At 40.7% G+C, this 72,089-nt stretch overlaps 1 protein-coding gene across 1 annotated transcript; it reads right to left on the reverse strand.

The window, feature by feature from the left end:
* Window positions 1-1,418: 1,418 nt before the first annotated feature.
* Window positions 1,419-42,540, reverse strand: SLC30A8 (solute carrier family 30 member 8). Its single transcript, XM_069600358.1, is given in 10 exon segments — window positions 1,419-1,624; window positions 2,913-3,047; window positions 8,103-8,145; window positions 8,147-8,209; window positions 11,172-11,322; window positions 15,355-15,511; window positions 19,589-19,605; window positions 19,607-19,733; window positions 32,207-32,406; window positions 42,470-42,540. Coding segments are annotated over 10 exon segments (1,110 nt in total). The 3' UTR covers window positions 1,419-1,478.
* Window positions 42,541-72,089: the final 29,549 nt, after the last annotated feature.

The following is a 72,089-nucleotide window of genomic DNA, read 5'->3' on the forward strand; positions in this document are numbered from 1 at the left end:
CCTAAGACAGGATGTATTACAGAAGCACCTGTCAGGCCTTTACTTTTAAACACAGCAGTTTGTTCATCTCATTCCTCTGAGGAACGTAGGCTCCTCTTTTGCAGGCACTTCTGAAATAATGGCTGATTGTCAACATGGATTACTTGATCAAAAAGAAACAGCCCCCCCACCCAATATAAAGCAAAAGTGTTCAAAGAGAAAGCATAGATGGGATTTTGGTCAAAATAGATCTGGTTTCAGCTACTTTCTTACTTGGACTTGCTTGTTTGTCCTGCCTTTTTTTTAAACTCTTTTAGCCATGCCACGTGGTGTGTGGCATCTTAGTTCCCTGGCCAGGGATTGAACCCTTGCCCCCTACATTGGGAGCACAAAGTCTTAACCACTGAACCACCAGGAAAGTCCCTCTCCACCTTCTGGTCCTTCATATTCTTTAACTCACTCTTAGTACATTCTAGCCACAAGGACCTTCCCCAATTCCTCAAATGCACCCACTTCTTTCCTCAGGGTGTCCCCTGTTTCTCTTGCTTCTTCTGGAATGTGCTTCCTTCTACAGTGCATTTGGCTATCACCTACCTCTTCATTCAAGTCTCAACTTAGATGCCATTTCTTCAGAGACGCCCTCCATTGACTTCCCCAACCTCAATCAGCCCCTCTTCTTTCATATCACTTGCTGCTATTTGTAGTATATTCTTGGTGGTGTTTATTAGTATAACGCCTGTCTCTTCCCAAAGGGAAAGAGTTCTGTGAGGGCAAAGGGCATGTCAGCTTGGTTTACCAATGCTCTGCCTATAGCCTGTGTTGAAAAAGGTTTTAAAATGAAAGAATAAATGACATTGATTGATTCACTTAATCTTTATGGCTTTATCTATACAATGATCATATTAATTTCAACTTTTAAAAAGTCATTAGAATGAAATAAGGGGACATATCGAAAGAGCCATGCATGCATACTTGTGTGCTTGGTCATGTTCGGCTCTTGCAATCCCATGGACTGTAGCCTGCTAAGCTCTTCTGTCCACAGGATTCTTTAGCAAGAATACTGGGCCTCCAAATTAGCTTTTACCCCTGACTCAGCTCTCCTTACTTTTGCTTTTCATGTTTTGGAAAAATTTTTGTGACTCTTTCCTTGCCACTGATTCCTGGTAAGACTCCTTCCTGAGTTCAGCTTTGCCCACTCAGCCTCGGGATGCGTTACTGAAGGGAGGTGAACTTTCTATTACCTGTGGTTACAAACAGCTGTTATTTCAGCCCCAGTCAGGAATAATCTATACATACATTCCTAGAATGAACACAGCTCCCGATGGGTGGAGAATCCAATTGACTGATGAATCTAAGCACGATTTCATTTATGGGGGATGGAGCTACAGTGTGCATCGTACTGTATCATGAGTTTCTCAGACTTCTTCTGTTGGTTTCTTAGAAACTGTGGAGCAGCACGCAGTGGCCTGTCAAACCTGGGGAGCTGGCAGAGCAACTGGCTAGTCCTGAGGGTCTTCGCATAAAAGGCAGGCGGGGTCCTGGTCGGCTGGCAGCTCCATCTGAATGGTGAGTGAGTGCACAGGAAAGCGACTGCTGAGGACTTTTGCAATTTCTCTCCGAACCCCCTGGCTCTCCCGGCTGGCGGCTGTTGATAAAGAACTGAGAGAGATTGGCACTGATTGCACACACAGGGCGACGGCTCATCTCCAGCTTCAAGTACTTGTCTCTGCTGCTGGGGTAGGGCACAGGCAGTGCAGTCGAAAGGAGCCGTGATGGCCCTGACAATCAGCTACTCTTACACAGACATGCCTGCAAAGCACCCTGTCACTATGCGAACTTCCTGCCCACAGTTAGTTCTCTCTGGGGTCTGGTGTCCCTAGGGGCTGAGTGTGACAGAGGAGATAAGCCATGAAAAAGTCAAGTCAGAACTACTATTTCTTATACAGCCCTGCTCACTGGCTCCCTGGGTTCTCTGAGTTTTCACCCTTATATATAATCACAATTTATCTCAAGGATGGTGACAAGAGCCAGCAAACATTTAGAGCAGCAGCCCTCTCTGCCGTCTTTTTCTCTTTTCCCAAAAGGTATCAGGAGGCTGTGAAGTTCCCTCCATAGTAACCTGAGTGTTTACTAGATCCTTCCATTTGCAGTGAAATATTGGTGTAGGAGAGGCTGTAAATTCCCTGCAGCCAGATCCAAGCCTCTCAGCTGAGATGAGGATGTCTGAGAAAGCACAGTCCTCCAATGACTCTTCCTGTATCCTGCCTCTGAGTAACTTCATGAGTTATTTCTCAGCAGCCTAATATATCATTCTTGGTCTGAGCTGTCTCCCGAGCCATTGCCCATTTTCTCAGCCCTAGGATGTATCATGAGCAAAATCACCTTCTACTTGACAAAGTAGTTTTTTAGGGTAAGCCTCACATCCCAAGAGTTATCTCACATGGTTACAGAATTGCTAACCATCCAGTAAAGAAGCCACCATTAATTCTGACTAGTATATCTTTTACCTTTTTGGAATCTTAAGGATGAGACCTGTGTCTCCTTCACCTTTCTCTCTTTGATGCTAGGGTAAAACATCTCACACACCAAAGATAATCAGTGAAGGTTTCTTGTTAAATTCATTCCACTCCTTTAACCAATAGGACATCGAGTCAAAAAGAATTTAAGGCCTTGAAGCTTGGGTGGTGTTTTATCCTTTTGTTCTACTCTCTAAACCGCTACCTTCCACCTCCAGGGTGGTCCTAAGTAGCACTGTTGCCATGACGACATTGGCACGGGGAAGGGGGTTTCAAAGGTCCTTGGTCACACAAAACACATTGCAATTGTTTTGGCATGCAACAGACACTCAGGGCGGCTCTACCAAAAGGAGGGAAATGACTGACGTTATAGGATATGACTGAATTTTTGTCCAGGATGTTTACAAACTCACTGACCTGCAGCAATGTGAACAGAGAGAATCACTTGGTTCATTGTTAGCGACCAGACGTGCAAACTGTGCACAGAGAGCACCCCATCCACTGCTAAGATGAGCTCTTTCACACCATTATAGCTCAGGTGCTTTGGCACACCTGCCAAGAGGAGAGAACAGGAGGCCAGGGTTAGTAGGGTATCTTGTGAAGTATGGCTCAGTGCAAAGACTAATTGGGGCTGCAAAGTTCTTACTAAAATACTACCTTGCCCTCTCCATCTGTGGTTTCTCTTTTCAAATGTTAACAAAAGCAGATTCACCTGTTTCAAAGGTTTTGCCATCAGCTACAGGTTCACAAAGAGCATTTGCAGATTTTACTCTGCAGCCATCAAGACAGTCATCACCCTTCACTTCCAGAGTGCATTATTTCCCCCAATTACGTTTGTAATTATCTGGAAAGCAAAGTGAAATCCTGTGGGATTTGGTATTGAATAATCTTGGGTTGGCATTCTGACTACAACTATTGTGAATTTTACCCAGCACTTGGAACTTCTCTAATCCTCAGAATATTGGTAGTAAAATAAGCATAATAAAAGCAATATGTAGTTAACAGTGTCCTTTGGGGACTCTGAAAACATCTCAGAAAACATCTGTCCTTGGTAAACTCTAATGCTATACAATTGTTAGTCTTCTAACCAGTCCCTTAGCGAACTATGATAAGAGGAGATCCTAATGTTATAATACCATCTCATTATTCTGTCTGTAGAATTTCTATCATTTTAAGTACAGTAGTAAGGGTTTACTATTCAAGCCGCAGAATGTAGTAGTTTGACTGTCGTCATTGTTTCTAGAGGAATAGTGTGGGACATGCATGAAGGTGGGGAGTTTGGCAGCCAGTCAGCTATGTTTTGGGGCTGAAGGAACTGGAGTGTCTCTACCTGGATATGGGAAGGTGAAGGGAAGTAGAATCACCGTTTTCAAACCTTGCAAGGATTGTCACATAGATGATAGGATTTGAAAATATAAGGACATTTGCTTTGGCTGGCTACAGAGAGAAAAACCAAGTCAATGGTTGGTTAAAATCATAAAAGGCATCAGGTTGATATACGAATTTTTAAAAAATCAGCTCAATTAGCACCACAGTGGTAAAGCCATTTGATGCGATAGGTAAATCTCTGTCAACTAAAGATGACCCAAAGAGGATTCTGTAGAAAAGTTTTCTGAGGATGAACACTTTTTAGCTTCCACTTCAATTATATACAAACAACACAAACACCTCGTGTGTTGGTTGTAAATAAATATGCCTTGGCTCTATTAAAATTCTCCTAAAGAAAACATCTCTGGATGAGGCTCTGAAATCTATGTGCTTTCAGAGTGGCTCTTGACCTCGGGTGCACATTAGTGTCACTAGAGATTTAAGAAATCCCAATGACCAAATGAGACCCAAAACCAATTAAATCAGATTTTCTGGGGAGAAGACCAGCTTCAGTATTTTGTTACCTCATTTGTTGATTCTAACAGAGCCAAAGTAGAGAACCATTGCACTAGTATTTACAAGCTACTGGGAAGCCCTACTTTGAAGTGGTTCTCAAGCTTGCCTACATGTTAAAAAAAAAAAAAAAAGCTAGCTTCTATTAAATCTGTCAAGATCTATCAAGATATCTGGGTCTAGGGCCTGGGCATAAGTATTTTTCAAAAGCTTCCCAGATGATTGTAATGAGCTGCCAGATTAGAACCACTTTATTAAAGGTAATAGGGAATCCTTAACCCTCCTTTTTCAGGATTTAAGAACCTTGCTCATAGGGATTCCCTCCTTGGAGCTAACTTAAAATTCAGTACAGTTTGAGTTTAGTTTTATCCCATTTAATATCTTTTCGTAGAACAAACAGCTGGTCAACATGATTTTTTACTCTATAAGCTCCACAAACTTGGGGTACTAGAAACAAAGAAATTCTTGTCTCAGATTAGCCATAGAAAGTGCATGTAGTCATGCGTTAAAATGTTACACAATAATAAAATAATTAATAATATTAGCACCTTTACTGAGAACCTAGTATAGGTCAAGGTTTGTGCTAAGCACTTTCTAGTAATGATCTTATTTAATAGTTATAAAACTTAAGATCTAATCAGTGCTAGAATTGTTTGACTGGAGAAGAAATTGGGAGTCAGAAGGGTTAAGAAGAATTTGTAAGGCCACATGGGTAAGTGGGATGCCAGACTCTAAGATCCCTCCTCTGGGTGTGAAGTGTTCTGTAAACACTAGACCCCAGGTATTGTAACCCAAAGGTGACAATTATGTCTAATGTGTCATCCCTGACCTTATGCTGTCATTCATCTGGGACTCTTGAGATGAAGTCAAGATCCCACTACCTCTTTTTCTCTTGCCCCCTTTTATCACTTTACTTTTATGGAGAATGCAAGTCTACTCCTATTTACTTTCCTCTATGGAATAATACTGAGCAAGAGGACATGTTCCCATGGACCTCAGTGTTCATCACATCCTAGAAACCTTTTTCTTTCTGATGGAGAGCCTGCAAAAATATCAATGCCTCCAGAAAAATACCCAAATTAGTGTTCAAAAAAATAATTACCCAGGCTAATAGGTATATGAAAAATCACTCACTAGGTTTCATAATTAAAGATTCACATATACAATCAATAAGATATAATATAATCACCTATCAGATTATAGGAGAATTAACAGTTTGATAATATCCAGTGATGGTGAGGTTGGGAAGAAATGAACACTCTCCTACACTGTTGGTGGGAAAAAAAACTGATATGGTCTCTTTGGTAAAATGACAGTATCTATCAAATTTTAAAAGGTCCATAACTTCTGAAACAGCAATACATGTCTAGGAATTATTCCACAGATATAAGTGCTAAGAATATAATTGAAGCATTATTTGTAATGTCCATCAATAAGCAAGTGGATGCTAACAATAGAATACTTTGTACCCATGAAAAAGAAAGAGGTTATCTATGTATTTACTAATATGGAAAGATTCCTAGTTAAAAAAAAACAAGGAGCAGAACAAAATACATGTATAATCTTGTTTGATGAAAAAAAGACATATACACATACACTATATATACACACACACACTCATGTATATAGACACACATATGTATACACATATTTAGGGTTTCCCTGGTGGCTTGGTGGTAAATAATCTGTCTGTCAAGCAGGAAACATAGGTTCAATCCCTAGGTTGGAAAGATCCCCTGGAGACAGGAATGGTAACCCACTCCTGTACTCTTGCTTGGGATGGGGTTGCAAAAGAGTCAGACACAACTTAGCAACAGCATACACATGTGTATGTGTGTGTGTGTGTGTGTGTTTTATTACATATACATATATGTGTAAATGCATAGATGTTTTTGGAAAGATATAAGGCAACGGCAACCCACTCCAGTACTCTTGCCTGGAAAATCCCATGGATGGAGGGGCCTGGTGGGCTGTAGTCCATGGTGTCACTAGGAGTCGGACACGACTGAGCGACTTCACTTTCAGTTTTCACTTTCATGCATTGGAGAAGGAAATGGCAACCCACTCCAGTGTTCTTGCCTGGAGAATCCCAGGGACAGGGGAGCCTGGTGGGCTGCCGTCTCTGGGTTGCACACAGTCGGACATGACTGAAGAGATTTAGCAGCAGCAGCAGCAGCAGCAGCAGCATGTCACCTTTTACCTTATTAGTAGATGTTAGGGTTAAAGAATAAGATTGAGAATTTACAGGTGAAAAAATGGGGAGAAGTCTTATCATTTTATGCCTTTCCATTTACACATATATGTGTATGTATGCCTTTATATGGAAAAGCATACACACACATATATGTGTATGTATGTGTACAAGGGAAATCCATATATATATACATATATATGTGTATATATATACATATACATATATATATATATGGGTTTCCCTTGTAGCTCAGCTGGTAAAGAATCCACCTACAATGCAGGAGATCCTGATTCAACTCCTGGGTTAGGAAGATCCCCTGGAGAACAAATCAGCTACCCACTCCAGTATTCTTGGGCTTCCCTGGTGGCTTAGGCAGTGAAGAATCGGCCTGCCATGCGAGAGACCTGGGTTTGATTCCTGGGTTGGGAAGATCCTCTGGAGGAGGGCATGGAAACCCTCTTCAGTATTCTTGCCTGAATTCCACAAACAGAGGAGCCTGGCAGGCTACAGTCTGTGGGGTTGCAGAGTCAGACATGACTGAGCAACTAGGCACACAGCACACACACACACACACACACACACACACACACATATATTTAAATTTATCAAGTACAAATATTATTTTATGCTAACCTAATTTGAAAACCTAATTCAAAAATAAGTATATTTCATGTAGGAGTTACCTGCCTATCTGATAGGAATTTCAATAATTAGCTACACTTTTCCTTACAGTAAAAAAAAAGATAATCATGAGAGAAGAGCTGTACTGAGAGAGAACACCAAATATAGTCATCCTAAATTGTATATGCATTTGTCTCTTTTCAATAGCTTCTGTAAAAGCAGCAACAGCTGCAGCTCGGCACTCAGCCCCCAGGACAGGAGGTGGAATCATCTGGGACCTAAACAAATACACTGTCCCCTGCCAAGCGAGGGCGTTCACTTGTCACACAAGGACTTTGAGTCCATTTCCTGTTTCACTGTGGCAGTAGCATCAACATCTTGTTAAAATTCAGATTTCTCAGGCCCCATCCCATCCAGGTCTACTGTCTCAGGAGCTGTCTGGTGGGCCTCACAGTCTGTTTTAACAGACCCCCCAAGTGGTTCTGATGCCACTAATGTCTGAGAACTGCTGGCCTAGTCTAACAAGCATTTTACCTTTTCAGTATCATAGTAGTTATAATGCTGCCCAAGAGACAGAGTTGCACAATCTTTCTTAGGTAATTTTCATGTATTTAGGAATAAACGTATAATTTTGCTGTTTCTCCCTCACTGTTTATCTCTAGTATTTGTACATATTGCTTTTATACTATGCCATATGATATGATAATTGCTAGAGAAGAAATAGCCAATTCTTTTTTATTTATTCCCATATGAATAAAACTCATAGTACTTAGATTCATAAAAATTCCTTATAAGCTTACATTTTCCTTATAATGCAGGCTCACAGTGAGCATGCCTTGAGGTCATTTCCTTTTGTGGTTATAGGGAAGAGAAAACACACATGCTGGAAATAATATGAAAATCACTCCTACCTTCCATGAATAAGATGGAGAAGTCCTTTAAGATAGTGATGGTAACTGGCAAAAACCAGGCCAGAAAAGACGAATGTGCAGATCGGGTCTGCTACCTTATACTCTGGCTAGAAAAAAAAGGAATTTCAGTTCTTTGAATCCAGGCCTCCCCTGCAGAAAGTCTGATTGACAAAATAAGGAAACCCCCACACTTCCTTCCTTTCCTGTCACCCGTTCACCCTCCTGACACTTACCATCCAAATCAGATTCAAGACTCCCTAAAGACATAATCCTTCTAAGCTTTCAACTCTCAATGACTAAAGAAAGGGAGACCGTAAGACATGTTCTCCCTACAATTTAAGAAGTAAGGAGAGGGATTTTCCCAGTGGCTACCTTCCAGTGTTGGGGACTAAGGTTTGATCCCTGGTCAGGTAACTAAGATCCCACATGCTATGGAGCAACTAAGACCACGCAGTGCAACTACAGAAAGCCTGCTCACTGCAATGAAAAGCCAGTGCTGCCAAATTTTTTTATTCGAGTGGTTTTTGCCACACATCAACATGAATCAGCCTCAGGTGTACATGTGTCCCCCATCCTGAACCTTCCTCCCACCTCCCTCCCCACCCCATCCGTCTGGGTTTTCCCAGTGCACTGACTTTGAGTATGCTTCATGCATCGAGCTTGCACTCTGTTTTACATATGGTTAGATACATGTTTCAGTGCTATTCTTTCAGCTCAGGAAAAGCCAGTGCTGCTAATTTTTTTTTAAATGAGGATAAAAAAACAGTAAGAGGAGAGATATCCTTGAGTGCTCCCTCAAAAGGCCTTATTTAATGTTTCTCAAATTAATGGAAGTAGAGAGGATAGATGAAAATATGCACATATGGGCACAGTATTCAATGACTTTTCAGCCCTAATTATGATAAGAAAGGGAATCATCTGCTCAGAGGTTGCATGTGACCAACGTACAGCCAGAGCTTGGTCTTGGCAGATGGGGTCAGTTTATGTCTTTCTCTCTTAAGTATGTTATAGACTCAAGGTGGGCATCTTTGATTCAGTCCAAAAAGTATACACTGAGGCCTCGTTCTCACGCTCTCTCACCACTGGAGCCCTTGGCCTCAGGGTGAAACATTTGCTATTCTGCCCTTGATGAAGTTCTGGGCCACAGAAAACTCTGTGCCTCATTACTTCCAAGAGACTCAGCCAGGGTGACCTTGATAAGAGTACTCTCAAACTCTACTCACCTGTACAACTTGAACAATTTTGCCTTAAACTTAAAGCTTTCAGTGATGATTTACTCAGTTGAATTCAGACAAGTCTTTGTAATTTTTGTTTACATGTTTTAGTTTTTTAGTAAAACAATAGAGTCCCTGCTAAATGGACAGTCATGATGCAAATGGACAGAGATAAATGCCCCTCTCCTCCACTACCCGCCTGGCTGTACCTCTGCCCTCACCCACCTCTTTTAGTTCTTGTTATTACCAAACACTTCACTTCATGGGAAATAGATGGGCAAACAGTGGAAACAGTGTCAGACTTTATTTTTGGGGGCCCCAAAATCACTGCAGATGGTGATCGCAGCCATAAAATTAAAAGATGCTTACTCCTTGGAAGAAAAGTTATGAGCAACCTAGATAGTATATTCAAAAGCAGAGATATTACTTTGCTGACTAAGGTCTGTCTAGTCAAGGCTATGGTTTTTCCAGTAGTCACGTATGGATGTGAGAGTTGGACTGTGAAGAAAGCTGAGCGCCAAAGAATTGATGCTTTTGAAGTGTGGTGTTGGAGAAGACTCTTGAGAGTCCCTAGGACTGCAAAAAGATCCAGCCAGTCCATTCTGAAGGAGATCAGCCCTGGGATTTCTTTGGAAGGACTGATGCTAAAGCTGACACTTCAGTACTTTGGCCACCCCATGCGAAGAGTTGACTCATTGGAAAAGACTCTGGTGCTGGGCGGGATTGAGGGCAGGAGGAGAAGGGGGCGACAGAGGATGAGATGGCTGGATGGCATCACTGACTCGATGGACGTGAGTCTGAGTGAACTTCGGGAGTTGGTGATGGACAGGGAGGCCTGGTGTACTGAGATTCATGGGGTCGCAAAGAGTTGGACACGACTGAGTGACTGAACTGACTGAACTAATTACCAAACAGGGAGCTATAGTGAATATTTGTTTAGGGTCAGAGGCTCACCCTGATCTACTCCAGGTTTCCATTAACACAGTTCTTTTGGGAAAGAAGTTCTCTCCCTCCCATTGTGGAAGAGTCAGTCAATGGCTCTACCCTCCCCAGCCAAGCAAAAGATACAAGACCCAGTCTACATCAACTGGGTTCCATTTCCCGGAAACATGAATTTTCAGCAGAGTGACTGGAAGAGGAAAAAAATTAGCTGAATCACATTCATTTCAGGCTTCCCAATGGCTCAGTAATAAGGAATTCACCTGCAAATGCAGGAGACGTGGATTTGATCCCTGGGTTGGAAACATCCACTGGAGGAGGAAATGGCAACGCACTCTAGTATTCTTTCCTGGAAAATCCTTTGGACCGAGGAGCCTGGTGGGCTAAGGTTCATAGAGTTGCAAAGAGTTGGGCACCACTGAGTGACTGAGCATGCACACACACATGTACATTCATTTCAGCATGATGCCTGGGACAGAAATTGGATAGTTTCTGAAATCTGAATACCAACAGTTTCCCTTATTTCTACCTTGCTTTCTTAGAGGAGTACCTCTAATAAATTTCAATCAATGAATCTATGTTTTGCTTAAGTGAACCAGAGACCTTTTCTGTTGCTTATAACCCAAGAATCCTAAGTTTTTCATGGTTCTGTTGCTGTCCACCTTAACCCCAGGACAAAAGAACTGTTTTCTTAAAAGACTGGCAGCCGTATAGTTAAAGACATTGCTCTTATGAATTAGGAAAATCAGCTTTGAAATGTTTGTTTGTTTGCACCTTGTAAAGTAATTCGTGTAGGCAAATCGTGTAGGTAATTCGTGTAGGCAAACCCCCATTTAAAGTAATAATGGAGGGCCAGATCACGTACCATCTAATCTATGAAGTCACTGAAACAGGGAGTTGACTCCGACATACTCACCTTAAAGTAAATAATAAGCGCCCTGGTTAACACACTGATGCTCTGAAATAGATCTCCAAGGGCTTGTACAAAAGCAGCTCTGACACTGGCATTGGCTTGCACTTCTTTGTGACTGTGGGCAGGGTATTTCTGGTGTAAAATCACACTTAGTCTGAAAGAAAAAACAATGTCCTTGGCACACGTGAGATTAACCCTTAAAAATCTTTGCAGTATCATGTTGATGACAGCCTGTGTTATCCAAAATGGCAATGGATTGAAACATTGCTGCTTCATAATGGACTATTTTGGAGTAATTTTGAACACAGGGGTATCACAGAATTTTAAAATTTTCACACAAGGACAGACATTGAAGATTCATATCATCTTCTCTTTCTAATTAATGCTGTGCTGTGCTTAGTCGCTCAGTCATGTCTGACTCTTTGTGACCCCATGGACTATAGCCCGCCAGGCTCCTCTGTCCGTGGGGATTCTCCAGACAAGAATACTGGAGTGGGTTGCCATGTCCTCCTGGAGATCTTTCCAACCCAAGGATCAAACCCAGGTCTCGCACATAGCAGGCAGATTCTTTACCCTCTGAGCCACCAGGGAAGCCCAGGAATACTGTAGTGGGTAGCCTATCCCTTCTCCAGGGATCTTCTGACCCAGGAATCAAACCGGGGTCTACTGCATTGCAGGCAGATTATTTACCAGCTGAACTACCAGGGAAGCCCAGTTTAATCCTACTGTGTTTCATTTTAAAACTAGAGAGTAACATATATTAGGTAAATGCCAAGTATTTGACAAGGAGGAGGGGAAATATCATTTATCAAGTGTCTACCGAGCCAGACTTAAAGCTGAGCTTTGGTGGGAGCTTAATTAAATGTGCTGGTTTCAAATGCAAAAAGCAGCAAAAAGCAATACAACAAAATAAGCAATGAATTTCATCAAGGTTGAATTTTTTAAACTTTTATTTTACTCAATTTTATTCATTTCCCCTAGAACTTGAAATGTGAATAATTCCCTAATGGCCAATGATGAAAGTAATGTGCTTGTGTAAATACATAGCGATTTATCAAACCTGCAATATATTCATGAATATAAATGTTTTATATGTGTATAACATATTGCAAAATTTAACATCTCTAATCCAATTCCAAGAGATTAGTAGTGGGCCCTATAAATTATGTACCCAATTCTGTTTATCCACTTTAGGAGTAATATCTCTTATGTTTTGCCTAGAAACACTTTCTGAGCATTTTGGAACAAAGGTGTAAAAAAAATAATTTTTCAGTGCCACATACCCCAGTCTGTTTGCAGGTAAAGTGTCTATTAAATCTCAGGCCATCGTCACAAAGCAGATTGACTTCTATTCATCAAGATTTGATCATTACATAATCTACAGGTTTTATATTGTTAATGTTTGAGCAGAAATTCACCTTCTATTAGAAGCTACCATTTAAAGTTCTTCAGACAGCCGTTTATGCCTGGCAGTTTCTAGGCCTGCCATGTATGCTCATCCCATAGTCATTCATTCTTTTACTCATTTTATATTAAAAAAAAGCTTATTTAGGGATTTTATATGCCAGGCACTGTTTAATACTTGGAGTGTAATGGTGAAAACAGACATGGCCCCTCCCCATTATAACTTTAAGTATGATGGAGATGGCGGAGATTCTAAAAAGACACACATAAATGGAAAATTCTAATTATCCTGAGCCTATTAAGAACTGGTGCTACAGATAGTACAGCAAGGGAGTCTGATTTAGTTAGACAGACAAAGCAATTGAGTTGGGTTTGAAAGGTTATACTAGAGTTAAATGGGCTAGAAGAGGAGGAAATGTTTCAGGCAGAGAAAACTTAGCCTTAAGGCTCTATCAATAACCTTCATTCTAGAATCCCTTAGCAACTTCTGTTAGAACTTTCTGCCCTGATTTTGGGCTCCCAAGGAATAGATTTATTCCCAAATTATGGTTCAGATATCTCTGTAGTCAGACAGTGAAGCATGTAGCACTTGAAATCTATAATCCCAGTTCTCTAAGTAAACATTTTAGTCACTCAGTGTGTTTATCCATAAAAATTACCTCCTTGTGCAGGGAAGTCAATGCTTTTCAATTCCCTGGTCTTTGTAAGTATGAAACTCACCTGCAATATTAGGCTCAGAGTTTGAAAGCAGTTGCAGTAAAAAGAAAATGTGGATGGTATCTATTCAGAAAGTCAGCCTCAGTCATCAAGGTGCCAGATTTATGTGGTAGTTAACTGGGTGCATCTTCATCTTTAGGCAGCATGGACACAGCCTATATGACAATGACTCCTGGGCAATTATTAATATTTTTATTGTTACTGCTGTCCTGGGGACATATTGTTCTTCTTAGGCAAAGATGATGACAGTCAGCAGGACATGTGGCCTGGCTTATTTGTCTCCTAGGAGTGATAGACTTGTATTGATCTCTCCATACTTTTTCTCCCACTGCCAATGTGAAATGCATTTCCAAGTTAACTGGGTGGAATTAGGGATCTCATCAGTGACAGAAGATCAAATACCACTCTTCTGATTGTTCATCTTAAAGATTTTGAGCAATGGGTCCCAAACTAAGAAGTAAGGAACTAAAAGCAGGTGCAAGGTCAGGATATGAGAGTACCTAGAGGAACTTATTCAAAGTATCCATGCTCAGGTTCCTCCAATTCCAAGGACTCCTTTGTACCCTCTCTTAAAAAAACAAAATGCTTACAATGCCACTCTGCTCTCTGTCTACTTTTATGCATGAACCTACCTGATTGCATGTATCATGTTTCATCACAAGACAGGGGATACATAGATGGTATCTGGGTTTCCTGTTGCTGCCATAACAAGTTACCACAAAGCCTTTGTGGCTTAGAACAACATAAATGTATTATCTTATCGTTCTAGAGGTTAGAAAGTGGGCAGGACCGCATTCCTTCTGGAGGTTCCAGGGGGAAATTCATTTTCTTACTTTTTCCAGCTTCTAGAGGTCACTTCTGTTCACTGACTCCAGGCCCTTTCCTCCATCTTCAAAGTCAGCAATGCATCATCTTCTCTGCCCTCTGACCTTATGCTTCCCTCTTTTAAGGATTTTTGTGGTTGTGTTGGACCTGTTTGGATAATCCAGGATAATCTGCCCATCTCAAGGTCCATCCTTAACAACATTTGCAAAGTTTCTCTTCCCATGTAAATTACATATTCAGGAGTTCCAAGGGTTAGAATGTGGAAACCCCTGAAGGGTCATTATTGTGTCTACCATAGATGGTAGGTAGGTAGGTAGATAGATAACAGAGTTTTAAGTAAGGTTACCCCAAATCAGACTATCAAATAGGAAAGAGCAAATCAACCAAAAAGGGTCAAAGTCCTGGCCTCAACTCCCCATTGTCATGAGTAATCAAACAGTTCATCTAAGAAGACCAGATCAATATGGCAATGATCAGATGTCCTATGAGAATGATTTAAGACTGCCTGGATAAGAGAATGGACCAATAGATGGAAACTAAAGAAAGAATATAGCTAACACAGTTTAAGGAAGAATGTTCATGCAGTCATAATGATACAAAGACAAGATAGGTTGCTCTTGAGAGAAATAAATTCCCTGTTATTCTGTTAAAATATATATGAAACTAATAACCATTTTATGGGGATATTGCAAAAGGGAATTCAAAAGTAGAAAGGGGCTGAAGTAAACAAAATTTATGATCCTTTCCAACCCAGGTCTCTGGGAACTCATAATGTGTTCATGTAACAAAAACAGGAGAGGAGTAAGTCACATCCCACGTGGAACTGTTTCATTTGTGTGAGAGAGTAGAATGGCTAGAAGCTCAATTCTGGGTTTGGTGGATCTATTTTCAAATCCTCCTCTACACTACCTCATTGGCAATTTATTTAACCTTACTGAGGTTCAGTTTCCTAATCTGTAAAGTATTTGTGTTGTGCACATTGAGCTTGATAATGTAGATCAAAAGATCTTAGCAGTCTCTGGCACATAGGAAGCACTCAAGATGATAGCTATTAGAAGTGGATATTAAAATGCACATTAACTAGCACAAGCAGCCTGATCTTCGGTCGTAGAGCCGTTTGAACACTCTGTCAGGTCTCGACCATCCTCACAAGTGGAGGAATTAGAAACAAGCAGTAACAACAACAAAACCAGCACAAATCTCTGTCCTGACAAGCTTCATGGGCAGCATGCGGGGCCACTTACATAATGTGGCTGCCGCTGCACAGCTCGAAACGATGATCATCAGAGTCGCCTGGATCTGGTAATCAGGGTACAGCAGGCATTCACACGCCAGGTACACCAGCACGCCTGTCAGCACCCAGATGCACAGGCTGGATAGCAGGGCCCCCAGGATCTCTAGGGATACAAGCACACAGACACACACGCACAGAGAATCTGTGAACCACCTTAATCTCCCCAAGACTCATGAAACATTAATGCTCCACCTCCCCACCAAAGAAAAGAGGCCGCACAGCATTTAGTCATTTACAAAGCAGAAGTGTGGATGAATTTTAGTACTAAGATGAGACACTTTCTTGTTGCATTCATAAAATACTAGTTCATTATGCTTCACATTACTAAGTAATTTTCAGCAAATTTTTAAAGCATATTAATTGCTGCCTGCCCTTGCTGTTTTCCTGAGGGATTTTAATTTAAACAGGTGCTAAAATGATTGAAAGTTATTAAGAGATGAAATAATGAGACACAAAGGGTAAAATGTGTTTAGAAACCCTTAATTCTGCCATAAAACATTTACGACTTGCCAGCACTGTAAAACAGTAAAAAGGGAAGGTTTAGAGGCTTAATGAAAATGAGTTTCATTTGCCAACTCAACTTACTATAAATACAGAGGCAAACTCCAAGGTATGTCAACACTCTAATTGCATTTTATGGGCAAGAGTAAGGAAGAAAAGTATCAGAATAGAGACATTTACATGAATATTTAAAGATAAGACAGGGTTCAAGCTTCCTACTGAGCAAAGCATGCTTGCTTACTTAGAAGCTCCTTAAGCCTCACCTTGATCTTTCACTCAACCTTTTAGATCAGTTCTAAAACCCTACAAGGCTCTAGAAACACTCTGTGAGTCAGTGGTCAGGCACATCCCATAATTTCGATCCTCCCTCCTTTTACGTAGAGCAACAGATCAAACTGCCCACATCTGCTGGATCATGGAAAAAGCAAGAGAGTTCCAGAAAAACATCTATTTCTGCTTTATTGACTATATCAAAGCCTTTGACTGTGTGGATCACAATAAACTGTGGACAATTCTGAAAGAGATGGGAATACCAGACCACTTGACCTGCCTCTTGAGAAACCTGTATGCAGGTCAGGAAGCAACAGTTAGACCTGGACATGGAACAACAGACTGGTTCCAAATAGGAAAAGGAGTACGTCAAGACTGTATATTGTCACCCTGCTTATTTAACTTCTATGCAGAGTACATCATGAGAAACGCTGGGCTAGAAGAAGCACAAGCTGGAATCAAGATTGCCAGGAGAAATATCAATAACTCAGATATGCAGATGACACCACTTTTATGGCAGAAAGTGAAGAGGAACTAAAAAGCCCCTGGATGAAAATGAAAGAGGAGAGGGAAAAAGTTGGCTTAAAGCTCAACATTTAGAAAACGAAGATCATGGCATCTGGTCCCATCACTTCATGGGAAATAGATGAGGAAACAGTGTCAGACTTTACTTTGGGGGGCTCCAAAATCACTGCAGATGGTAATTGCAGCCATGAAATTAAAAGATGCTTACTCCTTGAAAGAAAAGCTATGACCAACCTAGATAGCATATTCAAAATCAGAGACATTACTTTGCCAACAAAGGTCCATCTAGTCAAGGCTATGGTTTTTCCTGTGGTCATGTATGGATGTGAGAGTTGGACTGTGAAGAAAGCTGAGCACTGAAGAATTGATGCTTTTGAACTGTGGCGTTGGAGAAGACTCTTGAGAGTCCCTTGGACTGCAAGGAGATCCAACCAGTCCATTCTAAAGGAGATCAGTCCTGGGTGTTCTTTGGAAGGACTGATGCTAAAGCTGAAACTCTAATACTTTGGCCACCTCATGCGAAGAGTTGACTCATTGGAAAAGATTCTGATACAGGGAGGGATTGGGGGCAGGAGGAGAAGGGGATGACAGAGGATGAGATGGCTGGATGGCATCACCAACTCGATGGACATGAGTTTGAGTGAACTCCGGGAGTTGGTGATGGACAGGGAGGCCTGGCATGCTGCAGTTCATGGGGTCGCAAAGAGTCAGACACAACTGAGCAACTGAACTGAGCTATTTACTTTATGTATAACAGCTTGTACCTCTCAATCTCCTATCCCTATCATGCTTCACTCCCTTCCCTCTCCCCTACTTTGTTTCATTTTTTAGATTTCACATATAAGTGGTATCATATAGCATTTTTCATTCTCTGTCTGTTTTATTTCACTTAGTAGAATGTCCTTCCTGTCCATCCATGTTGATGCAAATGGCAAATTTCCACTCTTGTTATGACTGAGTAGTATTCCACTGTGTGTGTGTGTGTGTGTGTGTGTGTGCGTGCGTGTGTGTGTGTGTGCCCATCTTATCTTTATCACCTCATCTGTTGATGGACACTTTAGGTTACTTCCATATCATGAAAATTAAAATATTGTTGCTATGAACATGGGTTCATATGTTAATATTATCTTTACCTAAACTCACTTTTTATACTTAGCTTCTTCCTCAACAAAGTTATCCAGGAAATTATATGTTTGATGTACTAGTTGATTTTCATCTATATGTCTGTGGGGGGTGCTGCCTAATATGGTAGCCATCGATCCAGTGTGGCTGTTTAAATTTAAAGTAAAATTAAATATCCAGTTTTTCACTAGCACTAGCCACATTTAAATTGCTCCATGGCCCCAGTGTACTATCTATTGTACAACATTTCTCTTGAAACCGAGAGTTCTGTTGAGCAGCCCTGGCCTCTGGATTGTCAATTCTCACTGACCTCCGTGGCCAGGAGGAGAAAGTTCAAGTAGCAACCTAAATTCTGAGTCCTGCCTGTGTTTACAAAACAGCTTTGACCCATGGTATCAGAAAGGGTAAAATACATGTAAAAATTTATGAGGATCCATGATGGGTACTCAGTCAAAAGTAGGTGTTTTCCAAATGTAGCCCTATTAAGGACTGAAAAGCATCTTTAAATCACAATGTCACCAAGTCCTTTTATTGATGTTTATTTCCTCAATTCTCCCTCTCCCTCTCTTTCTCTGAATGTTAAAGGAAAAACAGTGCAAAACACCTCTGATGATAAATTGTTTGGCATGAAATTGTTGTTATTGTTCAGTCAAACCAAATCATGTCCAACTCTTTGCAACCCCACGGACTGCAGCATGCCAGGCTTCTCTGTCCCTCACCATCTCCTGGAGTTTACTCAGCTTCATGTCCATTGCACATGAGATGGCACTCAACCATCTCATCTCATGAAATTAGAACTTTCTATCATTCTAAGCATGAAAAACCACAGTTCATAATCGTCAGGCTACAGCCTGCGGTCTGCGTCTAGCGGCACCTTTTAGTGAGGCTGTCTGTGTTAGCATGTTGGCCAAAGCTCTGCCCTCAGATCTGTTTCACGTTGATGTTCTCAACTGGTGTGAAAATATGGAGTTGTAACTCTTAATATAAATGATTTTTACATTCAGCCAGAAGCTCCTCTTATTCCTCTGACATAAGAAATTATACAAAGGAGGAGAAGTAGAGAGGCAGTATGTGTTGAAGAGATGGGTGGACTGTAAAAATGAGCCACAGTAAAAAGTTCTCAGACTGTAAAGCCTCATCATACCTGGTCCCCTTCCTAGACAAGAGCAAGCCATCACCCCATCAAAGACCCAGGTCTAAGAAGAGACAAAAAGTAAACTTTCCTCCCCTCTTCCTCTTCTTCCTTCTCCTTTTCTTGTGGTTGTTGATGGTTGTTTGAACAAGATATCCAGCTGAGCCATCCACTGAATGGCTAAACGCCATGTGAACTGGAAAGTCCATATTCTTTTCCCAACCCCTCTATGGGAAGTTCTTCAGTCTTTCCAACTCTCTGGACTCTCTGTGCTTGATTTTGCAAAATGTCAGAAGCTTCAGCCCGCCCTCTCTCCCAGATGCCAAGTCATTCAATGAATAACATCATGGCTGTTACCACACACTGAGATTCTCGGGCTGAGGTGGCTGCTAAAAGGACGCATGTGCTCCTGTTGTCCCATCGGAGTAGAGGTAGCCGCCATGAATCTGGCTATTAGTGGAATTAGCACTGAGAGTACACGTTCCCATATACACGTCTATTTCCCTCTGTGCACCAGAGATGTGCCTCTAAGGAATTTTCAAACGAAGCTTCGCTTCACCCCTTCCATTTTCATCCTTGATTGGACTCTGCAGCATTACTCCACCTCGATGCTCGGTTGATGAACTATACCTGCTCAGCGCCATCCAAGTTAGCCACTTGGAGGGGGGCTTCGATGACAGCCACAAGGAGAAGAGACTGAGCAGGAAACTGGTCAGGTCAACTAAGAGATGGGTAGCATCCGTGATGACAGCAAGACTCCCAGCAATGTGCCCACCTACAGGGATACAGAATAGGAAGTGGGGTTGGGCCCCACGGGGCGACCAGATCCTATGTGTACTAACCACAGTTTGGTGAAAACGCCTCAGACTCACAGAACTGAAGATGAGAAAGGGTCTTAACTTGGATATAATCTACATCGTTTTGACAAGTAAGGAAACTGAGATTGAGAGGGTGAGTAGAATTTGAATGTGTAGAAATGAATTGCACAAGAGAGGCCATTCCTGGGAGAGCTAAGGTACAGAGATTAGAAAGTGGGGCCCATTTGAAGAACATTCCAGTTAGATTAGGACATAAGGATTCAAAAGGGAAGTATAATAGGGTGACAATGGAGAGGTGCAGGCTGGATTGAAAGGGTCTCCAGACTGAGGACCTGGACTTTGTCTGTAAACCGGATGGCACAGACTGGCCCACTGGTGTGCTACTGTTCAATGTGTAATTTTACCATAGTCTTCACTACTTCTGCTCCGTTAATTTATCTTAACCACCTGGGCTTGAAATGAATATTGGGGAGGTGGAAGAAGAAAGGACAGGCACCTCGCAATGAGATCCTTTTAAAAAATGTTTATCCTATATTGGAACATAGTTGATTTACAATGTTGTGTTAATTTCAGGTGGACAGCAAAATGACTTTGTTGTTCATACACATACACCTATTCTTTTTCAGATTCTTTTCCCATATAGATTATTATGGAATATTGAGTACAGTTCCCTGTGCCACACAGTAGGTCCTTATTGATTATCTAGCCTATATATAGTAGTGTGTTTATGTTAATCCGAGATTCCTAATTTATCTCCCCCCTACCTTCCCCTGGCTTCCCTGGTGGCTCAGACAGTAAAGCGTCTGCCTGCAACACAAGAGACCCAGGTTCAATCCCTGGGTCAGGAAGATCCCCTGGAGAAGGAAATGGCAACCCATCCCGTGGACAGAGGAGTTTGGCAGGCTACAGCCCATGGCGTCTCAAGGAGTCAGACACGACTGAGCAACTAACACACACACCTTCCCCCTTGGTAGCCTTAAGTTTCTTTTCCGTGTCTGCAAGACTGTTTCTGTTTTGTAAATAGGTTCATTTGTATCATGTTTTTAGATTCCATGCATAAATAATATCATATGATATTTCACTTTCTCAGACTTACTTCACTTGGCATGATCATCTTGAAGGCAGCAACAATCCAGTAACGCATAGGAAGGGAACCCAGACCATAGGAGACCTGCCTTGTTGTCTATTTGGTTTGTTCCCTGCACTTCCATTTAGTTCTCCATTGAGAAAAGACCTCCAACCTCTAAAACAGATGTCAAAGAGCAGCTTTGTGTTTTCTCAAGCAGGGCTTGTTGCTTGAGTGCAATAACCTTTACTGCTCTTGTTCCATCTTCCCAGCAAAGCGCTTCTGCTGACAGATTAGTCCTCCCAGAAGCTGGGTTTCCCTTGTGTATTGCAAAGTGATGGAGTCTGTCGGTCATCAGCCCCTCCATCATCAGACTCACCTTGTCTCAACTAATGATTTTTAAAAATTACATATAAGGTTCATAATTGCAGTAATCCCCACAGATTGCTGGCTCTAGCTGTAGTTAATAACTGGTTTGTCAAAGTGTAATGGTCTGAAACAAAATCGTCTTCAAGCTTGTTACTGAGCTGTCAGGGCAAAAATCAGAATGATTCATTAGCCAAAAAGCAACATTTTGCTAACAAATCAGTTGTCCTTCCAATTATCCTCTAATGTTGCTCTGTCTGCCAAACTTGGGCCTGATAATAAAGCTGTGTTAATAATGCATTATTGCTTCCCAGAGGAATGACTACATGCAGATAAGCACCATGCCACAGTCTTAGCAATGAATGATGGTGATGATTCTGTATGCTGGGCTAAAATCGTAGCTTCAGTCAAGGAAATGACATCTTATAGGAGTTCTTCCACAGATTCAACCGAGTCAGGAGGCACCTGGGAAAGAAAAAGGACTTACTTTGGAAGAAGTATGTTTGTATGGAGACCCGGGAATTGAGAGCCATTTTACAACCATCTGAGGTTCTTATAAGAACAATCCAGAAAACTGTGGGCCTTCATGCTGAATCTTATGGGGTAAATTGTTTTTAAGAGGTCATCTTGGCTGAACTGGCATTTGCTTCTGAAAGCGTAGGGATATTATTGACAATTAATTGAGTCATCCAGCCTGGATGTATGGAGCCCTTATGGTGCACAGTGCAGGGGTAGGATGTACAAAGATACATAAAGTGAAACGAAGCACAGGCCCTCTCTGCAGTGATCTCATCATTTGATGCTCACTGTCCAGAAGACAGGTGACATGAGCAAAGGGATCGAAAGTCACTGTCACTGGGAACCCTGAAGAACTTTCCACAGAAGGGATGAGTAAGAATTAACTAGAAAGGAAGTGTTTTTCAGGAAGAGATAAGAGCAGGAACAAAAACAGAGAGAAATGAAAGAACAGGGCACCTTCGTTGAAAAGTAAAAGGGGTGAACCTTTGCCGACAAAGGTCCATGTGGTCAAAGCTATGGTTTTTCTAGTAGTCATGTACAGATGTGAAAATTGGACCATGATTAAGGCTAAGTGCTGAAGAATTGATGCTTTCCAATTGTCCAGGAGAAGACTCTTGAGAGGTCCCTTGAGAGACTGCAAGGAGATCAAACCAGTCAATCTTAAAGGAAATCAACCCTGAATATTCATTGGAAGGACTGGTGCTAAAACTGAAGCTCCAGTACTTTGGCCACCTGATGCAAAGAGTTGACTCATTGGAAAAGACCCTGATGGTGGGAAAGATTGAAGGCAAAGGGAGAAGCGGGTGGCAGAGGATAAGATGGTTGGATAGCATTACTGACTCAATGGACATGAATTTGAGCACACTCAAGAAGAGAGTGGAGGACAGAGGAGCCAGGCATGCTGCAGTCTATGTGGTCGCAAAGAGTCAGACACGACCTAGCAGCTGAACAACAGGAAGCGTGGAGTGTTGGAGGAATAGTGGGCAACGAGACAGGAAGGGTGGCTTGGGCCCTTTGTAAGGTGTCACACGTCACACTAAAGGACTTGAATGTTATCCCGTGGGAGAGAGGGATCTTTTTATGATTTTGAGGCAAGGTTATGGCATGCTCAGGTCTGTATTTAAGCAGGAGATCTTTGCCAGTGATAGGGAGGATGACTCGGAGCCGGGAGAAGCTAGAGATTAAGACACAGCAGAAATAGCCACAGGGAATTGCAATACAGGCATGAAGCGGGGCAGCAACAGTCGTATTCCTCGAGTACTTGACACAATGGAGGGAGCGAGGCAGTGAGAGCAATGCAGGAGAGGTGCTCAGGACTGAGTCCTGGAAACAGACTCTTCTAGGGCCTGGCGGGTGGAGACGACCTTAGAGGGGAGAGGTTGGGTCTGGGTCTCATATTCACCTCAGATCTGAGAGTTCATGTCAAGCACTCGTGATGATTTTCATGAAGAGCAGAGACATACTGACAGGACTGAGAGAACTCAGTGTTCATCTGACAATTGTTTGCTCATCTAAAAATTGTTTGTTACTGACTTCCCTGGTGGCTCAGAGGTTAAAGTGCCTGCCTCCAATGTGGGAGACCCGGGTTCTATCCCTGGGTCGGGAAGATCCCCTGGAGAAGGAAATGGTAACCCACTCCAGTATTCTTGCCTGGAAAATCCTATGGACGGAGAAGCCTGGTAGGCTACAGTCCATGGGGTTGCAAAGAGTCGGACACGACTGAGCGACTTCACTGTATGAGTAGCATTATTATGCTGTGTTTAATGTCATGTCAGAAATTCGTGATGTCATTATTTTTAAAGTATTTCAAACACATCACAGTTTGCTTTGGCACATTTTCTTAAATTTTTAGTACCAGGAACCTCAAAAAATATAAGTAACCTAAGCCACTGAGACACTCTGGCTCTAGTACAAAACAAGTACCCTTATTCATCAAGCTTGTGGCTGTCACACCACCCAGTAAATTTTCTCTTACTAAGAGAGAATTTTTTCTCCCTCTGAGATACTTAGCATCTTCCCCAACCTGATGCCAGCTCTGTATTCCTGTCCAGCAAGCTAGTGCTTCCTCCATCCTTGCTTAACTCTTACCAGTCCTACCTCAGGATGTCTTTCCCTGGCCACTCTCATTTTCTTCCAGAAATGGCCATACTTGAGCTTACTTTGGCCACCTCATGCTTTTGACCACCCCATGCAAAGAGTTGACTCATTGGAAAAGACTCTGATGCTGGGAGGGACTGGGGGCAGGAGAAGAAGGGGACGACAGAGGATGAGATGGCTGGCTGGCATCACGACTCAATGGACGTGAGTTTGAGTGAACTCTGGGAGTTGGTGATGGACAGGGAGGCCTGGCGTGCTGCGATTCATGGGGTCGCAGAGGCGGACACGACTGAGCGACTGAACTGAACTGAACTGAACTGAGCTTACTTCTGTGGGTTCTCTATGTCTGTATGTCTGTCTTCTTAAATACTGATGCATATTTACATATGCAGTATAACTCTGCTTAATGGCCTTTCTACAATTAGGACCTTTCACCAGCAATCAGAAAGCATTCCAATTCAGTAGGTTCAGAGGCCCATTCACAGTGGACACACTGATGCTTGCGGCCTCCTTTAATTCCTTCTTCCTCTCTGCTCTGTACCCTGTGGCCAGTTCTTTCTCTAAACACAGCTCTATGACCTTGTTCTCTCCTGTTTTAAATGTCAGTTACTCCCCAAGGCCTACAGAATAAATCCAGATTCCTCAGCCAGGCTGCTCAGCCTTCTGGAACCCTCAACCACCATTCTAGTTTCATTCTCCACTAATCATGTTGTACCCCGTACTACTGCCTCCGGTTCTCTCAGTTGTTAAGTCATAAACACCCAACGCAAACTACTTTAAACAGCAAAGTGATCATTTATTGGCTCAAATAACAGAATAAATCTGGGTGGGATTGGATCAGGTACAGCCTAATCGTAAGGTTCAAAAAATCTTGTTGGGGCTCTGCTCTGGCTCCGATTATTGCTTTTTATTTTTCTGCTGAAGGCAAACTTTCTCCCCTTCAGCAAAAAAAAAAAAAAAAAAAGTGGGTCTCTGAGTTTATATCATTTCAGCATAGTATTTTAAAGGAGAACGAAAGAGCTTTTCCCCAAATCTCCTTGTATAAAGACCCAGAGACCCCGATTTATCCAGCTTGGCATCTCACATCCCACTGTGCCTGTGAACTTGAAGTGCTGGGGCCAGAAGGACCAGAGCTGCCACCAGGACAATAAGTATGAGAAAACCTTATTGGACAGGTAATGCCAGTCCGCTGCAAACAGGGGCACCCAAATATATCTACACATCAGAATCACTTGACTTGCTTGTCCTGATGCTGACCTACCCACTCAAGATCTTTCCAGGTAAAGCTGATATTTATGATCTCCTGGGCCACATGCAAGCCCCTGAATGTGAAAGGCCCTTCTCATCTCCCTCTTTGCCACCTTTTGATTCCTACTCATCCTTCAAGGCCTTTGTCAGACCCACATCCTGCAGGAGGACCTTCCAGATTCCCAAAAGTCATCTGATAACACTACTTGCTTTCTCTGACTTGGTCAAAAATGGTTTTAGAAAGGCGGTGAGCTGTGAGTTGGGGTCTTGAATGATGGTCAGGGTTTTGACGAGTAGAGAGAATGAGGGGGCTTTTCCATATAAATCAAAAGGCATAAGCAAAGGTTACAGAGATGTTAAAGTGCAGTGATTATTTTGCATAGAATGAATAAATAGATGAAACAGAAGAAACGTCATATAGGGAAGTAGTAAAAGTAGAAGATTGATAGTTTGGCAGCTAGATGGTGGAATAACTTGAAAGCAAAGTAGAATTTTTCACTTTGTCCAGGATGCCAGAGTTTTCCAATGTGTTGATCTCTTTTCACTTGGGGCGGCCAAGTAGAGCTTAACACAGAGAAAGCCCCTGAGTCAGCCTCTTTCTGCTGCAAGGATACCTGTCAGTTTATCTCTGTGCTCAGGAAAATTTCCTGTGCTTGCTCTGATGGGGAAATGGCAAAGGTGAGCCACTGGAGAATTTTGAAGACAGAATTAACACGAAGAAAGCAATGTTTTAGGAAAATTAGCTCAATATCAATACACTTCAAATTCCAAATGATTTTCTGTCAGTAGCCATTGAATTCCTTTACTGACAACATCACTTTCTTCTGACTCTAAAGCCAGATTTGAACTCATAGACTAATTATTAGAAGTGAGAAGGAAAGGAGATTGAATTGCTTTCTCAAAGTGAGTAGCTTCTCATTTGCCCTCTAAAAATATGTCATTTTAGATACAAAGTGACAGGGCATGGATAGGTACAAAGAGGAAACTGAGTTTTGTGAATGAGAGACCATCTCATTCCAGAATATTAATTAGACATCACCCAGGGAGATTATGTGTCTGTTCTCAACATCCACATGATTTCAGGGCAAAGCAATAGAAGAAATTAGTGGAGAAAACAAGCCAGTTTATGCATCCTGCGAGGTGTGTTCACATGGGGCTGGTGTGTGTGTGTGTTCAGTCGCCAAGTCATGTCCAACTGTTTGCTACCCCATGGACTGTGGTACGCCAGGCTTCCCTGGTTGCTCAGATGGTATGGGGTGGGGTGGGACCAGTACTTTATCTGTAAGGCTATGAATTTCCAGAATATCACTTTTTCATATCATGTTTCAAATGGATTCTGCTTTTTAGATTTTCCATTTTGTTGATCTCTTATACAAGCAACTGAAAATTATGTACAATCTCATGAATTTCCTTAATAAAAAAAAAAGAATGCCTCTCTAGTATAGATATCAGTGGATTTCCAGAGGGAGCTTTCCTGACTGGAGCTCTTAAAAGTAACTTCTTGGCAGCTCTATCAAGTTATTAAATCATTCATTCAAAAGACTTACCCTGGCTCTAGAAATTATATGGTATTAATTTTTTTAATTTGACTAGAAGGTTATTTACCAACTCTGGATTCATCTTGAATTTGATTAAGGGCCTAGGCTCTCTTCCCTGATGCTGGGAAAGATTGAGGGCAGAAGGAGAAGAGGGCATCAGAGGATGAGATGGCTAGATGGCATCACCAATGCAATGGACATAAACTTGGGCAAACTTCGGGGGATGGCATGCTGCAGTCCATGGAGTCGCAAAGAGTTAGACACAACTGGGTGACTGAACAACAACAACAAGCTCTCCTCAAGTTTTCTAGTTTTCAAAAGCTATGAACATCTGTGTGTACAGGTCAGAAGACTCAATAGCTTGAAGAAACAAATTAATTCTGATTGCTTGCTATTGTAGTACAAAAAAAAATAGCTTAGCAAAATCTCCTTTAGTCTTAGATTATTATTAATTTAGCACCCATTTAGGGTAATAAAGAGAAAATGAAGCCAAAATATCAGTAAGAGAATGTAACAAGTAATAGTGGTAAGAGGGGTATGAAAAATGAAACTGTCAGTTGCTCAGTCATGTCTAATTCCTTGTGACTACCCGGACTGTAGCCTGCAGGCTCTTCTGTCCCTGGAATTCTCCAGGCAAGAATTCTGGAGTGGGTAGCCATTTGCTTCTCCAGGGGATCTTGTCAACCCAGGGATCAAATCCAGGGATCAATCCCAGGTCTCTCACATTGCAGGCGGATTCTTTACCATCTAACCCACCAGAGAAGCCCCAAGAGTGCTAGTAGCTTATGGCAAAAACTATATAGGTGGTTTATAATGTTATTTTAAATTATTTTGGTAAAAATATTATAAGTAACATAGCATACCCAAACCTTTAGATTGTTAACTATACATAGCTTTCTTATTAGTAAAAAAGGATACAAATATATTAAATAAGAATATAACTTAAGATATTAAAAGATGCAATAAGATTAAAGCTCTGACAAAAGAAACATAGAGGAAGTAAAAATATTTTTAAAGCCAAGGATTGTGAATTAGAAACCAGAAGGAAAATTAAAATAATATATTCAATAAAAATATTTACCAATAAAATAAATAGACACTTACTATATGCAGGTCAGGAAGCAACAGTTAGAACTGGACATGGAACAACAGACTGGTTCCAAATAGGAAAAGGAGTATGTCAAGGCTGTATATTGTCACCCTGCTTATTTAACTTTTGTGCAGAGTACATCATGAGAAACACTGGGCTGGAAGAAGCACAAGCTGGAATCAAGATTGCCGGGAGAAATATCAATAATCAGATATGCAGATGACACCACCCTTACGGCAGAAAGTGAAGAAAACTAAAAAGTGTCTTGATGAAAGTGAAAGAGGAGAGTGAAAAAGTTGGCTTAAAGCTCAACATTCAGAAAATGAAGGTCATGGCATCTGGTCCCATCACTTCATGGGAAATAGATGGGGAAACAGTGGAAACAGTGTCAGACTTTATTTTGGGGGTTCCAAAATCACTGCAGATGGTGATTGCAGCCATAAAATTAAAAGACGCTTACTCCTTGGAAGGAAAGTTATGTCCAACCTAGATAGCATATTCAAAAGCAGAGACATTACTTTGCCAACAAAGGTCCGTCTAGTCAAGGCTATGGTTTTTCCTGTGGTCATGTATGGCTGTGAGAGTTGGACTGTGAAGAAAGCTGAGCGCTGAAGAATTGATGCTTTTGAACTGTGGTGTTGGAGAAGACTGAGAGTCCCTTGGACTGCAAGGAAATCCAACTAGTCCATTCTAAAGGAGATCAGCCCTGGGATTTCTTTGGAAGGAATGATACTAAAGCTGAAGCTCCAGTACTTTGGCCACCTCATGCTAAGAGCTGACTCATTGGAAAAGACTCTGATGCTGGGAGGGATTGGGGGCAAGAGGAGAAGGGGATGACACAGGATGAGATGGCTGGATGGCATCACCGACTCAATGGACGTGAGTTTGAGTGAACTCCAGGAGTGGTGATGGACAGGGAGGCCTGGCATGCTGTGATTCATGGGGTCGCAAAGAGTCGGACACGACTGAGCGACTGAACTGAACTGAAGTTAAAATTAAGGAAAAGAAGTAAAAATATACAGACAGTATTAAAATGAGAAAGGAACTGGATTAAAGAGAATACCAATATGAGACTATCATGTTCCATTGTATGATAATAAATATTACAATTTCTGAGATGAATCAATTTAGAGATTTATAAATAACCAAAATTTACTCAAGAAGTAGAAATTTTTAATATGTCCATGAATGAGAAAGAAGATAAAATATATCAAAAGATTATATCCAAGAATGTCTCTGAAGTTAGAAAATTTATTAGGGAGTTCTTAAAAAAGAAAGAATAATTTCAATGCTATTTCAACTTTTAGCTTTTTTATATAAAAAGGAAATTATTGAAACTAAATTTTTCATTTCAATATGCATAATTCAGATTCAAAAACCTAGAAAAGTAGTTCCAAACAGAAAGCTATAGTTAAATTTCAATGATGAAAAAAGGTATAAAAATCCTAACTAAAATATCAGTGACTCAGACTGAGCAATGCATTGAAAGGATGGTCCACCAAGTCAAGTTCAGAGGCACCATATGGGAGCCTAAGAACATAAGCTCTGGAATTCAAACTGCCTGCCACTGATAGGTGTTACAAAAGTCAATATTTTACTCTTTGTGCTTCAGATTTATGGTCTATAAACTGCAATTTATAATAGGACCTATCTCTCAGGAATGTCATTAAGGTTAAGTAATGTAATTCATGGAAAGCACTCATCGCAGCTCCCAGCACATAGTAAGCATAAATAAATATTAGCTGTTTTCATCATAATGTCAGAAATGCATGGTGATCTCTTAATACAATGCACATTGACAATAGGCCAAATGTTTTAAAACAGAAAGAACTTAAAAGGTTTTTGATAAAAGGCAATACTCATCCTTGATTATTTGTTACCATTTAAAAACTAGGAGGACAAGAATACTTTGTTAACATAATAAAAATACTTAACCCCTCAGGAAATATTTCACTTAACAGTTAAATAGTTGAACATATGAGTAGATTTAACATATTATTTAACATGATAAAAATATGAAACATACAGAAGAGAAATAACTATTGAAAGCAAGGAGAAATAAACATTTTTGCACGAAAAAGGGTTATCTCTTGGGATGGGGAGGAGGGATGACAGGAACAAGGAAAATTAACTGAGATACATTTAGAATGGCAATAGTTCAAATACATTATTGAATTCAAAGTGAATATGCAAAATGAAAACTTTCCAAAATACAATAAGTAACGATCTACAAAGCAGGATGTGAGAAAAGGGAGACCCCACTCACCTCTGGAAAGAATAAACCAAACACACAAAACTACTATAAACCTAGCTAGAAATAGATTGTCCATGTCTTTAAACAAGCAAACTAAAACCACAGAACCTTGAAGAGAGATGTAGAGTATTGGGGTAAATGGGGGAACATACCATATTCCCAGAAGGAAAAACTGAGTATTTTAAGATTTGTGTTCCCAAATTAATTCATATACAATGAAATCATGATTAAATTTTGAAGGAAGCTGAACAAAATTATTTTCATGTTCAATTAGAATAATAAACAGGAATGAAGAGCTTTATATATTTTTTTCTATTAAAGGATAATGAGGGAAGAACAACAGATATTACAACATGTAAATCTACATTAATATGTTAACTGCCAACAGATCAGCAACACAGGTCAATAAAACACCTCAGAACCTAACTCTATTAAGTTCAAGAGGGAGGTGATATATGTCTACTTATGGCTGCTTCACGTTGTTGTACAGCAGAAACCAACACATTGTACAGCAATTATCCTCCAATTAACAATAAATTTTTTAAAAAGAAAATAATAATATGGAGAAAAATCAATGGAGGAAATAATGAACTATTCCATAAATGATGCTGAAATCTTTGCTCGTTAGAAAGGGAATTTTCAATCCTGAGAGCATATATAATTTCATATTGATTTAAAATTAAATGTGAATAATTGAACAACACAGTGATATTTATTTTCTCAGTAGATAGGAAAGGCTTGCTGCTGCTGCTGCTAAGTCACTTCAGTCATGTCTGACTCTGTGCGACCCCATAGACAGCAGCCCACCAGGCTCCGCCGTCCCTGGGATTCTCCAGGCAAGAACACTGGAGTGGGGTGCCATTTCCTTCTCCAAGGCATTAAAGTGAAAAGTGAAAGTGAAGTTGCTCAGTCGTGTCCGACTCCTAGCAACCCCATGGACTGCAGCCTACCAGGCTCCTCCGTCTAAACACTAAAATAGTGGAAGACTACTATAATAAAATAAATCAGTTCAAAATGAAATGTTTGATAGAATTACCTATATAAAATTTGAAACTTCTCTAAGTCAAACCAAAAATTATACCAAAATTTTTAAAAAAGTAAATGACAAATTAGAATAGTGCTTATAACAAATGTAATAGAAGTTTAATATCCTAATATATAAAGAGCTCCCAGAGATCAATATAGAGAATTACAAATTATCTGACCAAATACACATCACTAATACATTAGCTTAGGGAAATAGAGATCACTAATAAACATGCAAATAATATTAACAGTAACAATTAAAGGAAAGAAAGTTGAAAGTTAAGTTAGTTGAAAGTTAAGTCGCTCAGTCGTGTCCGACTCTTTGCAACCCCGTGGACTGTAGCCCACCAGACTCCTCCATCCATGGGATTCTCCAGGCAAGAATACTGGAGTGGGTTGCCATTTCCTTCTCCAGGGGATCTTCCTGACCCAGGGATCGAACCCAGGCCTCCTACATTAGAGGCAGACGCTTTAACCTCTGAGGCACCAGGGAAGCCAGGTTACAATTCAAGGAATGCATATTAAAATAAAGCATATTCATCTATACATTAGCAAAGATTTTTGAAACATTGAAATAAATTCTAGTAATGATTTGGAGAGAGTCATTCTGCAAAGGTGGCAGACCCAGGAATTGTTTCAAGCTTTCTAGATAGCAGTTTGACAATGTGCACAAAGAAGTAATAAAAATATTCATATTCTTCAACCAACAATTTCCACTTTCAGGAATCTCTTTGAAGGGATAAACCAGAAAAGCAGGCAGAGTTTTATTCAAGATTTTTCACTGCATCATTGTCCATAAGCAGGAAAAAAAAACTCTCTAAATTTCTAACAATCGAGAGATGGTTATGAAAATCACAAGAGCATATTATAGAATATTGTTCAGGCATAGAAATGTTTTTTGAAGAGTATTTGATGGCATGGCAAAAAAGCATTCAGCATGCTCTCAGTTATATTTTTAAAAGTTGTGAGCTATGAATAGAAAATATACTGTACAAAAATACCCCATAATGTTATTGGAGATTATCATTCAATTGTGGGATTTTGACGAATATTATTTTTCTTCCTTCTATTTTCCAACTTATCTACAATGAGCATATTGTTACTTTAAGTGTACAGAAAATATGCAGTCTCTTTTTAAAAGAAGCACTTTAGACAACCCTCCTGTAATGACGCAGGGGTTTCGTTTGTTTGCTTGTTTAATCTGGGACGTTTTGAGAAATACTCACCTACGACCTCTGCAATCATGAAAACTAAGCATATCCCTGAAGCAGCGCAGAGCTTCCACTTGGCACAGATTTGCTCCTGCGCACTGTCCTCTGTGGCCTTGCAGTTATGGTGGCAGTGATGGATGACTCCTGACTCCAGCTCCTCTGGCTTTTCTCCAGGACACTGATCTTTATTCAAGGGTTTCTGCTGGAGTTCCACGCTGTGGAGGAGTTTGACAGAAGCAAGAAGTGAACATGGTTGCAAACAGACTTCTCACTGACAGCCCTACCCATTCTCAGAACAGCTATGAGGACATTTGCTGACTAGCTCGGAACTTAGAATTCACAGCTCCTTCCAGATGAAACATCCAGTGTAAAGAACAAGCTAGAGATTCTCTTCTGAATTCCGTTTCAAGAAAATTTTGTTTTTATATAAGCAAACTCATATTTAGCTTATACTGCCCCTGATTAGGGCTTCCCAGGTGACTCAGTGGGTAAAAGAATCTGTTTGCAATGTAGGAGACGCAGGCAGACCAAGTTCGATCCCTGGCTCAGGAAGATCCCCTGGAGGAGGGCATGGCAACCCACTCCAGTATTCTTGCCTGGAGAATCCTATGGACAGTGGAGCCTGGTGGGCTACAGTCCATAGGGTCACAAAGAGGCAGGCACAACTGAAGCGACTAAGCACACACACACACGCACAGCTCTAATTAAAAGATAGCAAAGGAGGGACTTCCCTGGTGGTCCAGTGGCTGAGCATCTGCCTAACAATGCAGGGCACACAGATTTAATCCCTGGTCCAGAAAAATTCCACATGCAGTGGGGCATCTAAGCTTGCGAGCCACAACTACTGAGCCCAAGCACCCTAAAGCCCATGCTCTGCAACAAGAGAACCCACTGCAACAATAGAAGTCACACAATGAAGAAAAATTAGAAAAGCCTACACACCTGCAACAAAGGGTAGCCCCCGGTCGCTGCAACTAGAGAAAGCTTGCACGCAGCAAGGAAGACCCAGTGCAGCCGAAGATAAATTCATTTTTTAAAAGAGATCAGAAAAAAGGAGAAAGGAAGCAAATACATTTTGATTCATTTCCTTCCCAGCTACTTCACTGAAAAGATTCTGGGTACTGCTATAAATTTAGAAAGGGGCAGTGATGAGATTATTATTATTATTAATGAGTAATGTGTGTATGAGCCAGCCTGGTGATGGAAATACTCACTGTGGCATGCCATCGCTGTCTTTCTTCCCAACAGTCACATTGTTAATAGGTTATAGCACTTTTCCCTGCTGAGTCCATACGGACCCTTAACACAGCTTTGTAGAAATCTCTACCCATCTATCAAAGTTGTAATGAGAGTTTGTTGTTGTTCTTTAGCAGCTAAGTCATGTCAGACTCCTTTGCAACCCCATGGACTGTAGCCCACCAGGTTCCTCTCTCCATGGGATTTCCCAGGCAAGAATACTGGAGTGGTTTTCCATTTCCTTCTCCAGGGGATCTTCCCAACCCAGGTATCAAACTCACATCTCCTGCATTTGACAAGCAGATTCTTTACCACTGAGCCACTAGGGAAGCCCAATGAGAGTTAAACCTACTTGTACTTCCCAAAAGAGGCAGTGCATTTTTGTTCTGTTCAAGTATAAAGAATTCATAGAACTATGGAGCCATTTATAGAAATATAGAATTTCACAGATGCAAGGATTGTAGATAACATTAATCCAGTGCCACAGAGAGAAGCCTGTCGGTTACAGTCTATGGGGTCACAAAAGATCAGATACAACTGAACAGCTAAACAACAAACAACACAGTTTCTTATGGAAGTAATTAAGATTCAGAGACTTTAATAATTTCCTGAGGTCAGATAGCTGGGAAATGGCAGAGCTGGGACTCCAAGCTCAGTCTTGTTTTCACCCTGCCCATGCTTAAAACCAAAGTTTACCTCCACAGTGATCTCAAACTACTCAGGCTTATGGTTTTACTAAACTTATTAGAAGATATTAATAAGAATCTTAGAAGAACTTGCATTCATGGCTTTTAAAGGCACAAAGATAGAAATAAATTATTTTCCTCCACTTGAAGAGTTACTTCATTGGTCTTATCACCATCCAGAAAAAGATCTGATGGTTTTGGCTTAAATGATATTTATAATTCTCAGTTCAGTTCAGTTCGGTTCAATCATTCAGTCGTGTCCCACTCTTGCGACCCTATGAACTGCAGCACACCAGGCCTCCCTGTCTATCACAAACCCCCAGAGTTCACTCAAACTCATGTCCATAGAGTCAGTGATGCCATCCAGCCTTCTCATCCTTGGTTGTCCCCTTCTCCTCCTGCCTCCAATCTCTCCCAGCATCAGAGTCTTTTCCAGTGAGTCAACTCTTCGCATGAAGTGGCCAAAGTATTGGAGTTTCAGTTTTAGCATCATTCCTTCCAAAGAACATCCAGGACTGATCTCCATTAGAATGGACTGGTTGGATCTCCTTGCAGTCCAAGGGACTCTCAAGAGTCTTCTCCAACACCACAGTTCAAAAGCATCAATTCTTCGGCACTCAGCTTTCTTCACAGTCCAACTCTCACATCCATACATGACCACTGGAAAAACCATAGCCTTCACTAGACAGACATTTGTTGGCAAAGTAATGTCTCTGCTTTTGAATATGCTATCTAGGTTGGTCATAGCTTCTCTTCCAAGAAGTAAGTGTCTTTTAATTTCATGGCTGCAATCACAATCTGCAGTGATTTTGGAGCCCCCAAAATAAAGTCTGACACTGTTTCCACTGTTTCCCCATCTATTTCCCATGAAGTGATGGAACCAGATGCCATGATCTTCGTTTTCTGAATGTTGAGCTTTAAGCCAACTTTTTCACTCTCCTCTTTCACTTTCCTCAAGAGGCTTTTTAGTTCCTCTTTACTTTCTGCCATAAGGGTGGTTTCATCTGTGTATCTGAGGTTATTGATATTTCCCCCAGCAATCTTGATTCCAGCTTGTGCTTCTTCTAGCCCAGCATTTCTCATGATGTACTCTGCATAAAAGTTAAATAAGCAGGATAACAATATACAGCCTTGACGTACTCCTTTTCCTATTTGGAACCAGTCTGTTGTTCCATGTCCAGTTCTAACTGTTGCTTCCTGACCTGCATATAGATTTCTCAAGAGGCAGGTCAGGTGGTGTGGTATTCCCATCTCTTTCAGAACTTTCCACAGTTTCTTGTGATCCACAGAGTCAAAGGCTTTGGCATAGTCAATAAAGCAAAAATAGATGTTTTTCTGGAACTCTCTTGCTTTTTCCATGATCCAGCAGATGTTGGCAATTTGATCTTTGGTTCCTCTGCCTTTTCTAAAACCAGCTTGAACATCTGGAAGTTCATGGTTCACGTATTGCTGAAGCCTGACTTGGAGAATTTTGAGCATTACTTTACTAGCGTGTGAGATGAGTGCAATTGTGTGGTAGTTTGAGCATTCTACATATTCATTATAGAAAAACTGGAATTACAAAAAGGTACAAAACAGAGGGGAAAATCACTAATAAACATACTTCCAAGAGACAAATATTACTGATAGTTTTTGTTTAGCTTTGTAATACATAAATGCACTTTTTTTACCTAGTTGTTGCTGTCGTTCTCTCACTAAGTCGTGTCCAACACTTTGTGACCCCATGGACTGTAGCACACCAGGCTCCTCTGTCCTCCACCATCTCCTGGAGTTTTCTCAAATTCATGTCCATTGAGTTGGTGGTACTATCTAACCATCTCATCCTCTCCCACAGCCTTCTTCTTTTGCCTTCAGTCTTTCCCAGCATCAGGGTCTTTTCCAGTGAGTTAGCTCTTCAGATCAGGTGACCAAAGTATTGGAGCTTCAGCTTCAGTATCAGTCTTTCCAATGAATATTCAGGGTTGATTTCCTTTAAGATTGACTGGTTTGATCTTGCAGCCTCTCAAGGGACCTCTGAAGAGTCTTCTCCAGCACCACAATTTGAAAGCATCAATTCTTCAGCACTCAGCCTCTTTATGGTCCAACTCTCACATCCGTACATGACTATTGGGAAAACCATAGCACTGACTAAGCCCGCTAGGGCTTCCCTGGTGGCTCAGATGGTAACGAATCTGCCTACAATGCAGGAGACCCAGGTTCGATCCCTAGTTTGGAAAGATCCTCTGGAGAAGGAAATGGCAGCCCACTCCAGTATTCTTGCCTGGACGACTCAATGGAAAGAGGAGCCTGGCAGGCTATAGTCAGTGGGGTTTCGAAGATTCAGACATAACTGGGAGACTCACACTTTCACTTTCTTTGACTATACAGACCTTTGTTGGCAAAGTGATGTCTCTGCTTTTTAATATGATGTCTAGATTCCTCACAGCTCTTCTTCCAAAGAGCAAGTGCCTTCTAATTTCATGGATATAGTCACCATCCACAGTGATTTTAGAGCCCAGGAAAATAAATCTGTCACTGTTTCCACTTTTTCCCCTTCTATTTTCCATGCAGTGATGGGACTGGATGCCATAATCTTAGTTTTTTGACTGTTGAGTTTCAAGCCAGCATTTTCACTCTCTTCTTTTACCTTTATTAAGAGGCTCTTTAGTTCCTCTTCACTTTCTGCCATTAGAGTGATAATATCTGCATATCTTGAGGTTGTTGATATTTCACCTAGAAGTGTTGATTTCAACTTGTGATTCATCCAGCCTGGCATTTCGTATGATGTACTCTGCATACAAGTTAAATAAGCAGGATGACAATATACAGCCTTGATGTACTCCTTTCCCAATTTTGAACTAGTCAGTTGTTTCATGTCTAGTTCTAACTATAGCAATAGTTAGAAGCATCTTCTAACTATTTAACTTCCTGTCAAATAGTTAATAGTCTAACTTCCTGTTTCTCAGGAGACAAATAAAGTAGTCTGGTATTCCCATCTCTTTAAGAATTTTTCAGAATTTGTTGTGATTCAGTTTTTTCTTAGAGTCCATATTAATTAGAATGTTTTTCATTGCAAGTACAGAAAACAAAGCTCATGCTAGGTAGGTCAGTACCTGGGAATTATTGGTTTTGCAACTGAAAACATCTAGAGGCAGCAGGTCTGATTTATCAAAGCTCCAGAGCCATTGCTCTGCAGTTCTCTACTACTCTTTTACCGCAGGCTTAATTTTTATCATAAAGTGGAATAGTTGCCCAAGGTAATCAGGACTGTGTACTTGTATTTTATTATATAGGGAGAAAGAGTGTTCATTCTCCCAACTGCTAAACAGCAGTCCTGAGTTGCATGCTGATTTGGCCAGCCGTTAAAGCCAGAGGAATATGGATGGGCTAATTGGCTTAGACCTTGTTACAGCCAGAAGACTGGCTAAACCCAACCACACTGACTCCTAGAGCTGAGAGTGGGGTAAACTCTACCCAGATCACATGACTGCAACTCAGTGGAGGGCTGGGGATGCCACCAAAGATACAGCTTTGGGACCTGATTTTTAGCTGTATATATTATTAACATTTTCTCAATTTATTAAATATTCTACATCATTAGTTCAATACAGAGGACATTATATTTAGTATAGATATGTCACAATATTTCCTAAAATTGAATAATTGACTCTTCCAATTATTTGCTTGTATAAGCTACGCTGTGATTCATATCCTTATATTTAATCTTTACTCAATATATTATTATTTCCTCAAAATGTAATCCTGAAAGGGGAATTACTTGGTTAAAGAACATCTACATTTTAAAGGAATTTCATGTATGTTGACAAATTGGCTTCAGAATGTTTTTGCTGGTGATGTTAATAACACTCAGGATTTTGAAGAATTCTAAGTAATCTAATTGGAATAAGAACCATTTGGCAAAAGACACATATGGTTCCTATATCTATAGATTTTCACCTTTGCAATGTGATACGTGCTGATAATTAGCAGCCATGTAGCATAGTACTGTTAGTCACCAATGGTCATTGACTCAGAGGAGCCGAGAACTAACAGGAGAGCATGGTGGTTTCCCTTTCCTTTGTGCTGAGAAGGCAGTGTGAGAGGGACAGGGTCACCGAATGTTCTGGCATTGTTCGCATGACCACTGGTTCACTTCTCTTTATTTTCTGTTTTTCATAACCTTGTAGGCAGAGAAAACCAGGTGGTGAGTGAACTTACCTTGGATCATTTTTGAAGGCAGAGCATGACAGGACCCCTACCAGAGGCACAGCCTATGTGCAATGCCACAGAGGAAAAGTGCACAAAACCTGGCCAGTTTTTACTTTTAATACGGCTACCTTGTCCTAGACTAGAACAGGAGCTGAGATTGTTTCTTGAAGCACTAAGCCAGAAATCCAAAAGTGGTACTGAAATTGGAAGCAGGGTGTTCATACTGTATCCAATTGTGTGTGTGTTTTATGGGGAAAGGCTGGAGCCCACCATCTTCACTGAACTCCTCAAAGGGTCTACAATTCCAAAAGAAGTTAAAAACCGAAGTTAAAATATATTCCTCATCGTCTCATAAGACCAAAGTGATCTATCTCTAGACGTAGGACAGGCCCTCAATCTGAAAGTGATGCAAATTCTAAGAATTTAAAAACATAGGTTCTAGAAAGCAAATGCTAGAATATATTAAAAAATGAAATGTGAATCTGTCAAGGAGTAAATCATCAGAATTCCTACCCATTCAAATATGGCTGAGGCTTTGAAGAGCAGGAGCAATAGAGTAGAGCAAAGAAATTTACTGTAGTATCAAAGAGAAAAAAAAAGGCAGGCGGGGGGCGGGGGGAGGTAGAAACAGAGAAGAAAAATAATGAAATATTAGAAAATTTGACATCAGTAGCCTAGAACTTTGAGTTCATCCCTTTAAAAAGGAATTAAAGAGTGGAGCTTTATTTTGTGACCTTGGAGAATCTTTTTTCTTTTTTTAATTTGTGTCTTATTTTCATTTGGTCTTAGAGGTTAAACGTTTCTGTTTCTATACCTTTGAAGTGGAACTGGTAATATCGGGCTGGCCAAATAGATTTTTCAACATTTTTGGCCAATAAGATAATTTTTTAACTTCTCATTTATACGTTGACCACATAAAATCACTTTGTTTTTGTACTCTAACATTACTTTTCCCAAGAACCTCAAATCACTAGTCCTGTTGGGAGAGGAAATAAAAGCTTAGGTCCCACCATGGCATTTCCACCACTTCATGTATTCATCCATTCAACAAATGTATTGCATGTCTACCATACATCTGCCCCATCAAAGGTGCTAAAGATGCCGTGTCCTTGATACAAACAAAGCTCCTGATCTTAGAAGCTTTATGTCCTAGCAGAGGGGGGACATGGCAAACCAGCTGACAGTAACAGAGGCTGTGTGGTATCATGGGCAGTGGGAGAGGAAAGAGGACTGAGAGAGGAAAGGTTAAAAAGAGTGGTACATGGGAAAGTTGAGAGACTATAGATGTAAGTGTATTTTAATTAAGCACGTCAAGCTATTGAGAGTGACTGGTTTTCAAAGTTTAGTTTTAAATAAGTAATACAGTCACTCAAAACAATTTTCCACCCATCTCACTGAAACCTTATATATATATTTATATCCAAACAGCCTGCTTCCCTGGTGGCTCAGTTAGTAAAGAATCTGCCTGCAATGCAGGAGACTCCAGTTGGATTCCTGGGATGGGAAGATCCCCTGGAGAAAGGATAGGCTGCCTGCTTCAGTATTCTTGGGCTTCCCTGGTGGCTCAGAGAGTAAAGAATCCACCTGCAATGCAGGAGACCTGGTCTTGATCCCTGGCTTGGGAAGATCCCCTGGAGAAGGGAATGGCTACTCACTCCAGTATTCTTGCCTCGAGAATCCCCATGGACAGAGGAGCCTGGCAGGCTACGGACCATGGGGTCACAAAGAGCTGGACATGACTGAGCAACTAATCTGATAGCCAAATAGAGCTTCCCTGGTGGTTCAGATGATGAAAAAATCTGCCTACAATGCAGGAGACCCGGGTTTGATCCGATCCCTGGGTTGGGAAGTTCCCCTGGAGAAGGGAATGGCACCCACCCCAGTATTCTTGTCTGGAGAATTCCATGGACAGAGAACACTAGAAGTCTACAATCCATGGGGTTGCAAAAGTCAGACTGGACTGAGCGACTAACACACACTCAAACAACCATCACCACAATCTAATTTAGAACATTTTCATCACCCCCAAAAGAAATTCCATACCCAGCAAATCCCCAATCTTCTCACACACAGTACTACCTCAAGAAACCACTAGTCTACTTTCTGTCTTTATAAAATTGCCTATTCTGGATATTTTATATAAAGAGAATCATACATTATGTAGTTTTTGTGACCGGCTTCTCTCATTTAGCATAATGCTTTCAAGGTTTATTCATGTTATAGCAAATATCAGTACATCAGTACTTTATTGCTTTGTGTTTAGTGCGTCTGCAGGAGAGTGGGAGGGGAGGGGAACAGAATTTACAAACAGAAGGTGTGAGTCCACATCCCAGCTCTGCTATAATCAGACATCCAGCCTTAAGAATGGTATTTATTCTCTTTGGAATTCCCTTTCCTATGTGGCAAAATGAGGGATTAGGATAAATAATGTTATGTGGGTTCAAGTGTCTTTGGGTTTTTTGTTTGTTTGTTTTTGGCAGCACCCACGTGGCTTGTGGAATCTTAGTTCCCCCACCAGGCTCTAACCTTGGGAGAATCAGGCCATAAGAATAGAGAGCTACACGTCTTTCCCTTAGAGGACTGATACTACCTCAGCTAAAAGTTTCCTTGGCAGTGAAAACAAGGAGTCCTATAGGTTCTATTGTTTCTATTCGAAAAGAAAGTAAAAATGAGCTTGACAGTTTTTATCATCACTGTATCCTGAAAACTGTACCCATATATGAGGTAAATGAGATCCTATAACCATAAACCGTTGCTTTATTTGCATCACAGAGAGCTAAATGGCCTATTTTAATGAGAAGGGAAATACTATTAATTCCATCATGTAGAGATGCTCTATTAATAGTGTCCATAGTGTTAACAATTTGTTGTTTAAAATTTCTGCTGACCTAACATGAGGCTTTATTGTTTATGATCTCAATAAATCACATCTAATATTATTTTCCAAGAAAAATAATTCTTACAATATGAGATAATGTGCTAGATTCTTTGTTGTATATTTTTTAAGCAAAGTTATAAATATCCTAAGGAAAAGTCCCTTTGCAGTTGCTCGAATATTTGATGCTATCAAACACAATGCCACTACTCTTTGGAATATTAATCTGGCTTCATGAAATGCACAGAAACATTAAACATACTATTATGGGTATGTATTCTCTTAAATTCCACTCCTAACATAAATTTTTTTCAGATTCTCATTCATTTATCTATGTATTATGAGTATGTTTCTCTTGGATTGAATTCCCCAAACGCACCAAAATCTCATTCTTATTGGCCTCTATCTTTACCAGGAAATTACCTCAATCAGGCAAACTTTTGTAACCCTACTTCCTATGTAGGGTTTCCCTAGCTTTACCCTAACTCCTTTTTCTGTTTCAATTCTCGGTCTATCACTGCTGAAAAGCTTTTTCTGGCTCCCAAAGTCCAGCAAAGACCTAGGTTCCCTTGAGATATTCTTACTGAACGCTCCTAGAATAAACACATGCCATTTTGTAATTACCTATTTCTGAAACACATTCTATAATAGACTCAAACTTTCATGAAGACAGAGATCTGTGACTAGGAATGTTTTTGTTTCATTATATATCCAGATGTGTTCAACCAATAATTGCTAAATAAGGGGGAAATGAATGAATACATTGCACGTGGCACTGTGGAAGATAATAAAAAGAACTAGAGCTAGGTAGAACATTAAACTCAGCTATATTTATTCTAGTTGTGAATATTTGATAATGATATTATTTAATTAAGGAAACAGCAATTAAGATCAGTGTAACCACAATTTGACACATAGTTGGAAAAAAAACCTTAACTCTTTCTAAATATAATTTACTAAAATTTACCATCTTAAAAGTGGGAATAATTGAGGGAAAGAAAGGTAAACACATTAGATTGTATATATCAATTTTTAAAGAAAATCTACAGATAAAAATATATTAATAAGATGTATCCTTCATGCACTCAGGATATGTAAGGAATCAAATCAACTATACAGAGTATGACCTTTTCAGAATATAAATTATACAAGTCAATCAACAGTTGATAAAATTTCGCAAAATGCCCCTGGGTTGCAACAGCAGAAGTCTCCAAGTCTGAAGCAGTAGGATCTAGGAACTTTGTGAATATTCAAGACACAGAAAATTGTGAAACAGAATCGGATGTCTGTTACCTGTCTAGTGTGAAGGCGTACATCTTGGTGGCTTTGTCATTCACAACGTAAGTTCTTTCAAGAAACTCCATGGTGGCCAGGATAAAAGCTTTGGCTGTTGCTGTTATTCTTGTGTCAGCGGCTGCTGATCTTTAACCCACTGTCCAGTTTTGGAAGAGAAGCAGCGTTACAGTTATTCTCACACTTTCCAAAGGAAAAATGAAAAGACTTCCGGGATTACAGTAAGAAGCCTCCCACATCAATGTTCTTGATAGATCTGCTAAAATTATACTCTGTTTGAAATATCACCTGGCCTCATTCTCTCACCCAGAGAAACTTGTTTCCTGCAGGTAGGAACATATGGAGTGTGTGTGAGTGAGTGAGTGTGTGTGTGTGTGTGTGTGTGTGTGTACTTCCCATGATATCTGATTCTGTTGTGCTTTCTGGGAGGTAGAGGAGCTCAAGGGTCAACTACTAATTGCTGATGTAGGGGTTGGTCTTCAGAGCACACCTGACTGAGCTGCAGACAGTGACCTTCTGTATGGTACTATTCCCCACCCTCCTTTCCATTTTCTTTTTCTTCAGTGGTGAGTGGGGAGGTCTCTCTCTGAACTTAAAATCATTTCTCCTGGGATTTAGTTCTGAGGTGCCCTCTAAGCAGCTGTCACGATTTACTTCTCTTCTCTTCTAGGACCATTTGGGGATTTCACTACTGAAGCGAGGACACGGGTGGTTAGTCACTGAAATCTGTAATCTGAAACAGTTCCTGGTGCGGCAGCTTTGAAACCCTTTTGACAGGCAAGAGGAGGGCAGTCTCAGCTTCTAAATAAATAACAACCCTCAGTCACTCAAGAACTAGAATGATCTATGCTCTGCCTGGCCAGGGGGCCCTTGGCTGAAGATAAAAGATGGGCCCAAGCTGATCCTACCAGGCAAACCCATCACAGATCTTAGAAATGGAGTCTTCTCACTTGATCTCAAGAGAACTTCAACCCCCAAATTCCTGTGAATTGACCTTTTATTTCATGACAAAGAACTTTCCAAATAAGAGAAAGGACCATGGCCCAAGGACAACAGACTGGTCACCTAGCAGACCTTTACGTGTGAGCCAAACACCACCCAAGAACTATGGAGGTGCACGCAGGGGCAGGCGAGGGCAGAGTGGAGAAGAGGGCATAGACCCTCCACCTCTGAGTCCTGAGCTCCTTCTCCCTCTGTCAAGACTAATTCCCTAGTGAGAAAACTCAGAGTGGTGTAGCCCTGGAGTAGCCCAGTGGCCCAGCACCCTGGGGATTTACCCATGTTACTGAGCAGAGATCTCCCGCCGTTAAATCAATATTATCTCCTGGAAGGAGAGTGGAATTCAATGGCGATGACTATAGACTATAATGAGGGGAGAAGTCACCTTTCACTGAGTGGCTGAGGTTTCCTATGACATCTGCTGTAAAGCTGTACGTCTTGTCTCTTTTGAGCTTTCAAACACTCTCTTCTCTAACATGAATTCTAAGGTCTCTTCGTGTGGCCCCACTGCCTACCTGATCATTAACTTTGCTCTGACAGATGGAAATCAGAGAAATGGCTCTGGGAGGCCATTTTTCTTCACAGGAGAAATTCTGGGTCTGGTGTTAAAGTATTTCCTTCTCTTGCATCCTTATTCTTAACTTTGCAAAATAATAGGTTATTCAATGGATGCAGAAGTAAGAAACGAGGAAAGAGTGACTAATCGATCGTGTGACCCGTTGCCATACTTTACAGCTTGAATCATTTGTGAGTAGTTTCTAGCACATGATAAAAGAAAGAGAATTCAAGTGAATGAGTATCAAAATAAGTGAAGCAACTACTTAAAACCAGGCTGAAATCCCTTAAAGATAAGTGCCAAGAAGAGGAGATAAGTATTATTCAAATGCAGGAATTAGAGTATTTAGCTATAGCCTTCAACAGAGAAAAAAGCAATCTGGAAGTTTGAGGTTTCACATGATGAGTTTGGTGGCTAGCACGCATACAGATGCAGATATATTTGTACCTGTTTGTGATTCCATGGGCCTTCCCTGGTGGTTCAGACAGTAAAGAATCTGCCTGCAGTGCAGGAGATCTGAGTTCATGATTCCATGAGTATGGAGATATATTCATACACAGTTATTAATGTGAATTGCCAGTGAGAAGAGGATAGCGTAGGGATATGTGAGAAGGACAGAGTAGAGCTGATATAGACAGGGTAAGGTGGAAGTGGGGAAAGAGGAAACAGGGATCCAAGCAAAAAAAAAGGTGAGAAAAAATTGTATTCTATGATCGCTCATGAGTTGAAGTATATAAAATTGCCATTTTTGTAGACCCAGCAGTTTCATATGATTTTATTAAATATATATGCATGTGTGTGTGTGTGTGTGTGTGTGTGTGCGTTTGTTAGTCACTCAGTTGTGTCTGACTCTTTGCAACCCCATGGACTGTAGCATGCAGGGCTCCTCTACCTATGGAATTCTCCAGGCAAGATTACTGGAGTGGGTTGCATTTCCTTCTCCAGGGGATCTTCCCCACCCAGGGATCCAACGTGTGTCTCCCGCATTGCAGGCAGTCTCTTTACCGTCTGAGCCACCGAGGAACCCCACCACATGTATCCATACTTCTAAAATGCATGTGTGTGCATGTGTGACACATTTAAAAATAAAAAGTTAAGTGTGCACATGCTTTTAAAGTACTGGGAAATTAGGTAGTATTTTCATCAAAGGTTTGTGAGTTCCCAAGTACTACCCTTGACGATAATTACCTGACTGTAAATCAAAGCTTCTGGTATAAGTAGCATAACAGCAGGGAATAGTGGATTACAACAAATAAAATTTTCATATTAAAGAAAAGTTTTGCTGCTGTAAACTTAGATGTAAAGTTATGATCAAGAATTGCATTCATGTTATGTAAAATATTCACCTATTGATTATTTTATCTTATAAACCCCTTTTAAACTGCACCATAATTCCCCTTCCCCCAATATGTTGTCAGTATATTATTTATGAAAAATGTCCCACCCTCCTCGACTAACCTTTGGCCCACTTAGGCCTACACAGACTACTAGGGGTTAACGGCCCAAACCAGATGCCACTCCACGTGAGTCACAAAATACATATTTGGAAAGCAACACAGATCAAAAAAGAAAACCTCCTGTCTTGTTGACAGTTGGTTTTGGTGGGCATTTTGCTGCTTATCCCAGTTTCCTAGGCAACCGGCTTTCAAACCATCCTGAATTACAGGTTGTCCTCTCCGCCCACTCTCTATCACAAGCTTGTAGCAACTGAAGGGGCAAAATGCAATTTATAACAGTTAACTCTGGGAATAAATATTCTATCAGCCACAAGAACATAACTGACACAACCAAAGATCTGGTTCTGCTCCCCAATGCTAGCTGTTGTCAACAAAAATTTCTTAATAGGATTTTACATGTGGTAGCTAACACATCTGGAAAAATAATTTACACGTGTGTCTTACACTTGGTTTACTATTTTACTTGCAGAAAGGATGTGTGTACGCAAAAGCATTATAATCATCCCTACACACCGAAGTACTGAGTTCTCACAATCTGCCTTCCCCAAATTTAAATTCTTATTTCACGAACACTTCATGTTGTTTGCATATAACTGTTCCTTACAAAGACATATGCAAATGTACTTGTTTTTAAATACAACTGTGGATTTTTGCTCTGTTTGTATCCTTGTTGTTTGTGTGTAGAGGCAGTGGAATGGAATGATTTTGTTTGTTTTTTAATTTCTCTTGCCTCCTTGACCAGACAGTGTCCTACCCCACAGAAACAATAGCTTTGATTTCTGTCACCATTGATTAGTTCCACCTGTTTTTGAACTTCATAAAAATGGAATCATATGGTATTGACAGTGTGCAATATTTTGTATATGGTGTCCTTCTCTCAACATAACGTTTTGGGGATTCATGCCTCAGAGTGGTTTAATGTATTGGCTTTCAAATGTATGCGTGCTAAGTCGGTTCAGTCGTGTCTGACTCTTTGCGACCCCTTGGACTGTAGCCCTCCAGGCTCCTCTGTCTATTCAAATGTATAGACAGACTTAGTTTTGGTTTCTGGGTTGACCCTTTTCTTCTTTCCTTGAACGAGTTTTCTGACCTCTGTGGTTTTCAATTTCTCATCTGTAAAATGAAGACATTATTTACGATCTATCTTACAGAGTTCTTATGAAGAGTAAAAGAGATACTGTGTATAACAGTACTCCATGTAGTATCTACCATGTAACCAATTTTATCTAGATGTGAGCTGCTATGTAATTGGCCATGTCTAAAGAGGAGAGTGAAAAAGTTGGCTTAAAGCTCAACATTCAGAAAACGAAGATCATGGCATCCAGTCCCATCACTTCATGGGAAATAGATGGGGAAACAGTGGAAACAGTGTCAGATTTCATCTTTTGGGGCTCCAAAATCACTGCAGATGGTGACTGCAGCCAAGAAATTAAAAGCACTTACTCCTTGGAAGGAAAGTTATGACCAACCTAGATAGCATATTCAAAAGCAGAGACATTACTTTGCCAACAAAGGTCCGTCTAGTCAAAGCTATGGTTTTTCCAGTAGTCATGTATGGATGTGAGAGTTGGACTGTGAAGAAAGCTGAGCACCGAAGAATTGATGCTTTTGAACTGTGGTGTTGGAGAAGACTCTTGAGAGTCCCTTGGACTGCAAGGAGATCCAACCAGTCCATTCTAAATGAAAGATTTTAAAATTAAAAAAATAAATAACTAAAAAAAATAAAAATAAAGGAGATCAGTCCTGGGTGTTCTTTGGAAAGAATGATGCTAAAGCTGAAACTCCAATACTTTGGCCACCTCATGTGAAGAGTTGACTCATTAGAAATACTCTGATGCTGGGAGGGGTTGGGGGCAGGAGGAAAAGGGGATGACAGAAGATGAGATGGCTGGATGGCATCACCAACTCGATGGATGTGAGTCTGAGTGAACTCCGGAAGTTGGTGATGGACAGGGAGGCCTGGCGTGCTGCGATTCATGGGGTTGCAAAGAGTTGGACACGACTGAGTGACTGAACTTAACTGAAGGATAATACCTTGGCTGTCAAGTAGAAATTGACCCCAGTCTTAGTAGAGGCTAAGAATTACTCAAGGAATGGAAGTAGAGGTTTCTGGGGAAAAGACCTGGGAACTTGAACCTGCCGTTAGCTGGATGACTCTGAGTAGATGCCTCAAATTCTCAGGCATGAACTTTCTCAAATAAGAGATTTGTGCTGGCCCTATCCTTCCCATGTGGTAGTAGAGTGCCATTCAGGATGCATGCTCAATAAAGAGGACAGAACGGTAGAGAAAATGCAGACTCCATCAATGTAATCACCCACTAAAGATTCTAGACTTATGCATTCCCACACAGACTATGACGGTACTATTTCTAGCGTAGCATTTTCTTAGCAAGGTGGTTATATGGTTATTACTACAGTGTGAGTTTTTCAAAAGTTCCATCCAGGAGCTTGTAAACACACTGGAAATTTAATTGGATTGTATTTTAAAGAACATTCTGAAAATTTCATTTTACTCTAAAGCAAACATGTATAAAAAGCATCTGCCAATATTTCATACTTTACTTGAAAATGTACCGAAAGCCATCTGAGTTTTTTTTTTTTTCTTGATAAATTGGGACTATATAATTCCTTGGGCAGGGGAAGGGATCGGGCATTTTTATTTTTAAAGAGATGAGCTGTAGCAATGTTCCAGTGCAAATGCAACTTGTATTTGTTGAGGAAAAAAAGACTTGATAAAATATTGATACTGAAACAATAAAAGAAATATTTTATTTAGTGTGATCGATGCAAATAAATAATACAAAAATAAATAAGCAGTGTTTTAGTGGGGAGAAATATTGAGGCTAGGTGGTTTAAATGTTTACAAAGTGTATATTTTATTGATTAGTCTACATGTCTTATGCTTCCTTTTCCAAGTCTTCTTCAACTTAAGCTAGTTAACCCTTAAACGCACCTCCCAAGTTACATATGATTGTGCCTTGCAAACTCTGGGGCAGTTTTCTGCTGGCTTCATATTCTCATCACAGTGCATGTCTCTCTTCTCTATTTTATTTGCATTGGCAAGCAAGAGAAGGCCCCAGGGACCTAAGCCATGATTTTAAGGTGCTGGAATAAGAAAGGCAAACAAAAGCATGCTTCCTAATATTCTAGCTCCTTGATCTATAAATGCACAGAGCATCACTGAAAACCAAAGCACTGAATTCCTGAATCTAAAAAAAAAAAAGAGGGAGAAAGAAAGAGAGCCTTCTTTCATTATCTAGAATGCCTCCATTTAATTTTCATGAGCACGGTTTACTTTCCTTTAGTGAAGTCTTGAGGGGCTGATAATTCGTCCTAGGAGAAGGATCTTCACAGCAAGTCCGCAGATGAACGCCAAGAGAGCAAAGGCCTAGTTCATCTTCTCCTCCAAATTGTGAAGCCTGGATTGATTTGACTCGAGGCTGACAAGCCTGCCTCTCAGGAGATAGTCCAGGAGACAAGACAAAAGCTGCCTCAAAGCTTTCCCCTGAAAGACTGAGCCGTTGCTTTTTACGTCAAACTCAAAGTGCATCAGGGGACAGCAGCTGGGTTTTCTGCTTGGAAGCGCAACTACAGGGCATCTCAGCTAACTCATCTCTTCTTTCGTTATTAGTGAATTTGCATCCAGTGAATCCACATTTTTAAATGCTTCTAATCCAATTGTGGCAAATCTCACCACCACCCCCAGGGTAGGAGTCCTTTGAAGTTGCATCCAGTACAGCAAGTGAGGCATCCTATTACCTTTTGCACCCCGAGACTCGCTATTCATTCACCCAGATATTGTTAGTGAGAAATGATGGGAATTTCCATTTCCTTCACAGTCAGCTAACTCTGAAAAAGGAGAAAAAAAATGTAATTATAACAAGCTAACAAATAGCACGTCATTGACAAATATTCTTTGGCAGCAGATTTTTATGTGCCTAAGATAATATTCTCCTTTAGCCTTCAGAATCTGAAACTAAGATTTTTCTCTGAGTTTGCACCAAAATTGTGATAATTCATCATTCACTGAATAAGCATTCCATTTTAAACTTTATAAACATTCAGATTTAACTGCTACAGAAATGATACTCAAGGCAAAGACAATGGTAATTAATGTCCTTCTATAGTTTAAGCTATATTTACGCAACAAAAATCAATATGGCAAAACCATCTGACAAATTTTTGATAGAAGTTAGTTAGAATGGAATTTGTCATAACCTGCATTTCCTAGTCACAAGTTAGTTTCCAAGAAAGCTGGTAAATAGTAAACTCAGATACCCCTTGGCCATTCTCTACTGAAGGAAACAGAAGGAGAAATGTATTCTATGATTAATATAATGTCCCAATGAGTACTAACTCTCCATCACTTCTTAGAATCATCGTTGTTATGGATGATGCTGTCAGCAAATGGGGAATAGTTCTTTTTTAATTTAATTTTTATTGAGGTAACTGGTTTAAGCATTATATAAGTTTCATGTGTACAATATTGTACTTTTTAACATTATTTCAGTTCAGTTCAGTCGCTCAGTCGTGTCCGACTCTTTGCAACCCCATGAATCACAGCATGCCAGGCCTCCCTGTCCATCAACATCTCCCGGAGTTCACTCAGACTCATGTCCATTGAGTCCGTGATGCCATCTAGCCATCTCATCCTCTGTTGTCCCCTTCTCCTCCTGCCCCCAATCCCTCCCAGCATCAGAGTCTTTTCCAGCAAGTCAGCTCTTGGCATGAGGTGGCCAAAGTACTGGAGTTTCAGCTTTAGCACCATTCCTTCCAAAGAACACCCAGGACTGATCTCCTTTAGAATGGACTGGTTGGATCTCCTTGCAGTCCAAGGAACTCTCAAGAGTCTTCTCCAACACCACAGCTTAAAAGTATCAATTCTTTGGCGCTCAGCTTTCCTCATAGTCCAACTCTCACATCCATACATGACCACTGGAAAAACCATAGCCTTGACTAAACAGACCTTTATTGGCAAAGTAATGTCTCTGCTTTTCAATATGCTATCTAGGTTGGTCATAACTTTCCTTCCAAGGAGTAAGCATCTTTTAATTTCATGGCTGCAATCGCCATTTGCAGTGATTTTGGAGCCCAAAAAGATAAAGTCTGACACTGTTTCTACTGTCTCCCCATCTATTTCCCATGAAGTGATGGGACCAGATGCCATGATCTTCGTTTTCTGAATGTTGAGCTTTAAGCCAACTTTGTCACTCTCCTCTTTCACTTTCATCTTTCTGCCATAAAAGTGGTGTGATCTGCATATCTGAGCCTATTGATATTTCTCTCGGCAATCTTGATTCTAGCTTGTGCTTCTTCCAGCCCAGTGTTTCTCATGATAGCATGCTTATCACCCCCAAATTTAGTTTTCATTCTGCACTATATAATTAATTCCACTCTACCCATTCTGTCCTTCCCTGACCCCCTTTGCCTTCTGGTAACCAATACTCTGTTCTCTGTATTTATATGCTTGTTTTTGTTTGGTTTGCCTGGTGTGCTAGAGTCCATGGGGTTGCAAAAGAGTCAGATACAACTTAGCGACTGAACAACAACAATATGAAATAGTCATTTCTCCTTTTTAATGAGGACCAGGCCCCCCACTAAGGTGAGGTGTACTGATTAGTTCTAATATTTGAACATAGTGGAGTCACTGTCTGCCCAAATATACCCTTTCCAAGATTACAGGCCTCGGGCATCCCACTTGGTCATTTCCTACTAATTCACACTCTTTGCTTTGAAGATGCAATTTAATTTCTACCTAATGGCTTAGACAGTAAGATATACTCACCTGCATTACCCTCTTCTGAGAAGATATTGCCCTCAGGGCTAGCTTATTTAACACCTGCATCCAGCCCAGCCACCCAGTTTTAACTGATTTCACTGCCACACTGACCATACTGTTGTGCTGAATGCACCCACTTTGTAAATTTGGCTGCTGCAAGTTCTCATTCGGTCCTTTTTACAAATTTTCAATATGTCAGTGAATACATTTGTTCCTTGGGATTCCCTGGTGGCTCAGAGGTTAAAGTGTCTGCCTGCAATGTGGGAGACCTGGGTTCAATCCCTAGGTCAGGAAGATCCCCTGGAGAAGGAAATCACAACCCACTCCAGTACTCTTTTTTGGAGAATCCCATGGATGGAGGAGCCTGGTGGGCTACAGTCCACGGGGTCACAAAGAGTCGGATACGACTGAGCGACTTCACTTTCACTTTTACCCCAATTTCCTAGCCAGAAAATGTTGAATGGTAGTACTAAGCCACTTCAGAAGACTCTTCTGAGTAAAAATAATCCCTTTCTTCCTTCAGAGATAACAAAACACTTCCAAAGTTTTTAATATTGTTAAATACATTAAATATTGAGAAGTCATTTATGGATAAAAGCAATAAAACATACCAGAAGTTAAATACCACCTCTATAAAAATTTTTAACATATTTAACTTAAAAATAAGATATATACACAGCAAAACATCTTTAAAATTCAAGAAGATTGACAACGGATGGTAAATCCTCCTGCCTAACATCCTAGGCTAAGATAGTGGGAATAAACTAAGTTTAAGAATATTCTGAATATCTTCATGGAATTTTTTGTGCATTTATGGGCACACATACACAAACTTTTTTTTGCAGTCCAAATTAATGTGTATTTGAGGAATGGCTTATAAGCTTGTCAGCAGTTGATTATTTACATGTCATTTCTTAATTATTAATAGACTTTCTTTTCTTCGAGGCTCAGATGGTAAAGAATCTGCCTGCAGTGAAGACCTGGGTTCAATCCTTGGTTCAGGAAGATCCCCTAGAGAAGGGAATGGCTATCTACTCCAGTATTATTGACTGGAGAATGCCAAGGACAGAGGAGCCTGGCAGGCTACAGTCTTTGGGGTCACAAAGAATCAGACACAACTGAGCGACTAACACTTTCACTTCACTTTTTTTTTCTTTTCTACAACAGTTTTAGGTTCACAAAGACATTGAGCAGAAGGTGCAGATTTCTTGTATACCCCTGCCCCACATATGAGAAGCCTCCCCCATTCTCAACATCCCTCCCAGAGTGGTACATCTGATTTACACCCAAGTGTCTCCATTAGGGCTCACTCTTGGTGTTGTCCATTCTATGGGTTTGGACAAATGTATAATAGGATGTGTCCACTATTATAGTAACATACACAGTTTCACTGACCTAAAAGTTCTTTCACACACACTTTTTATTTTAAAATTTTTAAGATTAATGTATTTATTTATTTTTGGCTGCACTGGGTCTTCATTGCCTCACCTGGACTTCTTCTAGTTGCAATGAGTGGGGGCTACTCTCTAGGTGTGGTGCCCGGCTTCTCATAGCAATGGCTTCTGCTATCGTGGAGCAAGGGCTCTAGGGCCCACGGGCTTCAGTAGTTGCAATGTGGGGGCTTAGTTGTCCGGCTGCACGTGTGATCTTCCTGGGCTAGGGATCGAACCCATGTCCCCTGCATCGGCAGGTGGATTCTTATCTACCAGACCACCAGGGAAGTCCTACACACACTTTTTAAACTAAATTCACCCGATTTTTATGAGAGTGCTATCTGGTGAATCCTAAGGTTGCATCAATAATAAAGCGATTGTCTTTCCTTTTGCTCTTGTTGGGAGACTCACAGGCCTGTCCTCTCCCTACTGGACCAAGACAATCTGATGGTTGTGGCTGCTGTCCCACAACCCCCACGAGCCAGCAAGTCCAGTTCCACATCCCACCTCATGTCTTGTTTACCAGCAAACTGAACAGGCTAAAGTTCACAGCAGTTGCTCTTCTTTAGGAGAAAAGTAAAAGACAGCCAGAGGCTCCCAGAGACAACTCAGCTCTTTGTTCAGTCCAACAGTTGACATTCATCTCATCCTCCTGTTCCTTCCAAGCCTTGATGAAATTTCTGCTGCTAATGGCTAAGCCCCAAGCTCATCCTAAGCTCCAGTGAATTGGACAGACATGGTTCCTGCTTTCTAAGAATTTATAATTTAGGAGAGAACTGCCTTTGAAAAGCAATCCAGAGACTTTCCTGGCAGTCCAGTGGTTAAGACTTCCCTTTCCAATGCAAGGGATGTGTGTTTGATCCCTGATCAGGGAGCTAAGATCCTAATACCTCTCAGCCAAAAAACCAAAACATAAAACCAAAACAATATTGTAGCAAATTCAATAAAGACTTTTAAAATGGTCCACATCAGAAATTTTTTTAAAAAAATCAATCCATTTGGTCCAGTACTGGATGACATATCATAGTCATTACAAACCAGCAAACACATCCCAGGACATATTTATACTTGAATATATATATATATATATATATATATATATATATATATATATGTATATATATATATATATATATATATACACACACACACACACACACACCCATATATATATAACGGGCTTCCCAGGTGGTGCTAGTGGTAAAGAACCTAGCTGCCAATGCAGGAGACGTAAGAGACATGGGTTCGATCCCTGGGCAGGAAGATTCCCTGGAGAAGGGCATGGCCACCCACTCCAATGTTCTTGCCTGGAGAATCCTATGGGCAAAGGAGCCTGGCAGGCTACAGTCCATGGGTTGCAAAAAGTCAGACACAACAGAGAGACTTTACTATATGTATGTATATATATTATATATATATATATAATATATATATATAGTTAGATGTTACTAACTATATATATATAAAATTCTCTTCCACAAAACCTGAACAGAGTGAATATTAAAGTGAATATCACCATCCCCAGTCATTTTGTACACCAGCATTAAAAATTAGCAGCTCTTATCTTTGCCTCTTGGATTATCAGATCTGGCTCTGTCAATCAAAAATAATACCACACATCATGCGTTATCTTACAGTTGCTTTCAGCTCTGAAAAGAAAATCTCTCTCTTAGAGCCTGAAATGACAGACACTGATGCTTATAACATTGTTCTGAAAGAGTTAGACAATTTAAAATGAAACACTTATTTTGTCATATGAATCCAAATATTTTCCTGTCTTTCAAGGAAATGTCACAGGAAGGTGAATCTTGTCTGACTTCCTCTAATTGTGGAAGTAATGACAGTGCGCAAGATACAGTATCTCTTCCAACACCCTAAGGGCAAAATTATCCCATCACTCTACATTGCAGATCTCTTTTATGGAAAATTTCAGTTATTACTCCTGAGCACAGTGTTTGCAAACACTCAGCAACTTATTATTCAGTAGATGAGAGGAAATGGGAAGGCTACCAAAAAAAAGTAACTAAGACTTTAAATAATATGAAAAAACTAATTAGATGTGTGACTTGCCCATTATTTTCCCCTAAGAACTCCCACATGCGGCTACTTTCTCCTAGGTCTCAAAAATAAATGTGGTATATACAGCAAATAGGCTTGAGAGTTATCTAAACTGAACACCTGAAGATGTAATGGTGGCCTGAATTTAATCAACAAAAACTAGAGGACACATTCAGTGACCTGTCTTCTAGAAAAGATCATGGTGTAGAATTGATTATGGATAATTTCCACTGAACAAGTTATCTGGATTTTTAAATGGGCACTCATAAGAATAAGCTTCCATTGCCTGGAATTGGCCCTCCTAGACACCTGCCCAACCCTGCCTGCTCTTCTGGAACACTGCTTCTTCTGGCCATGCACGTGGATGCCGCCTTCTCATCTTGAGGGTCTCAGCTCAGTTAGCCCCTCTTCAGAGAGCCCTTCTCAGACCTTCCTGTGAAAAGCAGTGGGGTCTCAGCCACACCTAATCTCTCTTCTTCACAGTGCACTCTTCATTCCTTTCAGAGCTCTTCTCACTATACATGTTACCCTCTTTGTTTTCTATTTCAGTTCTCATCTGCTGCTACAAGAATGTAAGCTCTTGGGGGATCAGGGACTTTGCTGTTTCACACTGTTGTATCCCCTATTCTTGGTACACAGTATCCAGTTTATCATGGGAGAATGGGTGAATAATAAGATTTTTTAGAAATCAATGAATGGAAAAATAAATGATTGCGTGAATGATTGGATGGATGAATGAAAGATACTAGTAAGAATTACATTCAGAGTACTGTAATTACTTGTGATTCAGACTAAGCTTTTTTTTTTTAAGTGTTGAAAGTAAAGTATTAGTCGCTCATTCATGTTCGACTCTTTGTGACCCCATGTACTATAGCCCATCAGGTTCCTCTGTCCATGAAATTCTCCAGGCAGGAATACTGGAGTGGGTAGCCATTCACTTCTCTAGGGGATCTCCCTGATCCAGGGATCAAAGCTGAGTCTCCTGCATTTCAGGCAGATTCTTTGCCAGGGATCTCTTTATTCATGTGATGATGAAGTTAAAATTAATTTGCATGATACCATCTCTGGGTTTAAAAAAAGGCAGAGGAACCAGAGATCAAATTGCCAACATCCACTGGATCATTGAAAAAGCAAGAGAGTTCCAGAAAAACATCTCTTTCTGCTTTATTGACTATGCCAAAGCCTTTGACTGTGTGGATCACAAGAAACTGTGGAAAATTCTGAAAGAGATGGGAATACCAGACCACCTAACCTGCCTTTCAAGAAACCTATATGCAGGTCAGGAAGCAACAGTTAGAACTGGACATGGAACAACAGACTGGTTCTAAATAGGAAAAGGAGTACATCAAGGCTGTATACTGTCACCCTGCTTATTTAACTTCTGTGCAGAGTACATCATGAGAAACGCTGGGCTAGAAGAAGCACAAGGTGGAATCAAGATTGCCGGGAGAAATATCAATAACTTCAGATATGCAGATGACACCACCCTTATGGCAGAAAGTGAAGAGGAACCAAAAAGCCCCTTGATAAAAGTAAAAGTGGAGAGTGAAAAAGTTGGCTTAAAGCTCAACATTCAGAAAACGAAGATCATGGCATCTGGTTCCATCACTTCATGGGAAATAGATGGGGAAACAGTGGACACAGTGTCAGACTTTATTTTTGGGGGCTCCAAAATCACTGCAGATGGTGACTGCAGCCATGAAATTAAAAGACGCTTACTCCTTGGAAGGAAATTATGACCAACCTAGATAGCATATTCAAAAGCAGAGACATTGCTTTGCCAACAAAGGTCCGTCTAGTCAAGGCTATGGTTTTTCCAGTGGTCATGTATGGATGTGAGAGTTGGACTGTGAAGAAAGCTGAACACCGAAGAATTGATGCTTTTGAACTGTGGTGTTGAAGAAGACTCTTGAGAGTGCCTTGGACTGCAAGGAGATCCAACCAGTCCATTCTGAAGGAGATCAGCCCTGGGATTTCTTTGGAAGAAATGATGCTAAAGCTGAAACTCCGGTACTTTGGCCACCTCGTGCGAAGAGTTGACTCACTGGAAAAGACTCTGATACTGGGAGGTATTGGGGGCAGGAGGAGAAGGGGACGACAGAGGATGAGATGGCTGGATGGCATCACGGACTCAATGGACATGAGTCTGAGTGAACTCCAGAAGTTGGTGATGGACAGGGAGGCCTGGCATGCTACAATTCATGGGGTCGCAAAGAGTCGGACCCGACTGAGTGACTGAACTGAACTGAACTGATCTCTGGGAACTCTGCTTGCCTTCTAGTTTTTTTTTTTTTTAACTTTTCATTTTATATTGGAGTAGAGCTAATTAACAATATTGTGATAGCTTCAGATGGACAGCAAAGGGACTCAGCCATACATATATGTATATCCATTCTCCCCCACACTCCCCTCCTATCCAGGCTGCCACATAACATTGAGCAGAGATCTCTGTGCTATACAGTAGGACTTTGTCGGTTATCTATTTTAAATAGAGTGGTGTGTACATGTCGATCCCAGAGTAAACCTTTTGAACTCATGTAGACTTGTGTATCTCTCTACTCACTAGCCAGGCCATGATAACCTTTATGAACCTGTTTTCTTATCTATAAAATGGGGACAATAAAATTTTTCTCATAGGACTGTTATAAAGATTAAATTCAATTATTTATAATAAATGAATTTCACATATAAAGCTAATAGTAATTACTCAGTAAACAAAGGATATCCATATTAATTCTTCATATGTAAAATCAGCCTGTAATCAGATAGGCAATTTTGCCTTATCAAATATGAAAAAAACATCACAAAGTACTTTCAGATCTAGTTGTCAAGTTTCAACTAGGATGGAAAAAAGCTACAATACAGTGGACTTTTCTGCCTTAAAAAAAAAATTGGAACTGGCAAGGATTCAGTTCAGTTCAGCCACTCAGTCGTGTTTGACTCTGCGACCCATGGACTGCAGCACGCCACGCTTCCCTATCCATCATCAACTCTTGGAGCTGGTTCAAACTCACGTCCATTGAGTCAATGATGCCATCCAACCATCTTATCCTCTCCCCCTCTCCTCCTGCCTTCAATCTTTCCCAGCATCAGGGTTTCTTCCTAATGAGTCAGTTCTTCATCAGGTGACCAAAGTATTGGAGTTTCAGCTTCAGCATCAGTCCTTCCAATCATATTCAGAACTGATTTCCTTCAGGATTGACTGGTTTGATCTCTTTGCAGTCCAAAGGACTCTCAAGAGTCTTCTCCAACACCACAGTTCAAAATCATCAATTCTTGTATTGAAACTTGAAATTGCACTGCTAGCTGGAAAATCTTAGATATATCTATACTTCCTTTGGATGCAAATGGAGACAGAAAGAGGGAAGAGAAGATCATGAAGAACATATTCACGGAACAAAAAAACCCACAACTCTGATATTTACTAAATTACTATACACCTAGATCATATTATAGTTTTCTTCTTAAAATTCAGAAACTTTATTGCTTATTTCCTTTACTTTACTAAAACTTATAGAATATTCCATTGCTTTTTAAATTCTAGGTACATTTGGACAGTATATACACATCTTAAAAATATATGTGGAAAGAGCCAATTTTATAAGATGACATGAGGAGCTCTGCATTATTTCTCATTGGTGCAAAACTAATTGGCTTTTCCCATTCATTGCACAAATACTTGTTTTTCCATTTTATTATCCTTATAATTGCAGCTGAAATCAAAAGAGGGCACAGCTACCTGCCAAAATCTGGTGCAGGATGCTTTGCATTTCCAAGTGTCCGAGCCAAGTTGTTTTCCCAAGTCTTGGGAGCCATTGGTGATAGAAGTCATTACTCCATACGCTACCTCATTGATGGCACTAGTTTTCCAGGTGCGTATCTAGTTACGCCAGCATTTGGTGAATTTTTTTGAGCTGAAAAAAACTTCTAAAATATATCTGTTATCTAAGACTCCAGAAGTAATGATGAAAAAATGGTGGCATAAACTCCTGGTTGCTCCACTGGACCACATTAGAATCATGAAAATCTGGGGTGGTGTCTCTTCATGTGAAGTGGAGAGGAATAATGAAAAGTAAAAGAGGATGGAAAAAGTAAAAAGGAAAGAACTATAACCCGTAAAACCAAGTTACATTTCTAGATTTGGGGACCAGATCCAAGAATCTCAATAAATGCAACAAAAAACTTCCTTAAATACCCACTTTTTTTATTCTGATAAAATCCTGAGTTTATGTGGATATAACCAACCAGGAATCTCCTGGCTTCTTGAAAGATTTGGCTTTAACCCCAAATTCCATAGTCAACAGAAATCTATAATCTTCCCTTTATTATGGCAACTTTTTGTGGAAGAGAAGGGGCATGAGGAAGAATGGGAGAATGTCTGCCTTCGGGTTCTGCTTCTGTGTTAAACCAGAAAAGAAACTCCCCTTCATTTTTTCGCAGAAGAAATCTGTGCATACAGTGCATAGATGAAGGTACCAGGCTTACTGAAGACTGAAGACAACGATGAAGGAAGTTAAATTGCAGCCATGTGACAAATCTAAACTGGAACTGCCGTCATCCTCTCACGACTTCAGTTATCTTACTAAAGGGTTTAAGGTTTTCCATGAACTTTTACTCACCTCATCTGTCTCTGCATCTTGCTGACATCTGTCTCTTTATTCTTTTTCTTTACTCTTCTTCCTCATGGATTCATAGCAAATTCTTAAATTTATCATACTTGTAGTAATCCAAGGATTATTTTCTGTTGCCAGGTTAGTCAGCTCTCAGCCCTCATGCTGAGATGCTTATCGAGGTATTTTCCCAAATGAGAAGAATTTTCTTACTGAATGTAATTCTGATGCTAGAATTTTAGTATTATAATATTTCCCCTCTCATTTCATTAAATAGTGCTATATATGTGGTGATGTTTACTGCCATTTCCTGATATTTGATTCTCCTCTCTTTCTGGACACATGGGTAGACTTCTCTGCCCCCTTGAGACTGGATGATAATTCAGTGCAATGGGCTGAGATTGAAAGTCTTGTGAATTACTTTCTGTTTGAGATATTGAAATGCCAGTGTGAGGTCCCCCAGTACTGTTTGCCCTGCTGTGACATCCATAAAAACCTGTGTATAACTTGAATCTGCCTCAGCCTGGGTGCCTGAAAGACAACAGTGAATCAGCAGAGCCTCCCTCTTGACCTGCACTAGATTAATAAAACAAGGAGAAACAAATCTTTGCTGCTGTGAGCATCTGGGATCCGTGGCTTGTTTGTTTCTGCAGCGTTACCTGGCCTCTTCTAACTTATACAGTTAAGTCCCCCACATACAACAAGTTCTGCTTGTTTGTTCATCCAACTAAATCAGCTAAACAGTACTGTACTGTAAAAGGTTTATAATACTTTTCACCCAGTTCAGTTCAGTCTCTCAGTCCTGTCCAACTCTTCGCAACTCCATGGACTGCAGCACACCAGGCCTCCCTGTTCATCACCAACTCCTGGAACTTACTCAAACTCATGTCCATCGAGTCAGTAATGCCATCCAACCATCTCTTCCTCTGTCATCCCCCTTCTCCTCCCACCTTCAATCTTTCCCAGAATCAGGGTCTTTTCCAGTGAGTCAGTTTTTCACATCAGGTGGCCAAAGTATTGGAGTTTCAGCTTCAGCATCAGTCCTTCCAATGAATATTCAGGACTGATTTCCTTTAGGATGAACTGGTTGGATCTCCTTGCCATCCAAGGGACTCCCAAGAGTCTTCTCCAACACCACAGTTCGAAAGCATCAATTCTTCAGCACTCAGCTTTCTTTATAGTCCAACTCTCACATCCATACATGACTACTGGAAAAACCATAACTTTGACTAGATGGAACTTTGTTGGCAAAGTAATGTCTCTGCTTTTTAGTATGCTGTCTAGGTTGGTCATAGCTTTTTTTCCAAGGAATAAGTGTCTTTTAATTTAATGGCTGCAGTCACCATCTGCAGTGATTTTGGAGCCCCTAAAAATAAAGTCTCTTACTGTTTCCATTGTTTCCCCATCTATTTCCCATGAAGTGATGGGACCAGATGCCATGATCTTCGTTTTCTGAATGTTGAGCTTTAAGCCAACTTTTTCACTCTCCTCTTTCACTTTTATCAAGAGGCTCTTTAGTTTTTCTTCACTTTCTGCCGTAAGTGTGGTGTCATCTGCATATCTGAGATTATTGATATTTCTCCTGGAAATCTTGAGTCCAGCTTGTGCGTTATCCAGCCTGGCATTTCACATGATGCACTCTGTATATAAGTTAAATAAGCAAGGTGATAATATACAACCTTGACATACTCTTTTCCTGATTTGGAACCAGTCTGTTGTTTTATGTCCAGTTCTAACTGTTGCTTCTTGACCTGCATACAGATTTCTCAGGAGGCAGGTTAGGTGGTCTGGTATTCCCATCTCTTTCAGAATTTTCCACAGTTTGTTGTGATCTGCACAGTCAAAGGCTTTGGCATAGTCAATAAAGCAGAAATAGATGTTTTTTTCTAGAACTCTCTTGCTTTCTCAATGATCCAGCAGATGTTGGCAATTTGATCTCTGATTCCTCTGCCTTTTCTAAAAACAGCTTGAACATCTGGAAGTCCATGGTTCACATATTGCTGAAGCTGGCTTGGAGAATTTTAAGCATCACTTTACTAGTGTGTGAGATGAGTGCAATTGTGTGGTAGTTTTAGCATTCTTTGGCATTGCCTTTCTTTGGGATTGGAATGAAAACTGACCTTTTGCAGTCCTGGAAAAGTGGCCACTGCTGAGTTTTCCAAATTTGCTGGCATATTGAATGCAGCACTTTCACAGCATCATCTTTCAGGATTTGAAATAGCTCAACTGAAATCCCATCGCCTCCACTAACTTTGTTTGTAGTGATGCTTCCTAAGGCCCATTTGACTTAACATTCCAGGATGTCTGGCTCTAGGTGGATGATCACACCATTGTGGTTATCTAGGTCATGAAGATCTTTTCACCCAAATAACACATAAAAAACAAACACACCCCAAAAAATTTTTTTTTAATTTTACAGTGTAGTTCCTTGAAAAGTATAGTAGTATAGCACAACAGCTGGCGTACAGGGGCTGGCATCAAGTGAACAAGCGAGAAGAGTTACTGACTGAAAGAGGGAGATGGGGTGGGAGACACTATATGGTCAGCAATAGGAGATGGAAGGCAAGGTGAAATTTCACTCATACCTGACATTGATGGCACAGCTTCTGGCACCTTGCTAGAACCAGATGCACGTTTGCATCTTTAAACTTTTGCAACTTGAAGGTTTATATGTAGGGGGCTTACTGTACAGTGTTCTTATCACAAAGGCTTGGCACAGCCCTTACTTACTTCTCCCTACAGTAAAAGATTACATCCCCTTATACCATATTTTACTCTCAGGGGACTGAGCACCAAAAACAGGTTCTACCTTTTGACAATGTTCACTCTGAGTCTCAAGGCCTGAAAACGCATCATTTTTGGAGAGTTTGTTCATGGGAATTAGCAGATCATTCTGCCCATCCATTGGCTTCCTGAGCTTTGCCTCTGCTTTGGACATTGCTTATCAAGAGCCTATCAAGTTGCAACTAACCAAACACTTGATTTTCAAGTGCAAACAGAGGGGAAGTTTCCCCACAGCAAGTCAATATACATGTTTACTGGCCAACAAGACCCAATGCAGGTTCTTTGTTCATTTTCTTCATTGATAGTTCCCAGTATCTTCAGTGTCCATTCAGTGGTCTATACTATTACATCTCAAAGTGAATTGAGAAATTAAAATGAGCAACTATCTTGTATGTGAGGTATATTAAGAATGAAACATTAAGTTCTAAGTTAGAAAGGGACTATATTGCATATCTGTATAAATGTACTAAAAAGCCTTGAAGTGAACACATAAAACAAGTAATAAATCATACCTCAAAAAATCTGTTAAACATGATGAAGTGAAATATTTCTTTAAGTATAATTTCTTTAAGTGATTTAAGTATAATTTTGAAAACCAAATACTGCTCTATGTTATGACATTTTCATGATGCTTTACACACAATAAATACCATAAACTTTCGTTTCAGTATTTCGAGAAGTATGATCATGTCCCCAAGGTATTAGTGGCTAATAATGAAATTAGTTCAGGTTTCTAATTAATTTACATTTAAAGATTCCATCATGTTATTTTAATATGGATGGTCTGTTTATATAAATATCATTAGTCTCATTCCAGTGTCTGTTTATTCATTGCATAAAATCAGGAAGCTATATTTTTAAAACATAATGGCTGGTGGTCGGGGGAACAGACCTTTGGTCTCTGTGTCATCTGAGTAAGTGGGAAAGCTTAAAAGTTGGCACATCATTTCTGTTGTCATGTATTAAAACTTGAGCCCAGGAGAGGATGGTTAATTATTCAGTGGCAAGGAATAAATAGTGAAGGTGGAGGAGATGGAGCCTGACCTGAAACCTGCCCTCTAAGGTGAGACAACAGATGCAAAAGCTTCTCTTTCACTCATTTGACAGAGGTTTGTTGCATGCCAACTCTGTGCCAAGCAACATGCTCACTGCTGGTGCTGCAGTGGTGACCAAATCCACCAGTTCCCTGTGCTGTGCGATGTGTGTTCTGCTGGTAGAGACAAATGCCCAGGACATTTCAGAAACCCTGGCAATCTCAGTCATGATTTCGGGAGCAGCTGATTCAAGGATTCCCATACAGAGGAGCAGAGCTCTAGTGGAGGGGAATGGAGACCGAGGTCCTCTATGGGATAAAGGCAGACTGTGATCATCATTAAGGACACAAGGACCCTGCAAGGCTTTGATCCACACTTGTCAGAAGGGAGACTTGGGCTTCCATGAGTGATTAGGAGAGCACATTAGAGATCAAGTGTTGTGTAGAACCTAATACCAAGTCCTAATAAATGAGAGCATGAAAGTCTTCAAATTTTCCTGTCTCAACTATGAGTTCCTCTGGGGCCTTCAGTGGGTGTCAGACCTCTGATGAAGAGTCAGAGATGGTGAGCCAGCTGTTGGAGACTGTGATGATACAGACAAGGAAAGGCTGTATGGCAGTGGTTAAGGGTATGAGTCATATGAGCAGAAAACCTGGCTTGGAATCCCAGTTCTGCCCAGCATGAGCTAAGTAACTTTGGGTAAGTGGTATAATCAAGGTCTGTAGCTGTAAACAGTTAGTGATTATGACAGAATCTAATTTATTGAATTGTGATTATTAAATGAGATAATGTATGAACCGTACTTAGAATATTGCCTAACTCTCCACAAACTCCTAGGATATATTACATGTTATTAAAGGTGCCAGGGCCCAATCTTTGCAGCTGCAAATAGCTCTCTTGATCTCATTTCTTCCACATTAAGACCCTAGTGTAAACCAATTAGAGTATGTAGGCCACACAAAAGCCAGTCTCATCACTGCTTCTAAGCCTTAGTTACTAAAATGTAACTAGGATGAGTATAAACACCCAATGAATTAGCATCACATGCAAATGCAATTCTGATACCCTGTTTTCCATTTCAGTAAAAGCCCACATACCATAGACATTGCTGTAAAAACACCTTTATGTTCATGTAGCACCATGCCTTCCTAGTATTGTAGCTTCTACCGCCTCTCAAGACACTAGGCCTCCTGAGATCATCTTAAGAATGGGGTATTAGCCATGCAGAATGAAACTTAGGCTTAATGACCTCACTTAGGACCAGATGATGTGATATTAGAGTGGGGAGCAGGGAAGGTTGCAATACAGAGGAAGGAAGAAGGGCTGAATGGGTGGTCAGGTTAAGATGGTAGAACAATTCCCGAGAGAATATATTCTTCTCACATTTCCCTTAGCTTCCTCTTTGATTAAACTGAAAGTTGCAAATGCAGAGAGTTACTTCAGCAGCCAGAATGCTGACACTGGCCAGATGTCTTCTTTCTTGTTTGCAAACTCAGTCTAAATTCTGAAGATAAGGGACTTCCTGGTGGTCCAGTGGTTAAGAATCTGCCTTTCAATACTAAGGACACAGGTCTGATCCCTGGTTACGGAAGTATTAATAAGATCCCACATGCTGCTGAAGAAAAGTGATGATCAACCTAGGCAGCATATTAAAAAGCAGAGACATTACTTTGCCAACAAAGGTCTGTCTAGTCAAAGCTGTGGTTTTTCCAGTGGTCATGTATGGATATGACAGTTGGACTATAAAGAAAGTCGAGTGCTGAAGAATTGATGGTTTTGAACTGTTGTGTTGGAGAAGATTCTTGAGAGTCCCTTGGACAGCAAAGAGATCCAACCAGTCCATCCTAAAGGAAATCAGTCCTGAATATTCATTGGAAGGGCTGATGCTGAAGCTGAAACTCAAGTACTTTGGCCACCTGATGCGAAGAACTGACTCATTGGAAAAGACCCTGATGCTGGGAAAGATTGAAGGCAGGAGGAGAAGGAGATGACAGAGGATAAGATGGTTGGATGGCATCACTGACTCGATGGACATGAGTTTAAGTAAACTCTGGGAGTTGGTGATGGACAGGGAGGCCTGACGTGCTATGGTTCATGGAGTCACAAAGAGGTGGACAGGACTGAGGGACTGAACTGAACTGAACTGACATGCTGTGGAGCAATTAAGCCTACCTGACATAACTACTGAGCTCACGGACTCTAGACCCCAAGTGCATCAATGCAGCCAAAAATAAAAATAAATGAAAATGAATCATGAAGATGGAAAAGAGCAGTGTGAACTGACTCCCAAAGAATTCTAGCTCGGGGTTGGTCTCAAATATTTCATTAGCATAAAGTGTCTTAGCTTGTAAATAGAGCCAACCTGGAACCTTTTCCAGAACACTCTTACTGATAAAGGTGATCAAAACTGGATCTATCCTTTTCTTTTCTTTTTTTTTTTTTCAGGTTTAGTTTTTTATTTTTTAAATTTTAAAATCTTTAATTCTTACATGCATTCCCAAACATGAACCCCCCTCCCTCCACCCTCCCCACAACATCCCTCTGGGTCATCCCCATGCACCAGCCCCAAGCATGCTGTATCCTGCGTCAGACATAGACTGGCAATTCAATTCTTACATGATAGTATACATGTTAGAATTCCCATTCTCCCAAATCATCCCACCCTCTCCCTCTCCCTCTGAGTCCAAAAGTCTGTTATACACATCTGTGTCTTTTTTCCTGTCTTGCATACAGGGTCGTCATTGCCATCTTCCTAAATTCCATATATATGTGTTAGTATACTGTATTGGTGTTTTTCTTTCTGGCTTACTTCACTCTGTATAATTGGCTCCAGTTTCATCCATCTCATCAGAACTGATTCAAATGAATTCTTTTTAATGGCTGAGTAATACTCCATTGTGTATATGTACCACAGCTTTCTTATCCATTCATCTGCTGATGGACATCTAGGTTGTTTCCATGTCCTGGCTATTATAAACAGTGCTGCGATGAACATTGGGGTACATGTGTCTCTTTCAATTCTGGTTTCCTCTGTGTGTATGCCCAGAAGTGGGATTGCTGGGTCATAAGGTAGTTCTATTTGCAATTTTTTAAGGAATCTCCACACTGTTCTCCATAGTGGCTGTACTAGTTTGCATTCCCACCAACAGTGTAGGAGGGTTCCCTTTTCTCCACACCCTCTCCAGCATTTATTGCTTGCAGATTTTTGGATCGCAGCCATTCTGACTGGTGTGAAGTGGTACCTCATTGTGGTTTTGATTTGCATTTCTCTAATAATGAGTGATGGATCTATCCTTTTCAAGTTAAGGCTTCATTATTACTTGCCATGGAAGCCAAAGAGAAGGGCGATACTTGTCTTCTACCATCTCTGACTCCCCATGACACTGGGCCTCAGAGGCACTTGCCTGATTTCCAAACTCTGAGTTGCAACTTTAACTGAATTGTTTCCACTATTTTCTCTACATAAATTCACCAGAATTTTATCATCACCTAATAGCAGTGAAAAGATGAATGACTTAGATTGTTGTTCGGGTAATAAAAGACCAGGCCAATGAATAGCTTCACACATCAAAAGAAAATGATGATGTCTTTCAAGTGAGAAGGTATGCATAGAGAATGAACAGGATATGTTTGGAGACATTTACACTTTGGTTGACTGATCTCTTTTAATATGTTTGCACAAAAAAGAGAGGGGGGACATGTAGTGAAATACTACTCCAAATCTACGTTAGTTTGAGGGTTGCTGTAGGCTTTCAAGTTCTGAAAATATGACTTATCCAGTCTGGTAATGCATTGAGAATGCTCTGAGGTTTAAAAAAATGAGCTATTGATCTTAGAAGATTTTAATTTAGATTAGTTCACTTAAAAGTGTAATAAATGGCAGGGCTCACATGTTGAATCACTAAGGCAGCAATTATTTTAAGAGGATCAGTTGTCTGTGCTTTGAATTTAATAAAATCTCTTCATAGAGCTTTTAGACAGTATTTGAAATAACCACATAACCTGTCTGTGAAAAGATGTTTTGAGTTGTATGTCAAAAGTTGAAGAGAAATTATAAAGACAACTTATAGTTTTCTAAGACCAATAATAACAGATGGGCAGTTGCTTTTACTCTATTTGTGAGCAACTGTTGTTTTGAAAGGTTTTTTTTTTTTTTTTTTGGTGAGAGAAAGAGAGAAGAAAGGGAGAGGGGGTACAATATCTGGAACCAGAAGGTTTCTGAGTTAAATTTGCAAGAGCTAAAATTCTTTACAAAGGTAGGATAAAAGTAGTGACACAGTTTGGTAACCTCTAGCAAATGACTTCTTGCTCATGTTCATAAGGAAAAGGCAAATGTAATAAAAAGAGGAAAATGAGAGACGCCTTGCAGGTAGCATTAACTTGCAATTTTACCTTAAAAGCCAAATATTTAGGTTGAAAGGCCTTCTACCTCTGACCGTTTTTGGTTTCAGTGAAGATTTCATCATTATGGTTCTTGTTTGCTAGTGGCTCCCTGCTGAGATAAAGCCAGAGGGGTCTTCATCTCTAAGCTGAGACCTGTGGTTCTCCTTTTCATCTTATAAAATTCATTTAGAGCCATCTTTCCTGACATCTGTACATAAAGCAATATAAAACATTACAATATAAATTACATCTGAGGGATTCATCTGAAATTCTATTTCACTGTTTAATAATTAAAAGTCAAAAACCTCTCTGTGGCTTTATAGCAGTCTCTATCGAGAATAAATTTTCTTGATAAGGCATCCTCCTCCCAAACAATGGAAGCTGCTGGCATATTCTGCAGAAATAAGATTAATTATTAATAAATCCTGTCCTCTGGAATGTGACTCCATGTCTGAAACTCTTTGGAGGTGATGTTACGTATTCAGAGTTCCCAGATTATCCACCCATTTACAAGTGTTGGAATTTAACATAAGTGCCTCCATGTTTTTCATTCATAAAATGATGTTGGGCAGTTACCCACTACACATGGTTGTGCAAGGATTGAATGAGTCAATATGAATAAAGTGCTCAGAATAGAGCCTGGGAAACATAAAACACTAGGTGCTGGCTGTTATTTTAACTGTTATGTTTTGTGTTATTCAGAAGAACCTTTCTGTTTCACATGAATGAGAAATTCTCCAAAGGAAAACCCTTCTAGGAGGACAAACATGATGGTAGCTGAAAAATTGTTTTTCATTGTTTTATGAAACTTACGCATTTCTATTTGGGGAGGGTGATGCCTTTATTATTGGACTATAATTGCTTTACAGGCTTCCCTTGTGGTTCAGCTGGTGAAGAATCTGCCTGCAATGTGGGAGACCTGGGTTCTATCCCTGGATTGGGAAGATCCCCTGGAGGAGGGAAAGGTTACCCACTCCAGTATTCTGGCCTGGAGAATTCCATGGACTGTATAGTCCATAGCGTCACAAAGAGTTGGACATGACTGAGTGACTTTCACTTTCACTATAATTGCTTTACAATGTTGTATTAGTTTCTGCTGTACAATGAAGTGAATCAGCTATATGTATACATATATCCCCTCCCTCTTTGGCCTCCGTTCCCCCCCTTCCTTGCCACCCCCACCTCACCCCCATCTAGGTCATCACAGAGCACAAAACTGAGTTCCCTGTGCTTTGTAGCATCTTCCCACCAACTATCTATTTTACACATGGCATCCGGTCCCATCACCTCATGGGAAATAGATGGGGAAACAGTGGAAACAGTGTCAGACTTTATTTGGGGGGGCTCCAAAATCACTGCAGATGGTGACTGCAGCCATGAAATTAAAAGACGCTTACTCCTTGGAAGGAAAGTTATGACCAACCTAGATAGTATATTCAAAAGCAGAGACATTACTTTGCCGACTAAGGTCCATCTAGTCAAGGCTATGGTTTTTCCTGTGGTCATGTATGGATGTGAGAGTTGGACTGTGAAGATGGCTAAGCACCAAAGAATTGATGCTTTTGAACTGTGGTGTTGGAGAAGACTCTTGAGAGTCCCTTGGACTGCAAGGAGATCCAACCAGTCCATTCTGAAGGAGATCAGCCCTGGGATTTCTTTGGAGGGAATGATGCTAAAGCTGAAGCTCCAGTCCTTTGGCCACCTCATGGGAAGAGTTGACTCATTGGAGAAGACTCTGATGCTGGGAGGGATTGGGGGCAGGAGGAGAAGGGGACGGCAGAGGATGAGATGGCTGGATGGCATCACAACTCGATGGACATGAGTCTGAGTGAACTCCGGGAGATGGTGATGGACAGGGAGGCCTGGTGTGCTGCGATTCATGGAGTCGCAAAGAGTCGGACATGACTGAGAGACTGAACTGAACTGAACTGATTGTATACATGTATCAATCCTAATGTCCCAATTCATCCCACCCTCCTTAAGCATTTCTAAAATGAACCAACATTAATCTTTGAGAGCCTAAAATCTACAAAGTAGTAGGGACAGGGAGCAGTGTCCTAGGCTTTGCACCTATCATTCCTGTGTGGAAGGATTTTCTCCAAATCGCAGGATGCCTGGCCTCTTCTCATCACTTACTTCTCAGTTCATTTCCCACAGCCTCAATGAGCATTTACCCAACATTCTAGAAACTGACTCCCAACCCTTATCCCATCTTCAGTCCTGTAGCCGTAGAACTGTCCTTCTACTTGTTGATAATGAGAAATTTCATCCGTTTATTTATTTAGCATCTGTCTCCCTTACCCAAAAAGAATCTCAGGGAGAGAAAGGACTTTGTCTTCTGCCTAACACATAGAAGGTGCTCAATGCCTACTTGTGGAGCAAAAGAAAGTGACGATCATGAAAGAATGCATATGACATGAATACACACTGCTATTAAAAACAGCACGAGGCTCTTGAAAGACCTGGGGATGTGACCAGAAGGATCCAGGTTGAAGGGTGCACACGGGAAGAAGTAAGTTCCCTAAAAGGAACCAAGAAAACTGGAACAGAAGACTGATGGGAGGGCAACGTAGGGGTGATACTTGGCAAAGATTACCTGTAGCTATTTTACAAGTTTTCCCACAGTGCTAGGGAAGGCCCTCTTGCTGGTGCTCCACTTAGAGAAACAAAGATGGTGATTATCTTATACAGCCTAGAATGTAATTCAAAAGTCCTCATTCTTATTTCTGATGCTTCCTTGGCAGTCATTCTGCAGGACTGACTTGGTCATTTTCATATAGCTATGGCATATTCTGTGGCCAGGGAAGCATAACCTACAAAAGAATAGCTTTCTGTCACCCCGTCCCTACTCGTTTTCTTAGTAGCCCGCAGTCTCGGGGGCTCGCGTGGCTGAGAATCTGCTGAAGTCGGAATCATGAGCCTCTGGCTCGGGAAACAGCCAGTTAATTCACTTTTTAAAAATGAAGCACTGTTTAATAGGAGGGCCAGGGATTTAAGGCTGACAGGGGTCAGCTTAATCTTTGATGGGAGTATTCGCTCTAGTGATTACTCCACAGCTTAAGTGTTCAGTCATAATACTTAATTCCTCCAGGTTGGTTTTCCAGATTCTATCATCACCAGATCGTTGCTGCTCCACCAAGTATACTCCCTGGGGTTCTGGCGCCCTGCTGTGGAATCTGATTAGCAATTCAGAAGAAGGGCCAGTGGGGAGGGTTCAGTCGCTCAGTTGTGTCTGACTCTTTGCAACCCCATGAACCACAGCAAGGCAGGCCTCCCTGTCCATCACCAACTCCTGGAATCTACCCAAACTCATGTCCATTGACTCGGTGGTGCCATCCAACCATCTCGTCCTGTTGTCCCCTTCTCCTCCTGCCCTCAATCTTTCCCAGCATCAGGGTCTTTTCAAATGAGTCAGTTCTTTGCATCAGGTGGCCAGAGTATTGGAGCTTCAACTTCAACATCAGTCCTTGCAGTGAACACCCAGGACTGATCTCCTTTAGGATGGACTGATTGGATCTCTTTGCACTCTAAGCGACTCTCAAGAGTCTTCTCCAACACCATAGTTCAAAAGCATCAATTCTTCAGTGCTCATCTTTCTTTATAGTCCAACTCTCACATCCATACGTGACTATTGGAAAAACCATAGCCTTGACTAGACGGACCTTTATTGACAAAGTAATGTCTCTGCTTTTTAATATGCTGTCAAGGTCAGTCATAACTTTCCTTCCAAGGAGTAAGCGTCTTTTAATTTCATGGCTGCAATCACGTTAGGTACCCAGAATACATGGGTTCTGTGATAGTCCTTGTCAGATGAACATTGTTTTTCTCATCCAGATTTTAATTTAATTTCCCCTAACAATTATTTCTAGCTGTAGACAGGCAATATGATAGCACTTCCCTGGGAAACTTTATGACACATAGAGGAAGAAAAGAGCCCCTGCTTTTAAGCGCTGTGTGTCTGAATCCTCTAATTTGATGATGAATTAGACAAGGTGTGTGTTCCCACCTGGAACTGGGTCATCACTTGTTACTGATCTAGGGATGGATTACTCTACTGCCTGTGGATGTCCTATGCCCCAGCTGTGCTGAGAGCTTGTTAAGGGAGCAAATGAGAAAAATATAGTCTCTCTAATCTGTCGTGTTCTGTTTTTACAAATCACTTTGCTTTTATTCTTCTACCAATGTCCTCACCTATTGTCTGACCCTCTCCCAGAACAACTACATTATTGTACCAGGAATTTTAATGATTTTGTATATTATATCATCATCCTAAAGTAAACTTTTTGTGGGTGCAGAGGGAACCAAGCCCACATTACCCAAGAGTTTTTCCCAGTAGACAAGTCCTTAAAAAGTTTTACTAAAATGAGTTGAATACCTAAACTGTCTACCAGGACTATCTCCATAAATGCATAGCTAAAAAGCACTAAAACCTAACAGTATGCTGGCGCCTTAACAAACCCGTTACTCACATCTCTGAATCCGAGAGATAAGAATGCCTTAACGGAGAATCATAATGCAGGCAATTGT

This window comes from Ovis canadensis, chromosome 9 (genome assembly GCF_042477335.2).
Source record: "Ovis canadensis isolate MfBH-ARS-UI-01 breed Bighorn chromosome 9, ARS-UI_OviCan_v2, whole genome shotgun sequence".
Classification (NCBI taxonomy): Eukaryota; Metazoa; Chordata; class Mammalia; order Artiodactyla; family Bovidae; genus Ovis; species Ovis canadensis.